The sequence below is a fragment of the Castanea sativa genome, chromosome 3 (genome assembly GCF_040712315.1).
Source record: "Castanea sativa cultivar Marrone di Chiusa Pesio chromosome 3, ASM4071231v1".
Taxonomy (NCBI): Eukaryota; Viridiplantae; Streptophyta; class Magnoliopsida; order Fagales; family Fagaceae; genus Castanea; species Castanea sativa.
The window spans coordinates 48,061,421-48,133,509 of record NC_134015.1 but is presented as its reverse complement, the minus strand read 5'-3'; the positions used below and the strand labels follow the sequence as shown (position 1 = coordinate 48,133,509).

Genomic DNA, 72,089 nt, shown 5'->3' with positions numbered 1-72,089 from the left:
GGTTGAATCGATAGCTGCTCGACACCTCTCGATTGATCGAGATTCTATTGCATGCATTGTTTTTCACATGTTTTGCATTTTTCTATTATCTTGTCATCCATAGTATCTTGTTTCATTACATTCATGCATTTTTGTGGATTCCTTGTGCCCTTTGATCATTTTTTATCATCTTTATGTTTCTCGGGTGAGACTTTATAACTTCTTGTACCCTTTGTCAATCATGACAAAAAGGGGAAGAAATTGTAGAAATATGTGGTTTCTTTTTAAGATTCTACAAGTTAGGGGGAGAAATACATGCCCTTGTAAGGGGGAGTATTTACCTTCTTGTTGTTGTAGGAGCTTCTTTTAGCTTCTTCTTCTTGTACATGGGTCTTGTGACCTTTTTCACATACTTTGTACTTATATTCTTTATATGTTGATGTATGTTTTACACCTACCCTTACATGTGTTGTTTCTTTTCTCTTTTTATACACGTGTTTCTTTATTTGTATGCAATTTCTTATTTTTGTTTCACACAAAGATGTCTTAATGAGTTTTGTTTAAGTATTTCAGAAATACAAGTTGTCAAAGTCTACTTGCCATGAACTCTCTTCTTGCAAAGTTTTTTAAGAGTTTGTGTTAGGATAGATTTTACTGTACTTAACAAGTGAGTATGAGTTGAGTGATTTATGACACTTCTCATATGTTCATTTGTTGTGGAGGTTTTGTCACGGAAAGCCAAAGGGGGAGATTGTTAGGACATATGTGATTGGATGTTAGAAACATATGTCAACAATTTATGTAATTGGCTAATCCTTTGACAAAATGCACTTTATTTGTAATTGGGTAGATCTAAGATGTGTTTAATACTTCAAAGAACAAGAGTTCAAGTCTAGTATTGAAGCCATGCAAATCTGTCCAAGAAACAAATGAAGAAGTGTCAATTCATTAAAGCTCGACAGCTGCTCGACAGATAGCTATCTATCGAGGTCTCGACAACTAGCTCGACAGCTGTATTTATCAAGCTTTACGAAATTCAGATTTCCAGATCTGATTTTCGGCCCATGTTGACATGTATGTGTAGGGTTTCTTTTCTCACAACCCTAGACATATATAAAGCTTATTTTAAAGGCCGTCATACAAGAGAATGCAAGGAGAACAGGTGCAAAAGGTGACCGAAGCCTTATTCTCTCTGAAAGAAGCTACTGCGTCTTTGCACCTTAGGGTTTTGTAACCAAGTGCTTCTTGATCTTTATTGTTGATGAAGTGAAGAACTTTGCAGCCAACATTCTTCTTCCTCAAGTTGGTGAGTGAGTCACGTACTAGGATCTGTGCATCAGAAGGGTGGCATTCATATATTGAAGAGTTCAGAGGTTCTGAAGCGGTAGAAGATTTCTGCTATAAGTTCATCTACGGGGATTGTAGAGTCTAGGGACAAAGTTTTGTACTAGATTTGAAACTTCTCTTTACTATAGTGGATTACTTTTCAGGAAGGTTTCCCCCAAGTTTTTTACTGTGAAACTAGTTTGTTTCATTGGTTTTCCTGGGTCATCATATCTTGTCTTATATATTTTTTCTTCTGCATATGATTTTGACATGATATTGATGTTTATTTATTCTAACAATTTTTATTCATAATAAACTTAATTAACAACTTGGATTTAAAACTTGTTAATTCTATTAATCGGGGTCTAAATTTCCCATCACACCCTCTACAAAAGCTGATCCACATCCCTTCAAACCCATTTAGCCAAAATCCACCCTCAAACCCATAAACAACCCATAAATGTTTTTTTTTTTTTTTGTTAAAGTGTATATTTTGACATTTTCTGTTAAAAATTTGTTTGGAAGCTGAGAAAATGTGAAAATTTTATAGGAAAATAGCATTTTTAGAATGTTACCAAATACCAGAAATTGTTTTCTGAACTATTTTCCATTGCAAAACCAAATACCCAGATTTCATTTTCCTTACGGGAATTTATTTTCCCCTGCATTCATTTTACACTTAGAATTCGATTTACATAGAGCCAAACGCAGCCTTAGACAATAATTTAATACCGGTTCTCATCTAAACTCACAATTGACATTATTTGTTTTGAGAAATATTAATACTTTTATTAAAAGATAAAAAAAATTGGTATACAAGATGCCATATGATTATTCTTAAAGATTAATTTTTCATGAGGCAAAGTTTACTTCCAAATCAGCAAAGTTGACCTCCAAAATGATTTGGAGGAAAATTAGAAATTGAGGTAAGTCACATGCCTTAATGAAAGCTATACTGGATCTAAAAATAATAGAATGAGGCAACATTCTAATGACTTTTGAAGGTCGTAAAAAAACACATCCTATAGGAAAAGATATATATATATATATATATATTTAAATATATCTTTTCCTTTTTATTTTTCTGTTGATGCAGCTAGCCAAACAAGTATTCAGTGCCCCAAAAGTTGCAGCAGCTTCAATCAGGCACTGGAAAATTAGAGTTGTTGAAGAGCTTAGGTGTTGATTTGGCTATTGATTACACTAAGGAGAGCTTTGGAGACTAGCCAGAAAAATTTGATGTTGTCTATACAGTTGCATTTGCATGTCTTCCAGTTCCAGGTCTTGAAGATCACAAATTAAGTCATGATAGATGAAAACATTATTCGTTTCTTCTGAAATGACAGGGCAAAGTGGTAAGGCAGCAAAGGTTGTCGAGGTTTTCTCATACATTAAGACAAACCGAGCAATTTCCATGAGAAGAATGCATACTAATTTAAGTGATAGCACATGAACATTTTGTGTTGGAGTGCTGAGTGATCTTTGTCATTCTCATTCGGCTTGTTCATGGCCAATAAAGGAATTCCCTTATAATGATATATATGCCATGCAATGCTAACAATTGTCACCCATAATAACTGCATGGACAACGAACTTGGATTTAATATGGTGTTTCCCTTAAAAAAATGACTACTACAATAGTCAGAAATGTTAGGGACATATTTATGTAATTGGCTAATCCTTTGATAAAAATGCACTTTACTTGTAATTGGGTAAATCTAAGATGAGTTTAGTACTTCAAAAAACAAATGTTCAAGTTAAGTATTGAAGCCATGGAAATCTGACCAAGAAACAAGTGAAGGAAGTGTTGTTCATTAAAACTTGACAGAAGTCTTGACAGAATCCTTTCTATCGAGAATTAATGTTAAAGCTCGATAAAAGCTCGACACAAGCTATATCTGTTGAGAATTACGAAATCAGGTTTTCTAGATCTGATTACATGTATATGCTTATGTATTTGTGTGAGGTTTCTTTTCTCATAACCCTAGACATATATAAGACTTATTTTAAAGGCCGTTATAAGGTGATGCAAATAAAATACAAGCATATTGTGACCTAGTTCATCATTCTCTCTGTAGAAGCTAATGTGTCTTTACGCCGAGGGTTATGTGACCAAGGATCTTCTTGATCTTCATTGTTGATGAACTGAAGAACCTTGCAACCAACAATCTTCTTCAAGTTGGTGAGTTAGTCACGTACTAGGATCCATACATCATTGGTTAGTCACGTACTGGGATTTGTGCATTGAACGGAGAGATTGCCGCTACAATACAAGTTCTATTGGGTATTGGGATAAGGGTTCAACTGTAGGTTGGTATTTCGGAATAGGTCATAGGGTTTGTTAAGATTCCTTATACTTGTAACTGCTTGTGATTGATAATAGTGGATTCTCGAGAGTGGTGACTTTAAATTCACTCGGTGAGGTTTTGCTTCTATGGTTTTCCCCATTTATAAACAAATCACCTGTGTCAAATCTATTTTTTGCTACATTTAGTTATTTGGTTATTTGTTTGTGCTACCACGCTATTGCATGTAATTTGACTAATTAATTAACTTGGGTAATTAATTAATTTGCAAGAGGTCAATTCATTTTAACCCAACAAGTTAAATTAGAGCGGGCACACTCTGATCATGTTTTAATCTTTACTATGTGATCCATTGACCCCTATTTGTCATGGATAGAGGACAATCTCTTATTATACCTCCTTTATTTTATGACACTAACTATGCATACTGGAAAGTACGCATGAGAGCTTTCTTACAGTGTTTAGATGAGAAAGTGTGGTAAGCTGTGGAGATTGGTTGGACTAAGCCAAAGGAAACGCTGGCTAATTGTGATGGTGCAAAGATCAAAGCGGCAAACTTCAACAACAGAGTATTGAACGCTATATTCAATGTGGTCACGAATGAAGAGTTTAAGAAAATATCCTCGACTGAAACTGCGAAGGAAGCATGGACCATCCTCCAGACAACCTATAAAGGTACCAAGGTTGTCAAGGATTCAAAACTCCAAAGGCTCACGACTAGCTTTGAGGAGATAAAGATAGATGAGGCTGAGTCATTTGATGAGTTCTATGCCAAACTTAAGGATATAGTCAACTCAGCCTTTAATCTTGGAGAAATTATTCCCGAACTCAAGGTTGTGAAAAAGGTGCTCAGATCTCTCCCTAAGAGATTTCATGCCAAGATAACAACGATTGAAGAATCGAAGGACATTGACACCATTCCTTTGACAGAGTTGATTGTCAACTTGCAAACCTATGAATTGGGTTTGACTAGACTTGGGAAAGGAACCAAAAGTAAAAGTATGACACTGAAGGCCAAAAGCAATGAGATTAATAAGTTTTTAGATGATGAAGATTCTAAGATGAAGTCCAACATCACTAGGTAGTTCAAGAAGATCATGAAGAACACCAATGTGAAAGGTTTTGACAAGAACCGTAAGCAATCCAGTTCTTTTTAATTCAAAAGTCAAGACAGAGGGAAGAAGGATGTTACAGATGGCGGTCAGTATACTATTCCTTCCAAACCAAAGTGCTTTGAATGTCAAGGTTTTAGACACATGAAACAAGAATGTCCAACATATCTCAAGTCGATTGGGAAAAGTAAGACTCTTGCTGCTACCTTGAGTGATACCAAGCTTGAGATTGAGTCAGATGACGGTGATGACAAGGAAATCTTGATTGCATTCACTGCTACAGTGGATCCTACTAAGGGGATCATAGAAGAAATGGATGAAGAAGAGGATGAAGATGGATGATCAGGATGACATTAATACAACCTATGAAAAGTTGTACCAGGTGTCTGAAAAGCATGAAAAGTTATATAAGTTGTTCACTAAAAAGCTTAGTGAAGTGGAGCTGGAATGAGAGGAGCTCTCTACCAAGGTTGATGAAGCCAACCAAGTTATTGGAGCACTGAGATTTGAGAACAACTTCTTGGCTGAAAGAACCAAGAAGTTTGAACCAGAATTGTTCCAAATTCGAGCTCAATTGGAGAGGACTTCCAGTGCAAAGTTGGATAAAATGCTGAACCTCTAGAAATCAGCATCTACAAAACCAGCTTGGGGTATGAACTCTCTAACTCTTCTTATATTGCCTTTTCTAGTAGAACTATTTTTTTTTCTCACTTGCTAATAATGAATATCTTGAACATAATGAAGTTAAACTGAAATAGCTAGTGAGAACATAGACAAGGGCAAATCTATTCTAGGTGCACTCTCTAAGATAGAGAAGAAAGAGACTAGAAACCCTAGGGCTACGAAAGACAATAAGGCTAAAAATAAAAAGTCTCAACAAAAGAAGCCTCATTTATGTCATCACTATGGAGCTTCAAGACACATTCGTCCAAATTGCTATAAGTGGTTAGCCACTCAACAAAGCAATAATGTGTTATCATCTAGTGGTCAAGGTCAGTTTCCCCCATCTTTAAGTCCTCTTGGAGATCTTCTCAAGGCCTTCATGTTCCTTTTGAACTTGAATGGTTTCAATTCTTCCCCCTCTCCTCAAGATCCAAGGTTCGCAGAAAGGAAGGGTCCTTCTAAGGTGTGTAAGGAAAAAAGTTCAAAGTGATTCAGTCACTTTTTCTCTCTCTCCCTTTTATGTTTATGCATTACTTGTTTGTTTTGCTTTCTAGCTTTCGAGTCAATCTAGTTTTACGCTTTGTGTGTTTCTTTATGTTTTTGTTTGGTTGCTTTTCAGTTTTTGCTTTTTTGTTTTTCATAAAATAAAAAAAAAAATTGAAAAAAATAAGAAAACTACAAAAATAGTGTGTGTATGTGTATATTGGTACTTGTGTACCTTAGATGGCCTTTAAAAAAAAGTTTTCAAAACTTTGTATCTCTTGTAGTTTAGATGAGAACTTTAATGCACAATTAAGTAAGTGAGCTTTGTGGCTAGTATTTGTGATGAGTACGATTAAGTTTCTCTCTTTTACACTTAATACTCATATCACTCTTTTTGACGGGAATGACTAGAAAATCCCAAAAGAAAGTCATAAATAACCATCTCACCACTAAAACCCGACAATCATGAATAACATTTGTATGCTTTGGCATAGCAACATTGTGATGTTTTGGCTTATATAGTTGGGTATTTCTTCTCTCTCTTATATGCCTATGCATGATATGTTCAAAAAAAAAATATGCAAAGAATATAAAAGCAAAAAAGAACCAAAATGCTTTTAAATGTAGTTGCAAGCGTGTTTCTAGGAGATGTGGAAGTTATATGATGTATCTCGGAGGTGATGGTCCCCATCAAATAGTCATGATTGTGTGTAAGTGTATTAGATTCTCTTATATCTCAAATCATTATAATATGAGAAACTAGTGCACACTTGTTATGTTTTCACACACAACACGCAAAAATTCTTTGCTACTTTTGATACATGTGCAGGTACAATGTGATTTGACCATCACAAGGAATACACGTGTTAATATATGCTCACTAAACTATCTTAACTTGTTTTTAAAATATAAAATTGGTTAGACTTGTTTAGTGTGTGTGTGTTTTTGGATCTATGGATGTTATGCTTATATGTTCAGAGATGTTTTGAGAGCTTAATATGTTGCTTGGGTCTTTGTTTGAGTAGCTTGCTTGTTGCTTTCATCTTTATGTGTTTTTCCTTCTTGAAAAACTCATTTTCTTCAAGCTCGACAGCTTCTTGACAGATCTTCGATAGATTCCTCTTCTATCGAGATTTCTTTCTTCCGCCTCAATAGAATCTCGAAAGATCTTCGATCCATCAAAATTTCTGGGTTTCTTCTTGACGGAATCTTGATAGCTTCTCAATCCATCGAGCCAAAATTTCTGAGCATTCTATTTGACCGATAGATTCGCGACAACTTCTCTATCCATTGATGTGTTTTTTCTGTTGACAGATCCTCAACAACACCTCGACAGATTCATTTCTGTTGAGATTTAGTGCTCAACAGATCTCGACAGCATCTTCGATCCATCGAGCTGCGATTTCTATATTAAGCACAGGCGCAATTCAGACTTTATTTTTCACTCATTTCTTTGACCAAAATCACTTCTCTCTCAACCCAAAACCCTCTCTCAATCTAAAATCCTTCTACCCATCAAGTTTTCGGCCCTATCCAAGTTCAAATCACTTGGTAAGACCTCTTAATCCCTCTTTCTACATGCATTCATGCATTTTAGACCTAGATTTTGGGGTTTTTCAAATTTTTTGTGGTTTTTGAGTTTTTCTTGAAATTTTTGGGTTGGGCTTTGTGATTTTGTTGTTATATGTTCATGCATTGCATTCTCTATGCATTTTAACAATGTTTCATGCATTTTGGGATTGTGTGCTTATTAAAATTGTGAGTGTTGTTAGATTGGATTGATTTTTGCCCATGATGCACTTATTTTTTGCACGTCACATATTCATGCATTTTTCATACATACATACGTTCTTTCTTTTCTTTCCTTTTTCTAGACTTGTGTTGTACTCTGTTCTCTCTCTCTCTCTCTCTCTCTCTCTCTCTCTCTCTCTCTCTCTCAGATAGATTGCGCTATGGCACATAAACAACGCAAATCCACTTCGGCTCAGAACCCTCTTCGAGGTTTCGGGTCTTCTTCCTCTTTCGACCCTCCCTCTCACATCTGGTTCCGTGATGAGAAGGCCCAGAAGGACTTCTTAGAGAGCTTCTAGAAACGTGGCATTCATCTGAAATGCCAAGTTTTCTTGTCGGACTTTACCGACACTCCTCTCCCCGCTATCATTCGGACCCGGGGTTGGGATTCTCTCTGAGAGGGTCCTTTAAGGTGCCTCGTCATGTTTATACAGGAGTTTTACTCCAATATACACGACATTGATACCTGTGTACCACAGTTTGCTACTTACATCCGAGGTACACGAATTGTAGTTACTTTGGATCTTATATCTGAGGTACTACTTGTTCCCAAGGTAGCGCATCCTGACTACCCTGGCTGTAAGCATCTCTGGACAGTGTATAGAGACGAGCTTTTCTCTCACTTTTGTGAGCCTCTTTCCATATGCGGTGGTAAGCTAAACACCCCATGCTCGAGCTTTGCCAAAGGTCTGAGATTCCTTAACACGGTGATGTCATTTACTCTAACTCCATTGTCTCACTATAACTCCATCACTGAGCCTTGTGTCGTTTTCTTCTTGCTCTTTTAAAGGATCTCTCTATAGACTTTCCCTCTCACTTCATCACTTCTATTTTAGATGGGTATGAGGACACTGCCACCCATTATAAGCTCATCTTTCCTTTGTCTATCACGTCTGCACTTCTCCATTGCTATTCCTTTCTCTCCTTTCTTCACCACCATGCGTGCCATCAGCGTCGGTTCTATTTGGCGGATCGAGGCCCAACTTCGTCCGAAGTGGCCACATGTGGAGACGACTAATCCTGCAGCTTCTGTTGTTCCTTCTTCCTCGGCTCCTTCTACCTCCGCAGCTAATGGAGACTCTGGAGGCCATCATGGCGTAGCTTTAGCAGATGTAGGCTAACTTTGGTGGTTGTATACTATCTCACCGAAACAATGTGTCAGATGAACACCCGAGTTGGTCGTATTGCCCGCCAACAGGCTCGCATGGCTGGCTTTGCACCTTCTCCCTCTCCTTCTCTAGAGGCCTCAGCTGATGAGGATGGTGATGATGATGATGATGAGCATGATGCTAGCTCTTCCGGTGATGACGAGATGACGCCCTCTCAGTGACTTACCCTTTGTCACTCATGACAAAAAAGGGGAGTAATTTTGGTTTGAGAGAGTAGTCTTGTATTTAGGGGGAGAGTTAGTAGAAGACATCTTTGATAGGGGGAGTGTTTACAATTTTTGAGGGACGTAGTGAGGTTTACATGTATTTTCTTTTCTTATCTTTACATTTAGCCTCTTGTATACAGGTCTTGTGATCATTTTATTATGACATACATTGCATTATACTTCTTATATATTGATGATGATGTATGTTCATTTTCTTCACCTATGTGTTGTTTCTTTTCTCTCTTTATACACATGTTTCTTTATGTATGCAATTTTTATTTCTGTTTCACATATGATGCCTTGATGAGTTTTGTTTAAGTGTTTCAAAAAGATAGGTTGTAAAAGTCTACCATGTAATGAACTCTCTTCTTGCAAAGTTTTTCAAGAGTTTATGTTAGGGTTAGATTTATGTTGTATTTCCACAAGTGGTTATGATTTGAATGATTTAAGACTTCTCTCATGATTATTTGTTTTGTTGTGGTTTTATCACGGATTGCCAAATGAAGAGATTGTTAGGGACATATTTATGTAATTGGCTAATCCTTTGACAAAACGCACTTTACTTGTAATTAGGTAGATTTAAGATGGATTTAGTACTTCAAGAAACATGTGTTCAAGTTAAGTATTGAAGCCATGCAAGTCTGACCAAGAACAAGTGAAGGAAGTGTTGTTCATTAAAGCTTGACAGAAGTCTTAACAGAATCATTTCTATCGAGTGATAGACTAAGAATATATTGACCCCTTGGGTAAATTAACCAATTAATTAGCCAAATAAATTAATTAAGTCAATTTAATATGCAATACGCGTGGTAGCACAAACAAATCACCAAATAACTAAATGCAGCGGAAATTAAATTTGACACAGGTGATTTATTTACGAATGGAGAAAACCACCAAGACAAAATCCCATCGGGTGAGTTTAAGGTCACCGCTCCTGAAAATTCACTATCATCAAAACAAGTGGCTACAAGTAAATGAATCCTAGTACCTTATACCGACCTACGGTTAAACTCTTAACCCAATACACAATTAGACTTGCAATGTAGTGACAATCTTTCCTTTCAAGGCACGGCTCCTAGTACGTGACTAACCAATCGATGAGCGGATCCCCGTACGCGGCTTACACACCAACTTAAGAAAGATGTTAGCTGCAAAGTTCTTCAGTTCATCCACAAGATAAAGATCAAGAAGCTCATTGGTTACAAAACCCTACGGCGTACAAACGTAGCAACTTCTTCAGGAGAAAGATGAACTAGGGCAAATTGTCTCTAGTTACAATTTGAGTGAATAATCACTTTGCATCAAGTTGCATCACCTTAGACGGGCCTTAAAATAATCCTTATATATGTTTAGGGTTGTGAGAAAAGAAACTCTACACAAATAGCTTGGATATCCGTGAAAAACAGATCTAGAAATCTAATTTTTGTAATTCTCGATAGATAGGTTATCTGCCAAGCTGCTGTCGAGCATCAGGCTAAAAACATCTTTTAAACCTCAATATATATTATCTATCGAGCTATCTGTCGAGATTTAAAATACAGTACTTCTTCACTTGTTTCTTGAACAGATTTGCATGGCTTTAACTCTTGACTTAAACAATATGTTGCTTGAAGACTTAAACCATCCTAGATTTACCAAATTACAAGTAAAGTGCGTTTTTTCAAAGGATTAGCCAATTCTAAATAACATATATTCATAACAATTTCCACATATGTCCTAACATGAGAATTAATGTTGAAGCTCGACACAAGCTGTATCTGCCGAGAATTACGAAATCAGGTTTTTCAGATCTGATTACACGCATATGCTTATGTATTTGTGTAATGTTTCTTTTCTCATAATCCTAGACATATATAAGGCTTATTTTAAAAGCCATCAAAAGTTGATGCAAATAGAATACAAGCATATTGTGACTTAGTTCATCATTCTCTCCGTAGAAGCTATTGCTTCTTTACACCAAGGGTTTTGTGACCAAGGAGCTTCCTGATCTTCTTTGTTGATGAACTGAAGAACTTTGTAGCCAACAATCTTCTTCAAATTGGTGAGTTAGTCACATACTGAGTATCGTGCATCATTGGTTAGTCACATACTGAGATTTATGCATTGAACGGAGAGATTGCCACTACAATACAAGTCCAATTGGGTATTGAGGTAAGGGTTTAACTGTAGGTTGGTATTTCGGGATAGGCCATAGGATTTGGTAAGATTCCTTATATTTGTAACTGCTTGTAATTGATAATAGTGGATTCTCGAGAGTAGTGACCTTAAATTCACCTAGGGGAATTTTGCCTCGCTTTTGCATGTAATTTGACTAATTAATTAACTTGGGTAATTAATTAATTTGCAAGTGGTCAATTCATTTTAACCCAACAAGAAACTCAAAATATCAAAATGCCCATGACTTTGCAATTTTTTCAATGCTCTCCAATAAGCACGACTCTTGGCATGCTAGTAAATATGGACAATTAATACAGAGAACAATAACATGAAATAAGACACACCAAATCATGGCCTGGTAAACTAGGCAACTGGTAAAGTCTCTGATGGTTGTATAAGAGATCTGGGGTTCAATCTCCGCCTACACCAAAAACTGATTTAGTCTTTAATCCCCGACTACATCAGGAGCGGATGCCATAGGTTGAAACTCTCTCTCAAAAAAAAAAAAAAAAATCATGGCCTGGTTAAACTAGGCAAGTCAATCAGCCAAAGAGACAAGTAAGAAAAAGCCCAACCTATAGTATCTATGGCAAACAACATAAACAACTTGGACTTATGGCTTGCCCAAGCATCTAATTTTGATATTAGAAATACCATTATCGAAGCCTACGGTTACACATTGAGATTTTTTTTTTTTTTTTTGAGAAATACTGAGAATTATGATTATACTAACCGGAGCAATTATAAAACCCATTACAGCCATAACATGTAATGGCTAAAAAATACGGGATACATCCTAAGAGTTAGCCTATAAATTAAGAAATCTTAGTGGAAGGTGGTTAAAATGTAACTTGATTCTAAAAAAATTATTATGAATCTTTAAATAAACTTCCATTTAATATTAACAAACTGTCAACGAAAAAAAAGATACAAAATTATTGTTTCTTATTACAATACAACGCAATAATTTATGAAAATGGAACTCGGCTGTTTATAAATTTTCAAAATTATTTATGATTGAATCTATACTAATTGTCAAAACAATGTCCCATTCAATGAATAACATCATGACTCTCATCAAAAACTTATCTTACATTTTATTGCGAAGCTCAATTTTGGTGACATTCATAGTTGAAAATGCTAGTTTCTTAGTTGAAGAGTAAACACAAGTGTGACCACTCTACAAACAAGCAAGTAGTATTCCAATTTTTTAGTTCTCACTATCCATGCAACAAGCATGACCACTCTAGTTCTATTTAAATTTTTCTTAGTTCAAACCCAACATTCAACAACTATGACCACGTTAGTTTTATTTAAATTTTTTAAAGGGTTGGATTGTTTGTTTTGGTAAAATTTGTTGATTGACCTTAATTTTTTATTTTTTTATTTTAGCTTTGCTATTGATAATTTTTGTTGTTGGGCTAACTTTTTTTGGACTTGTTAATTTTGTTTTAGATTTTATATATATAATTTTTTTATGGCCTTTAAAAGGATTAATGATATTGTTAAAGGGGGCTATATATGTGTAATTTTATTGAACCAAATTGCTAAAATTAATACTTATATATACTAATATTTATAAAAATAAATAAATAAGGGGGCCATTGCCCCCCAAAGCCTAGGAAAAGCTCCGTCCCTGATTCTATATCCTCTTGCATTCATGCTAATTACTCATTCAAGGTATTCATGAAAATATCTTCTTTAAGGGTCCATTCGGTTGGAGGAGTAGAAAAATGGGAGGATGAAAAATTGTGAGAGGATGGAAAAATGAGAGGATGGAAAATATTTAGTTTTCCCTCTTGTGTGTTCGATTGGAGGGGTGGAAAAGTGGGAGAGTGGAAAACTCTTTTGTTCGGTTGGAGAGAAAAATGGAAAGATGAAAAATATAATTTATATAAATTGACTATTATACCCTTGTTACATAATATGTAAGAAATAGATTTATTTGTACTCATTACATAATATAAAATTTATCACATCATATATATAAATTTATATTATTATTTTTATTATTATAATGTAAAAATTAGATTAGGTCACGTTGAAAAAAAAAAGTTCAGGTAATGTTGAAAAAAAAAAAGAAAAAAAGAAGAAGAGAGAACGTTCAGTGGTCATGAATGAGTTGGTGGGATGGGGTCTTTTTTTGTAAAAGTGCAAAAGTAGCACTTTTCTCTCCCACGTTTTCCTCCCAATTTGGGAGGAAAATAATTGTGGGCCTAGAGAGAAAATTTTCTCCTGAGTTTTCCATCCTCTCTGTTTTCCTTCCCCAAACAAACAGTGAAAAATGCTATTTTTCACCCTATTTTCCTCCCTATATTTTCCATCCTCTCTATTTTCACTCCAAACGAACGGACCCTAAGTATCGAAGTTATTAGGTTAGTACCACACTGGTGTCACTTCAAGCCCTTTCTATTTTTAGGATGAGTCCATCTGATTTGTCCACCATTTAATTTAATCAATTGCTTCATTGCTTATGATTAATTTTATTTGGAAAAGCATCAAGTTAGACCTCCCAATTATAACTAATTCCAATTTTAAAGCCAATTATTCAATTAAGCCCAATTAATGAATTAACCAATCAATTGATACATGGATAAACACAATAAAGCGTCAAATCCGAACAAAACAATCACCCAAACACTGTGAAGTATTTACAAAGAGAAAAATCCAAATTGGGCAAAAAACTCTCCAAGTCCTATAACACCAACCAATCCACTAGTAAGATTTAAGAATAGTTTCAATACATAACCTTGTAGACCAGCTCCAAGAAACATAAATGAAAATGTATTCAAGCTCCCCGCTCTTGCTCATAACCGATTGCACCAATCCTTTCTCTTTATAAGCTACCAGTTTCGCACAAGGAAGTCAATACCGTACCGGAGGCTGTACCGGTTTGGCCACCGGTACGATATATTTCGGATACCGGTCAATACCGGTGTACCGTTTCGGGTTTACCGCTATTTTATATATACATATATATATGTATATATTATATACACAAACTAAAATCTCTAGAACCATGGTTATAAGCATATAATATTTCACTTATATTATAGTAAATATAAAAGTTTATCAAAAAATATTACCTCAATTCAGAATAAATTATTCATAGTTTTAAACTTTAGTATCAATTAAAAGGAAAAAAAAAACACAATATAAAAAATAGAAAACTTAGTTGTTCATTGCATATTAAGAAAACAAATAATACTAATAAGTTAGTGTAAATAAGTTATTATTATGTCCTTACAAAAATTTAAAAATTACAAAACTAAAAAAAAAAAAAAGGTTTTTTTCTATACCGGCCGGTACGCCCGGTATCGGCCGGTATTGGCCGAAATTGGCCGGTATGGCCGGTACGCGACCGGTACGGCCGGTATTTTTTCCGGTACAAAATAGAAGTGTACCGGTACCGGTGCACTGACCGGTACGGTACGTACCGGCCGGTACGGCCGGTACCGGTACGGTATCGACCACCCTGGTTTCGCAAGTTAAGCCGCCACCCACAAGATCAAGTCTCCTTGGCAACTTCAAGGCCTCTTAAAGATTTTGGGATTGCTCTTGTGATTCCCATCACCAAGCTTCAAAAAAGATCACTCGAATTATCTCTAGCATGTCAATTGGAGAGGATTAAGGTGTAGACTGCAATGGGTTTTTCTCCTAAGAATAATGGGTAGCTCTCTCACTCTCAATATAGGAATTCTTATGGCCTTTTTATGGGTATTGTGAGATATATAAGAGGGCTAATTGGATTAGAAATGTTGGGAAAGAAAGTAACAACTTTCTCTCAAGATATGATTTTCGCTTGACTGAATTATTCGTGAGTTTCTCATACACCTTTTTGTCGAACTAATTTTTAAAAGTTGTACTTTCGTGTGAAATTCGCTTGAAATACCTTGATTCTCTTGACCAAAATTATTCAATTAACAACTCCATGTTTTAGAACTTGGTCCTCGAATCTCATGTGCAATACAACTTGATAAAAACAAAAACAAGTAAATGATTGCAAAAACAATAAAATTTGGCTCAAAATATGCCAACACTAGAAAATCCTAATGTCATTGTTTACTTTTTTTTATTATTATATTATTTCATTATCTTCTATCTATTATTGATAATGTTTTTGTTCATTTGTATTTTTTTTTTTTGAACAATTGTTCATTTGTATTTAAATTTTATATATATGTAGACTCACGAATTTGTATGTAACATAATTTTTTTTTTTTTGAGAATCAAGTATGTAACATAATTGACACAACTTAAAACATAAAGACACTGAATTATTGTATTTTGGCTTTAGATTATTTCATCCACCGTTACGAAGTATATCGTGTCCCCATCATGCACCTGCAGCCTGCAGGCCTTCTTTAATTCACGCCCAAGTCCCGACAACTGTCCTCACTCTCAATCTGGGAATTCTTATGGCCTTTTTATGGGTATTGTGAGATATATAAGAGGGCCAATTGGATTAGAAATGTTGGAAAAGAAAGTAACAACTTTCTCTCCAGTTATAATTTTCGCTTGACTGAATTATTCGTGAGTTTCTCGTATACCTCTTAGTCGAACTAATTTTTAAAAGTTGTATTTTTATGTAAAATTCGCTTGAAATACTTTGATTTTCTTGACCAAAATTATTCAATTAGCAACTTCACGTTTTAAAACTTGGTCTTCGAATCTCACGTGCAATACAACTTGATAAAAACAAAAACAAGTAAATGATTGCAAAAACAATAAAATTTGGCTCAAAATATGCCAACACTAGAAAATCCTAATGTTATTGTTTACTTTTTTATTATATTATTTCATTATCTTCTATCTATTATTGATGATGTTTTTGTTCTTTTTTTTTTTGAACAACTGTTCATTTGTATTTAAATTATATACATGTAGACTCACGAATTTGTATGTAACATAATTTTTTTTGAGAATCAAGTATGTAACATAATTGACACAACTTAAAATATAAAGACAATGAATTATTGTATTTTGGCTTTACATTATTTCATCCACCGCTACGAAGTATATCGTGTCCCCATCATGCACCTGCAGCCTACAGGCCTTCTTTAATTCACGCCAAAGTCCCGACAACTGTCGTTAGACAGTTGGCGGTTTAATGCAATTGTTCCATGTCTGATGTTAGGTGTACGTTTCACATTGAATGTGATACAGACTAGTATTTTGCATTACTAATTTACTACTGCCGACAAGAGCTTTATTACTAATTAACAACATGTATAAAGAATAAAGTTTATAGGAGTTCGTGGGGGAAAAAGAAATGAGTTGCGAACAGTATATTATAACTATCTTAATAAACAAACAAAATTTACCATCCCTTCCGACGTACTTAGAGTTGAGACTTGAGAACCTCCAATATTTATATAACTTTCGTTGATTAATTGTTGATTAATTATTTAGAAACAGTTTATTTAGTATTTTGTTAAATTTTTTTTTCTAAAAATATATTTTTATTTTGAAAATATAAAATTTTAGAAACTGTAGCAGTGCATAAAAGTAAAAAGCTAGTTTCTAAGTTAATCCCAAACACATATAATCGTGATTTATAATTTATTTTAAAACAAATGGATAGTGAAGATCCGAGTCATCCGCAATAGAGATTGTGGAAGTAAGTTGAACGGTGAGAAGACTTCTCCTCTTTCTTCTTGAGATCATAAAGTATAATTTCCATTCACAATAGGGAAAAACTAGCCTCATTACGATGCGCAAAGACAAGATTTTTTTTTTTTTTGGGTCTAGTATTATAATTAAAAACAATTTATTTGGATAAGATTGTTTTAAAGACATGAATTAGTAAGAGAGCATCCTATTTTGTAGGTATTTTAAATGGAGTTGAAAATATATTTTATCAAATTATCCTCAAGTTTTTTTCCTGTTAAATTTAAGATTTAAGAGTAATATTTTTTAATCACATAAAAGTTTAGTTCAAAAATGGAGAATTCTTTTATAGATAGTATAAATATATAAAGAAAAATATATATTCTAAGCTGCATGTAACAAATGAATGAACCTAATCCTTTGAGGAGTAATTAAAAAAAAAAAAAACCTAACCGACCAAAAACAAATAATGAACCCAAGGTTAAAACTTGAAACTTGAAACTTGAAACGTCCTTCTGAAAGAAGCAAAATTGTACAGCACAATAATTGAATTAACCTGCGGAGGAGAAAGGAACAACTCAATGATGCCCTGGATTTACTAGCAATTACTGTGATAAGTTACGTACAAAAGTGAATTTCATAACCGTGAAGTGATGAAAAATCTCCAAAAATAATAATCAATGCTGAATGCTCGATCTTCTCTTTTCAAAATAACTCAAATGGTCATGCACTGATCAGTAATCATAGTTCTATAAATTTCCAAAAACTATATAAAAGTTATCACAAATTGTGACTTGAAGTCACCATTGTTTTTAGGGCATAAGTAAAGGAGTGGATTACGTCCCATGCATCCAGTGCACTGGGCTTGTAAATATGATGACACGTGTTCAAAAATAGACATGTATCACAATCGCAGCGAATCTAGTGTCACTAGACACTAGACATAATTAACCTGACATAATTAACCTGCTCCCTATAAGTAAAACTGTATAAAATAATTTGTGTAATAAACACTACTTTCTATATATAATATATAACTAAGTAAAAGTAAATATCGTTGAGCAGGTATTAAAAAGTATCTTCCCTTCTTGTTGATCATTTTCCACAGCAACCAACCTGTCTGCAAGTCACAAACCCATTAGCTTTTTGGTATATGTGTTCAATTGAGAGCTGCTAAAGGCTCTCCGGTAATTGCCTGCAATCAATAATCAAATTAGTTAAATCATGTGGATATGTTAAATACAAATTTCTTAACCATTGGGCTGCTAGTATCAAGTACTTCTATTCCCAGGATGACAAATGTTGGGCTTTGTAAAGTCTAGTTATGTTTGATCTGAATTATGGCCGTCAGACCCCCAAGAAAAATTTTGGTCCATTTTTTAGCCCATTGTGAATCTTGTGCGTATGATAGAAAAACAGTTGTTTGGAAATTAGGGTTTGACACGTTGTTTTGAGAGAGAAAACTGTACTGCCGCATTTATATTTTTTCCTATGAATAATGAAATCACTGCAATTCCGTGAACATAGGCAAATTGCCAAGCCACGTAAATATTGTCTTTTGTGATTGTTTTCTTTGGCGCATATATATATATATATATATATATATATATATATATATATATATATATATTCTATTTTTGCATTTCACATATCTAGAAATTTCATGTATATTCCCTACAACAAATGCATATAATTTAATTGCTAAGTTGTAACAAAATTCCATATTATATATCTCATTATCCATAATTATGTCAAGAGATTTGTAGCTTAAATGATACCTCTTAGTATTTCCAACAGAAATGTTAGGGTTCAAATTTCTCATCTCAACTATTGATTTATCAACAAAAAAAAAAAAAAACAATTATTGTCCTTAATTTTGATTTCCGCAGTTTCTCAACAAAAAAAAAAAAAATCTGATTTCTGCATGGATGCTCCTGGATATGTTCAAAGTGCATATACCATGCATGATGTTTGGCGTTTCACATTGAATGTGATACAGACTACTACTATTTTGCATTACTAATTTACTATTGCTGCCATGATTTTTGTAATTTAATTTACACATTCTCATCCATAAAGTGTTTTGGGGTTTAGGGGAGAAAAAGAGACCGAAATGCAGGATTAGCCGTGTATTATAACTATCTCAACAAAAAAATTTACTACCCCTTCTGATGTACTTAGAGTTGAGAACTTCCGATATTTATATAACTTCGGTTGATTAATTGTTGATTATCATTTAAAAATAGCTTATTTAGTTTTTTGTTGAAGTTGTTTTGCTAAAATATATTTGCATTTTGAAAAAGTTAGGTTTTAAAAAACTATTGTTATACATAAAAGTAAAAATAAAAAAGTTAAAAAACTAGCTTATAAGTAATCCCAAACACACACACAATATATATATATATATATATATATATATATATATATATATATATATATATATATATGATGGGACTGACGAAGTTAAAACATAGACGAGGAAGCCTTCACGAACGAACATGACTAGTATCCGCGTCATCAGAGAAAGAGTTAATGCCATTCAATGCTGCCAATAAAGCCTCAACTGTTACAAGACCAGCTGGACGAACCGGTAGAAACACATTGAAACCCATAACTCCACCAGAGACGTTATCAGGGGAGTCATTAACACCCCAACGGCTATAATCCCCAAGGGTATATAAAACCCTCACAACACCAATACAAGGTACAGATACAGCATCACAACCCAAACTAAGTTATTCTTGATATTTTGATTATTGCCTTCTTTCATACTGACTTTGCCATCGGAGGCGTTGTGGCAGGCACCACACCGGTGACCATTCGAGTAAGTTCTTGCTCTCGTAGGTTCATCAGAGTACTACCTGGACCCATCTGGACGAATCCTAGAGGAACAGATGAGATTCTGCTTCATCAGTTTGGCGCCGTCTGTGGGGACGATTTTCTCATACAGCGAGAACGTGTTTCCTACCAATTCCAGATGGAATCCAACCTGGACTCAGTGGCCTTGGCACAGCAAGTTTGAAATCTCGCGGCCACCGTCGAAGAACTCACCAGACAAAATCAAGAGATGAGACAGAGGTTACAGCAAGAGGAGAACCGGTCAAGAGTTGTCCAAGAGGACGAGGGGGATAGCCATGGAAGAAGTGACCGACGAAGAACTGTTATCCCAGAGGAACAGCATTCCGACATCCTCCAAGAGATGAGAAAGGAGATGGATGAATTAAGAAATGCCATCAAAGAAAAGACTGATCGAAGCCTAGACAAAATGGTCAGGGTGACGGACTCCTCTTTTACCATGACAGTCTTAGAACGACCAGTACCAACGAATTTCAGCTGCCTCAGCTCGAGCCTTTTGAAGGGCTCAAGGATCCCCAAGATCACCTTAATACCTTCAAGACGACCTTAGGCCTTCAACAGCCCCCTGATGAGATCATGTGTCGTTCCTTCCCCACTACGCTGAAAGGAGCTGGACGAGAGTGGTTTACGAGATTGCCCACCTCGTCCATCGACAACTTTGAGCAGTTAAGTAATGCTTTCCTTCGCCATTTTGTCGGGGGGAAACGCCCCAAGAGACCAGTGGATCACCTACTCACTATTAAGCAAGGAGAGAGGAAGACCTTGCGGTCGTACGTAAAACGCTTCACTCGAGAGACCCTAGAGGTGGACGACGCGGACGATAAGGTCCAACTGACGACATCTAAAGCAAGGCTTAAGTCCAGAGAATTCGTCGTCTCACTAGCAAAGAATCCGCCCCGGACAATGGCGGAGATGCTATTGAAAGCTCAAAAGTACATGAATGCTGAGGACGTGTTGGCGGCCATCGTAGACGAGGAAAAGCCGAAGAAGGAAGGAAGGAAGGAAGACGAACGCAGGGGACAAAAGAGGGAGCGCCCAAGCCGCCGAGGAGGTGACATTAACAGACGAAGAGACGAGAAAGCTCCACGACCGGTAAAATTCACACCTCTAATTATGCCTGTTGATAAGATTTTGACGTAGATCCAGGATCAACACCACCTAAAATGGCCGAGACCCTTGCACTCGTCACCAAGCATGCGTGACAAAAGCAAATACTGCCGATTCCACAAGGATCACGGCCATTACACGGAGGATTGCCGAGACCTGAAAGGACAGATAGAAGAATTGATATGAAAAGGATAGCTTCAGAAGTACGTAAAAAAGGAGGACTCCAGCAGGTTCAGGGTGGGCGACACGAGCCAACGCGAGTCCTCATCCAAGAATGAGATTCACCCATCTCAACCACAACAAGATGTGATCGGGGAGATAAGCACAATAGCAGGGGGACCCTTCATGGGGGGATCGTACAAGTCCCTCAAGAAAGTGTGCCAGAGGCAAGTAAACAGTGTCCATATGGAACCCCTATTGAAGCAAAGACGGACAAGCCAGGATATATTCTTCAGCGAAGAGGACGCAAGGCAGCCCCATAACGACCCTCTGGTGATAGCACTCACAATCGAAGGGTTCAACACTAAAAGGATCCTCGTCGACAACGGTAGCTCTGCAGGCATCATGTACTTATCGGCCTTCCAACAGTTGAAACTAGGTCCTAGTAGATTGCGCCCGTTCGAGTCCCCCCTCGTCAGCTTTAGCGGTGGCAGAGTATATCCCAAGGGCATTGTGATGCTAAAAGTCACAATAGGCGCCTACCCGAAGCAGCAGACCTGTCATTTGGACTTCTTAGTGGTAGATTGCCCCTCTTCGTATAATGTGATCATTGGGAGACCCACACTCAACCGGTGGAAGGCAGCAACGTCCACCTACTACCTAAAGATAAAATTTCCAACCGAAGACGGAGTCGGCGAAGTAAAAGGAGACCAAGTTTTGGCCAGAGAATGTTACCAGGCCGTGTTGGCTACAGGGGAAAACCACACATGGACGATCGAGGGAGAAAAAGAAGACAACATGGAAGCCCTGGAAACGGTGGAACTCGTCGAGGGGGAAAACTCAAAGGTGACGAGGATAGGTACGACCATAAGCCCCGAGATGAGGAATAAACTCGTCCATTTCCTTAAGGGAAATTTGGACGTATTTGCATGGAGTCACGAAGATATGCCAGGTATACCACGCCAAGTAATCCAGCACAAGTTGAAGACAGACCCCAAGAAAAAACCCGTTCAACAAAAACAACGGGTCTTTGCCCCCGAACGAAACCAAGCAATCACGGAAGAAGTTAACAGGTTGTTGCAGGCAGACTTCATCCGAGAAGTTTACTATCTCGAATGGCTGGCCAACGTCGTGCTGGTGAAGAAAGCAAATGGAAAGTGGAAAATGTGCGTGGACTTCACGGACTTGAACAAGGCTTGCTTGAAGGATAGTTTTCCCCTACCGAGGATAGATCAGTTGGTAGACTCTACGGCTGGACATAAGTTACTAACATTCATGGATGCATTTTCAGGTTACAACCAGATAAAGATGGCTAAGGAAGATTAGGAAAAAACTGCTTTCATCACAAGCCAAGGACTCTACTGCTATAAGGTAATGCCCTTCGGATTGAAGAACGCAAGAGCAACGTACCAAAGACTGGTAAACAAGATGTTCAGCAAGCAAATTAGGAGAAATATGGAGGTATACGTGGACGATATGCTCGTCAAGAGTAAAGAAGAGTTGACTCACCTGGACGACCTGGGAGAGACATTTGATACCCTCAGAAAATACCAGATGAAGTTATATCCTAGTAAGTGTGTGTTCGGGGTGGTTTCAGGAAAGTTCTTAGGATTCATGGTATCCCAAAGGGGAATAGAAGCAAATCCGGAGAAGGTGCAAGCAATACTCAGCATGGCGTCACCCAAGATCGTCAAAGAAGTCTAAAAGCTCACAGGAAAGATAGCTACACTCAATAGGTTCATCTCTAAAGCAACGGACAAATGCCTCCCATTTTTCAAAACATTGAAGCAAGCTTTCTCCTGGACTGACGAATGTGAGGCAGCCTTTCAAGAGCTCAAGCGTTACCTCGGTAGCCCGCCTATCTTGAGTCCCTCAAAAGCAGGGGAAACCCTTTATTTATACCTGGCAGCATCAGCCACGGCCATCAGTGCGGCCTTAGTTCGAGAGGAAGATAAGAAGTAGCTTCCAGTATACTATGTCAGTCAAGCCTTCCAGGGAGCAGAGGCCAGGTATCCCAGGATTGAGAAGATCGTTTTGGCCCTAATAGTGGCTTCACGAAAGCTACGACCGTACTTCGAAGCACACCCTATCCTCGTAATGACGGACCAACCTATCAGAAAATCCATGAACAAACTTGAAGCAGCTAGGAGAATGGTCCAGTGGGCAATCGAACTTAGCCAGTTCGACATCGAATACCATCCCAGAACGGCCATCAAGGCGCAAGCTCTAGCAGACTTCATCGTCAAGTTCACCCTTCCAGAAGATGACGATGGCAAAGACGAGGTTGAACAATGGACGATTCAGACTGACGGATCGTCAGCCCAAAAGAGGGGGGGAGTAGGGGTCATTATAAACACCCCCAGTAGAGAAAAACTCTAATATGGAGTCCAACTAAAATTCCCAGCGACCAATAACGAGGCTGAGTACGAAGGCATACTGACGGGACTAAGACTCGGCCAAGCTCTTGGGATTAAGAACCTGCTTATTCAGAGTGACTCGAAGCTGGCAATAAGGCAGATCAGGGAAGAGTATAAGGCAAAAGAAGAGAGGATGCAAAAGTACCTCAAGCTGATTAAACATTTAGCCTGTGGGTTCGATAAGCTGGATTTCGTTCGAATCCCGAGAGACCGGAATGCAGCGGCAGATGAGGTTGCCAAAATGGCCTCGTCTGAAGAAGAACCAACGAACAGTGAAATTCTCATGGAGATTCAGAAACACCCCAGCATCGAAGAAGTCCCAGTATTGTCCATCCAGAGCATAGGTGGTTGGATGGCACCGATCGTCTCATACCTTCAAGACGGGCATCTCCCTCGTGACTCAGTGGAAGCCAGGAAGATTAAAGCAAGAGCGGCCAGATTTAAAATTTTGAATGATACCTTATACAAAAGAGGGTTCTCCCTGCCTTATCTGAAGTGCATCGACGAGGAAGAAGTCAAGTACGTCCTTCATGAAATCCACGAAGGAATTTGCGGAGACCACGCCTGGCCTAGATCCCTGGTAAGCAAAGTTGTTAGAGCAGGATATTTCTGGCCAATCATGCAGGCAGACGCTATGGAGCTCGTCAAGAGGTGCGATAAGTGCCAGAGATTCGGGAATGTCCAGAGGCTGCCAGCAGAAAAGATGACGACGATTTCCTCCCCGTGGCCATTCGCACAATGGGGATTGATATCGTCGGCCCATTACCACAGGGAAGAGGATAGGTAAGATTCCTGATTGTCGCTATCGACTACTTCACTAAATGGGTCGAAGCAGAAGCAATAGCAACGATCACAGAGGCGAGAATCCGTAGCTTCGTATGAAGAAATATAATTTGCAGGTTCGGGATTCCGCGAACGATTATTTCAGATAATGGCCGACAGTTCGACAGCCAAGGATTTAGAGACTTTTGCTCAGGGCTAGGTATCAGGAATAAGCTCTCGTCACCTGGACATTCACAGTCAAACGGACAAACTGAAGTAACTAATCGAACACTGCTCAGAATCATCAAAGCCCGGCTAGACGAAGCTAAGGGTGCGTGGCCGGAAGAATTGCCCAATGTCTTGTGGGCCTACAGAACAACAGCTAGAACCCCAATTGGAAAGATGTCTTTCAGGCTCACTTATGGCACTGAAGCGGTAATCCCAGTCGAGGTGGGTATGGCCAGCATCAGGCGAGAAGTATTCAGTGAGGAGAACAGTGATGACCAACTTCGAATCAACTTGGATTGCTTGGACGAGGTAAGGGACAAGGCCTCGAACATGACGATGAAGTACTAACAGAAGATGACTGAATACTATAACAAAAGGGTCAAGCTCAGAAGACTAGGAAATGGCGACCTCGTCCTACGCAAGGTGATTATTGCGACTAAAAACTTCGCCCATGGGAAGCTCGGTCTCACATGGGAAGGACCTTACAGAGTCGTGCACTACTCTCGGCAAGGTAGCTATCATTTGGAGACCCTAGACGGACAAAAGCTCCCTCGACCTTGGTTCAAATAATGTGTTCATACAGGTACCGTCAGTAGGAAGTCCCGGAGACCCGCTACCAAAAAACAAAAAAAACAAAAATTTTGCCTAAGTAATAAGATTCCACATGGATGGATGTACATTACTGACGAAGGCAAAAACGAAAAAAATTTGCCTAATGTAATAAGATTCCGCATGGACGGATGTACATTACTGACGAAGGCAAAAACAAAATTTTTTTTTGCCTAAGTAATAAGATTCCGCATGGACGGATGTACATTACTGACGAAGGCAAAAAAAAAAAAATTTGCCTAAAGTAATAAGATTCCGCATGGACGGATGTATATTATTGACGAAGGCAAAAACAAAAAAATTTTGCCTAAGTAATAAGATTCCGCATGGACGGATGTACATTACTGACGAAGGCAAAAACAAAAAAAATTTTGCCTAAGTAATAAGATTCCGCATGGACAGATGTACATTACTGACGAAGGCAAAAACAAAAAAATTTGCCTAAGTAATAAGATTCCGCATGGATGGATGTACATTACTGACGAAGGCAAAAACAAAAAAATTTGCCTAAAGCAATAAGATTCCGCATGGACGGATGTACATTACTGATGAAGGCAAAAACAAAAAAATTTTGCCTAAGTAATAAAATTCCGCATGGACGGATGTACATTACTGACGAATGCAAAAACAGAAAAACGCCTAAGTAAAGGAAAATGCTTAAGTAATAACGTTCCTACCAGATGAACGTACATTACTGACGGAAACAAAGGAATTGACATACAGGAGAACATGTGTAAGTAGATATGATATTATAAACGTCTAAAAACCGAAGGCCATTGTTTATACAAAAGAAAAACCCGTAAACACTGGGCTAAAAATACACATGAAAATATTTAGATGTTCTGAAAATTGAGCCTGAAAATATATCAGGCACCTCAAAAAAAAAAAAAAAAAAAACAAAGAGAGAACTTTGCTGATTGATAACAGGTTCAAACGTCCGGGGCAGCATCGTCTTCAGCTAGGGCGTCAAGAGTAGGAGCCTCGACGACTGGGACATCAGCAGCAGGGAGGTCTCCAGGAGCGTCAACAGCCGCAGCTTGAGCAGCCTCGTCAGCAGAGATCTCCCTGTCTACTTCCTCCATGTCCAGCGTTTCTAGGTCGATCCCAGAAGGGTGCTTGATGCAGTACCTCCTTAAAAGCTCGAACCCTTTGAAATACCAACTAAAGAGCACAGAGTTGTACTCCTTCGTCTGCTGGAAACCTTCGATAGCTCTGGAGGCGACGACCTTGATCTTTTCCTTCGCAGTTGCCAGCTCCTCGTCCTTTTCCAGTACAAGCTGCTGCTCTACCTTCAGCTTCTTGGCTTCCTCCCTGGCTTGTTGAACGTCCTCCATCGAAGCTATTATATCTCTCTTCAGCTTGGAATTCTCCATCTCCAGAACCTTGATCCGGGAAAGCGAAGACTCAACCTTAACCTCCTAAGCAAGATACTCAAACGAAAGGTGAACGGTCTCCCCCAGCACCTACAAAAAAATACATGTTAATCTGTACACGATGGAATTTAGCTCAAAGCGCACCAGCGTAAGAAACAGGCATGTGTGTAGTCACTTAAAATGAGCAGGTTACCTGGATGAGCTTCTGGAGATGACGACTCATCAACTCGTTTATGGGCATACCCAAGAACACCTTCAGGTCTTCTGCGGTCACAACACCACGAGCCCAGTCCATCGCCAACTTCTCGTCATCCCGAATGGTTGACGAAGAAGTAGCCTCCTTCCCCCTCTCTGATGTACGAGGCCTCTTTGAAGCAGGGGTCGGGATCTCCTCTATCGAAGTAGCCGGCGAGGACGTCCTCGTCGGCTCAGCGCCGGAAACCACGTGAGTAGCCGAAGCAACCGGCGTGACGAAGGAAACCTTCCCTTTCACCCGAACCACTTTCTTCCTGATATTGGACAGCGGCTCGTCCTTCTTGGATCGCATCTTCTCGTACATGCCTTTATTGAATTTAGTTGTCATCTCTACAAAGAAGGAAAGCAGTGTAAAGGAACAAGGCAATTAAATACAAGTACGTGATTGAATTTGACGAACCCGAATACTTACTCTTTTTCTCTTCAATATCAAGGCTCTGCAGGACGAAGGGAGATGGATCGGGACCTAGGTTTTAAAAGGCGAGCGTCCGCGGATCTACCAAGTCGTCCCAGTTCTCGATAGACTGGGAGTACACAATGGCCGTCTCAACGTGCTCTTTGTACTTGGTTTTGAGTTTTGGTTTCCTTTGGACTGCACAGGGAGGAAAGAAATTAGCAACGATAACAACGGATCCAGCAAGAAAAAGGAAAGAAAGGAGACTGACGCACCTAAGGTCGGGGTTCCCCACCGACGAAGCAACCTGTGGATCTCACCCCAGTCCTGGCTAGAGGGAGTCTCAAAGTCGTCCCCGGACACAAACACAAATCTGGACTTCCAGTACCTGAAGGACGAAGGTAAGCCCTTGACGATCCTGGTTCTTCTCTCCCAGGGTACTAGCTGATAATACCCGTACTTTTTGGACTCTTTTAGACGGTATAAATAGACGAGCTCGTTTACCTTCATCATATCCCCGTTAGCAGCCCACCATATTTCCATACAGTTGACCATTATTCTCCACGAATTAGGCATAAGCTGCCCAGGGGCAATCCCCAAATATGCCAGGAGCTCCATCACAAATGGGTGGACAGGAAGCCTAAGTCCACAAGTAAAAGCGGTATTATAGAAGCACACTTCACCTGGGAAAAACTGATAAGCCCTATCCTCGTCAGTAGGCCAACGAACATGAACCCGCTCTAGAAACTGAAACCTATCCCTAAACCGACCGACGGCGTCAGAATCTAACCCGCACGGTTCCTCGAGGGCATGAAAAGCCCTAACCTCTCTAAAGGTCGACACGGCTGTGTCTCCTTCCATAAGGTCGCCGCTAGACGACAACCCAGTGTCGAGGTCACTAGACCTAACTTCAGACATCGACTGCGACTCCCTCACAAAGCCTTCGAACCAATCGATCGACTCTCGGAGCAATGGAAATAAGTCACCTAAAACAACGCCTAAGCTGTTACCCTAAAAAAAAAAACCCCCTCAAATTGGGAAAAGCGCCTAAAGACCCCCCTAAGCGAGCAAAGAGAAAGGAAATCGAAGGACAAGCTTCCCTAACCTCTAAATTACTGACCATGAACTCCCAGGCTAACAGGAAAATACTAAAATTCCCACAAAAAAAGAGGGGGAGAAACAAACAAAAACACAGAAGGAACCAGGAAACAAAAAACCAAAAAGAAATCAGATATTTGCAAAAAGAAAAAAGGAAGAAGGAAAAAGAAGAAAGAGCTTACCTCAAAGAAGAGAAGCGAGAAACCCAACAGCCAAGCAAACACCAACTTAGAAAGAGGTGAAGAAATATACAAAGAGGGTGCTTAGAGGAGATGAACTGAAGTTTGAAAGAAAATGAAAGGTAAAGTACAAAGAAAGGAGTTTAAAAACTAAATGGAGGTGAAAACTGAAAATCGGCGAGAAACCCAACGGTCAATCCCTTTCCAACCACATCATGCCACGTGGCCACAACCCACGTAACGCCGCCACCACGCATTCAATGCGGCACGGAATCCCAAAGCACAAAAAAAAAAAAAAACTGTTTGGCTTCCATGGTCGTCACTGACGACCATGAAACCCGGGGGGGCATCTGATGGGACTGGCGAAGTTAAAACATAGACGAGGAAGCCTTCACGGATGAACATGACCAGTATCCGCGTCTTCAGAGAAAGAGTTAATGCCATTCAATGCTGCCAATAAAGCCTCAACCGTTACAAGACCAGCTGGACGAACCGGTAGAAACACATTGAAACCCATAACTCCACCAGAGACGTTATCAGGGGAGTCATTAACACCCCAACGGCTATAATCCCCAAGGGTATATAAAACCCTCACAACACCAATACAAGGTACAGACACATCATCACAACCCAAACTAAGTTATTCTTGATATTTTGATTATTGCCTTCTTTCATACTGACTTTGCCATCGGAGGCGTTGTGGCAGACACCACACCGGTGACCATTCGAGTAAGTTCTTGCTCCCGTAGGTTCGTCAGAGTATTACCTGGACCCATCTGGACGAATCCCAGAGGAACAAACGAGATTCTGCTTCATCAATATATATATATATATATATATATATATATATAATCGTGATTTATAATTAATTTAAAAACAAATGAATAGTGAAGGCTTTATCTGAGTCGTCGGCAACAGAGATTGTGGAAGTCAATTGTACGGTTAGAAGACTTCTCCTCTTTCCTCTTGAGATCATAAAATAAAATTTTCATTCACCATAAACTAAAATAAAAAATCATAAATTAAATTCAACCCAAAAATACGAGTGGTTGAGATCACAAATTCCTTTGAGGAATAAGATAAAATAAAATAAAATAAAAACCTAATCCGAGCAAAAACAAATAATGAACCCACGGTTGAAACTTGAAACCGTCATTATGAAAGAAGCAAAATTGTACCGCACAATTCAATTAACCTGGGATGAGAAAGGAACAATTCAATGATGCCCTGGATTTACTAGCAATTACTGTGATCAGTTACAAAAGTGAATTTTCATAACTGTGAAGTGACGGGGAATCTCCAAAAATAATCAATGCTGAATGCTCTTCTCCTTTCACAATAACTCAAGTGGTCATGTACTCAGTAATTAAAGTTCCATAAATTTCCAATATATATATAAAAGTTATTACAAATGAAGTCACGATTTCGGTTGTTTTTGGGCTACAAGTAAAATTGTGTAAAATAATTTGTATAATAAACATTACTTTTTATATATAAGAGCATTCACATCTATTTTTCTTAATTCTATTCTATTTACCATCAAAAATCCACTTTATCAATTATACAATACTATTTTTCAAAACACAAAATATCAAAACTTTTATTTTTCTATCATGCTTATTAAAATAATATATTTTCGCAATAAAATATATTTTTTACTGTTTTGTTTTTCTCAACTTTATCCTCTTCTAGAATCATCCGTTACTTTTTTTTCACCTCTTCAGACTCTTCCTCCATCGTCAACCCAACTCCTCCATCATCATTCATCGGAACCCGTCATCAAAAAAAAAAAAAAAAAAACCCAGCGTCAAACCAGCAAACCCATCGGAACCAGTAACACCGATCACAATGCCGATCACATACCAGCAAACCAAAATCCATCATCAAACCAAAACCCATCGAAACCAGCAACGCCGATCACATACCAGCAAACCCAGAAGAGAAAAAAAAAAAAAAAAAAAAAAAAAAAAAACCCATCGTCAATCCAAAACCCATCGGAACCAGTAACAACGATCACAACGTCGATCACATACCAGCAAACCAAAATCCATCATCAAACCAAAACCCATCGGAACTAGCAACGCCGATCATATACCAGCAAACCTAGAGAAAAAAAAAAAAAAAAACCCATCGTCAATCCAAAACCCATCGAAACTAGAACCAGTAACGCCGATCACATACCGAGCAAACCAAAACCCATCGGAACAATATTTTCCACGAAGAAGAGAGAGCAAGAAGAAGAGAGAGTAAAAAGAAAGAGAGAATGAGAGAAAGATAGAAATAAAGAAAGAAGAGAGAGCAGAATCTGTGGAGAGAAGACACGGAGCAAATAAAAAATCATTTTTTTTATACCATTGAGCTATAGTGCGATTTACATTTAGAATTGCACTGTAGCTCAATGGTATTTTTTTTCTACCATTATTGTATTATACAACTTTCATTGTAGACGTTTTTTGAGCTCAATTGTAAAAAAGTTTGAAATTTGGCATGCATTTGAGATTTCCCACATTCAATGCTGATGCTCTAACTAAGCAAAAATAAACATTGTTGCGTAGGTATCAAAAAGTATCTTCCATTCTTGCTGATCATTTATTATGGTGGACAAAACTTAGGTATAGTACCTTGAGTTTCTATTTTAAAATTCAACCATGTAATTATTTTCATGGGATGAAAGTGTATTTTTAATTAAATAGCCACATGACTGAATTTTAATAGGAGAACTTATGGAACAACATCTAAGTACTATATCTAAGTTTTGTCATTCTACAGCAGCCAACCTGTCTATAAGTCGCAAACCTATTAACTTCTTGGAATATGTGCTCAATTGAGACAAACTCATTAGCTTCTCTATATATGTGCTCAATTGAGAGCTGCCACAGTCTCTCGGGCAATTACCTGAAATCAATAATCAAATTAGTTAAATCATGTGGATATATAATACAAATTTGTTAACCATTGGGCTACTAGTGTCGAGTACTTCTATTTCCAAGATAAAAAAATCTTGGGTTATATAGAATCTAGTTGTGTTTGATCTAAATTATGGCCCCCAGGCTCCTAGGAAAAATTTTTGGCCCATTTTTTAACCAATTGTGAATCCTGTGTGCATGATAGAAAAACTGTTGTTTGGATATTAGGGTTTAATTTTTTATTTTAAAAGAGAAAATTGTATTGCCACATATTGTATTTTTTCCTGTGAATAGTGAAAAAAATGCAATTCAGAAGACGTAAGCAAACTGCCGAACCACGTAAATATTGTTTTGTATGACAATTTTCTTTGGCACACTTTTTATTATTATCTATTTTTGCATCTCACGGATCTGGAAATTTCATGTATATTCCCTACAAAAAATGCATATAACCTAATTGCTAAGTTATAACAAAATACCATATTATATATCTCATTATCCATAATTCTATCAAGAGATTTGTAGTTTAACTAATACCTCATAATATTTTCAACAGAAACGTTAGGGTTTAAATCTTTCATTCTCAACTATCAATTTATCCACAAAAAAAAAAAATTATTGTCCTTAATTTTGATTTTTTCATGGATGCTCCTAGATATGTCCAAAGTGCATATCTCCTAGTAGAGCTGTAAATGAACCAAGCCGATCATGAAAAATTTGGCCTTGGCTTGATGAAAAACTTGTTCATTTTTGTTTATTTATAGAGAAGCCAAGCTTGAGCCTTAGTTTTAGGCTCATTTAATAAACAAGCCGAGTCCAAGCAAAATAATTTGTTCACGAACAAGCTCGTGAGCTATTAGGCTTGATACACAACAATTCAAACATAGACTCATTTATAAGTTTATATGTGTTAGCTAAATATATTCATTACACATATCGTAATAATGACATGATCAACATGAGACCACTACCTATATTACCTTAATTTTTTCCTTCCCTTTAAACTAATCAAGAACTACTTTAGACTATAGTTACATTCAAAAATAAATAAATAATTAAGTAGGCCACATATGATCCTTCTCTATCAATCGTCTAAAGTAAAGTTATGAAAAATGTTAGTATTTTCTCATTCATAATAGTTACAAATAGGTATTTTTTTAGTCCTTCATCATCTAGTGTAAATGTAAAAATTGTATTTGAACAATTGTTGAAGTTGTAGATAAGGAATGATGAATGAATGAATTCAGTTATGTAAATTATTAATTTGAATAATAGCTAATCATAAGCAAGACTAGATGCATGATAAAATGAGTATACTTTTTTTTTTTTTCTTAATTTTAGAAATTTAAGCATTTAATAATGTAATTTTTTTAGATCTCAAGCTCAAAAACTTGACCGAAACTTGAGTTTGAGCTTGATATTAAGCTTGAGTTTGGCTTGACTAATTAATCAAGCCAAGCCAAGTTAACCCAAACCAAGCTCAAGCTTTTTGGTTTTCCCATGAGCTGAGCTCATGTCCAAACACTATTTTTAGGCTTGTCACAAACTCAAACTAGGCGTAAACTTTTAATTTTTTCTGACGAGCCAAGCTTGAATATGCATTACTCGATAAAACTTGGCTCGATTACAACCCTATCTCCTAGAAAGCATTGACACAAACACGAGTACAAGTATAGACATAAGTACTACATGGTAATACGAGTAATTTTTGAAAATTAAACATAAAACGACCGGCATGAAACAGTTACCAGCATATCCCTTTACCCATCGTCCATTATCATCTCTTAGGATACCTTTGGTAATTTTTTGACACTGTCATCACTGTTAAGTTTTATCGAGTTTGGTGGCGTAGAATCCAACCTATTTCAATAGTCCTGTATAGTTTTGTCTATGTCAAAGTTGTGTGTTTGAGGCAGAAGAATTCTGTTGCATGCATGTGCTATACGAGTACGTCTTACTTGTTGTAAGCATTTTTGCTCATTCCTAAAAACAATGTCTAAAACAAGCCAACTGGTACAGATAATGTAAGGGAAAGATTGCTACCCAGCTGAGCAAATACTTCTCGTGACTTGATATATATCTATCAGTTTGCCAAATATAATAATAAAAGAGGTATATTTCTCAACAACATTTTATGATTGATTTGTGTCTCTCACTACCAATACTTCCCGTGACATCTTAGACCTAACTTTGAATCGTATGCACCCTAAGTCTGCGTTTGGATGCGGATAAAAAAATTATATTATTTTACTATTTAATTTATTTTTGTTATTATTTATGGTCTTATTATACTTTTTAGTATTATTTATGGGTCATACTATACTATTTTAGCTAATTTTTACTTTTATTTACAATATTTTTAATAAAAAAATTTTAATTTTAATAAAATAAGTAATTTTTAAACAAACCGATACCATGATGAGAAAGTACGGTGGAAATTTTTATTTTTAGAGGACGAAATCCATGATGGGATACGTGAACACATCTCAAATCAAGAACCCATCTGTCTCTGTATGTATGTAGAGACAAAGTTAAAGAAAAATCAGGTTTTATTATTGGAAGAAAGACGACAAAGCAGAGGTGACAAGTGGGGACTAGGATAGGGTAGAGGACAAGAGAGACGTTAAAACTCATCAAAACGGGACAGCACGGCATTGGGGCCCGAAAATTATGACTATTTGTTTATTTGAGTATGTTATCTGGTTGAAAAATATTGCCACCAAACAAGTGTACGAACTGAATGGTATTCAAATGATTTTTTAGTTCATACTTCGAAAACACACAAGACTGAATTGAACTACATGTTTGGGTTCATTTAACTAATCAAAATATGAATATGGATGTTCCTCAAGAAAAGAAAAAAAGAATATGGATAGGTTCTTTTACAATTTGTTTGACCAACAGTCCAAGTTTTTGATGTTCATGAGCTCCATTGGAATGCTGTAACTCGTTAACAAAAGAAACAAATATTGTAGTATTGGTATTTGGTAAGACGAATTTGATTTATTCTCCATACTTTATAGGGTATAGACTATAGTTCTAAGGTTTTCAGTTGTGAGTTGTGTGATATGTCCTTTTTCAAGTTCAAAACAGAGTGTTCAAGATTTAATTAAACCCTCAAGTTCTCCCCAATTTTCAGTTGATAATTTAATAATTTATAGTTACAATATTTGGATGATTTTAAATATTTCTATTGAAAATACTAAAAAGTATCAATCAATCAAATTCCAAAACTATTTTTTTTTTTTTGTAAACAAAACTAACTACAAGACTATCAATAGATTATCATTTCAATTATTATAAAGACTCTTGTAAACAAATTTGACTAATAGTACAAAATGGCTGTTGGGACCAGTAGATTATTTGGTTTTGTGCCTTCTTTGGTACCAATTTTGTTGGTATAGTGTTTAGCAAAAAAAAATTTGTTGGTATAGTCTTGATGTACCTACCCGAAAATTAAAAAAAATAAAGAATAGAAAAAAATAGTGTAGTTGTTTTTAGTGTTTTACATGATTTTCTCTGCTTGATTTTTATAATCAAATGAAATGAAATCTATGCCCTCTTACTATAAAAAACCCAAAAAGTACAAGGGACTTCGTTGACAAAACATGCCCATGTGCATCACACACTGCCCAACACAGGAAAAAGACCAAATACATAGTGACATAGAAGGCCTTTCCAGGAGTCCAAGCTTACTTCACTAGTGTCCATCTCTCACATCTCTTTATCTTTGACCAAAAAAAAAAAAAATGGAAGCAGAGAATCAGTACAAGAAAGGGCTATGGACAGAAGAGGAGGACCAGATTCTACTAGAACACATAAGGGTGCATGGGAGAGGAAAGTGGAACCGCATACCTAAATTGACAGGTAAATTTTCTCTAAGTTGTAATATCTTAGGAATGAGCTAGCTAAAGCTTGCTTCACATTTTCTAGTTATTTGCTTCACTTTGAAGCAAAGAGAAGTAAGGTTTTCATTGCTTGCTGTGTGAATGATTTTTAGGTTTAAAGAGATGTGGGAAAAGCTGTAGGTTAAGGTGGCTTAATTACCTGAGCCCCAATGTGAAGCGTGGTGGTTTTTCTGAGGAAGAAGAAGATCTCATTATTAGACTCCATAATCTCCTTGGAAACAGGTTCTGCTACCTCTTCTCCTTAAATTTTATTTTTTTATTTTTTGGTTCTGTTTTCTTTCTTTCTTTATTTATTTTGTTTTTTCCTGTAACTTTTAAGATAAGGTTGCTATCTTGATAGACTACAAGCTAGCTTGTGTCGGTTATTTGTTTGAGCCATATCATGTTTGAATGGTAGGTTAATTCACAGTCAAAATTATGTATCCTCCTAGCATAATTGGAGGAGTGTTTTTTTAACTGCTTGAAGGATATGGGAGATTCGAATCCATTGATTCTTCTCACATGAAGAACATAGCAACTCTTAGGCTTGTAATAATTGAAGTAGCTTTCTCAAATGCATTGCCTTTGCTAAGAACACACACTTTAGATGTTTTTATTCTTCTCTTTTGGGGCTAAGAATGCACTTTGGATTTGTACTTTTTTTTTTTTTTGAGCAAAGGATTTGTACATTTAAGTGTTCATATTATGTTAGATGTTCAATTTATCCACATTATTGCTTCACTTGTATCATATCACATTATTTCTTTTTTTCTTTTTTTATTGCATGTGTGGAACATAGAATATATATCCAAATAATTGAATAGGGATAAGAAATAAAAGAAGTGCCATTAATAAGGTAGTAAATGCTAGCTGATGCAACCCAGTGAGGTTGGCCAAGTGGTTGAAGACTTGCCTCAAAGTCATGTTTGGGGTTTGACTAGCTTCAAGTCCTGGCAACAGCACTTTGAAACAAACTCCCTGGGCCAGCGATTTACCCCGTTATGGGCTCACCCGTCGCGAACAGTGATTAGTCTCTGGTTGAAAGCTTTGAGGATACACTGGGCAACCAAAAAAAAAAAATGCTAGCTGATGCTGATACCTATTGAATTTGTGTAGGTGGTCACTAATTGCGGGTCGAGTGCCAGGTAGGACTGACAACCAAGTTAAGAATCACTGGAACACTCATTTGTGCAAAAAGCTAGGCCTCAAAAAGCAAAATAGAAAAGTTGTGGGTACCTCCAAAAAACCTTTTACTCAGCTGGAACAGACTAATAACACACTTTCCAGCGACAGTGATGCCAAAGCTATGGAAGTAAGTCAAAATGAAAACCCTTTATTGGTTGCTGATGGTGAGGCATCTAATGGAGAAGCACAATGGATGAGCAATCGTTTTGCAGAATCATTGCCTTTATTTCAGGAGGATAGTCCAGGCTTACTAGATTTTCTAGACGATTACCATTTTGACTTAGCATGGCAAAGCTTCTGACTTTTTTACCTCCTTTAATTAACTAATAAATAATATTTCTTAGTCATGAGGCATTCAATTATATTACATGGTGACAAGAGTTCTTTATATCATCTTGTATGATCTATCTTCAATTAATTTATATAGGGTCTTAAGGCATATATTAACAAATTCATTTTTGAAAATTTTTTATCGAGAATTAAAAAAAGTGTCAAAACTTTTTTAATTTTCGATAAAAAGTTTTTTCAAAAATAGTATACTATTGTGTGCCCTTATGACACACGTTGATAAAATCCATTTATATATTTGGAAATAGCTTGTGCCTGATGAGCTATTAACAGCCAATTTAGGTGAGAGGAAAGTGGTTGTTTGATGGAATGAAAATAATTTTTAAACTATACTACCCCACTCCTTGCCCATTTGGATTGTTTAGAGCCTTTAGCATAACCCCAATGATGAGTAGGTTGGATTTTTTCAAAAAAATGTTATAACTATTTTAAAAAATGAAGTGCATTTGCTAATAAACAACATGGTTATGTTGCAATGGTCAACAAAACACATTTTTAATTTAAGGTATAAAGCTTAAAAGAATTGTACCTAAACTTTACCCTCTTAGTATTTTACAAATTGCAAACTTATTTGTGAGCATTAAAAAGTTAATGAATTTTTTTACTAAGTCATACATGATAATATGAGCTGCCTCAAAGCAAGAAGGTAATATACTAACAATTCATCGCCTACAGAGTTAAAAATTGTAAATTTACTGTTCAATGGAAAATAAGTGTGCACAAGCACTCAAGAAAGTTTGCTATTTTCAACGGTTGAAAACGTCGAAAAAAGTATTAAAAACTGTCGAAAATACTTTTTTCGACGGTTTAAGTGACCGTTGAGAACCGCCACTAAAAACTATGTCGAAAATTTGTTTCTACGCCCTATGTGACTGTCGAAAAATGTGATTCACCTTTATCAACAATTATTAAACGTTGAAATATTATTGAAAACTGTTGAAATATATGTTGTCTTGAGATAAATTTCAACAATTTGAAACCGTTGAAATGAGTTTTTTTTTTTTTATTTTTTTTTTATTTTTTTTTATTTTTAAAACTAAAGCAATACTCTTTGCCATGAGTGTCTTTCTAGCACCAGGAGGCCCATATAGCAAAATTCCCTTGGGAGGCTTCACTCCAATATTTTCTAAAAGCTGTGGATGCCTTAAAGGCAATTCCACCAACTCACATATCTGATTTATGTTTAAGAAATCAACATAAATCAGTGAAAAATGAAAGACGATGGCTGTGTAACACCAAAGTACTTAACCCAACTTATTTATCCACCATAAAGCAAAAGTATTAGTATTAAAGTTTGTGAGAAATATATAAAAACTCAAGCTGTTGTGAAACTCTGAATTGATTGAAGACAGGCTAGCAATCCAAAAGTACAACTGCAGAAAGTTCAAAACAAAATTGGGAAATCCAGATAAAACTATGCTTATGCAGCATTCTCCTTTTTCAGTTTTGCTAGCTCCTGCTTGACCAGTCGAGCCCTCTACAAAAACATATTTAAGTGATTTATGAGCGTTGATTATTTAAAAAAGAAAATAATTTCAAAGCTAAAATGAAATAGCAAGACGAATAACCAACCAAATGATATTTATCATGACCAATTGAGAGAGATGACCAACCTTAATTTTTGCCAACATAAGCTTGAACCTATCAAAGTCGGTCAGATTTTGCCTTCTCTTCTGGACAATGAGTTTTCTGCCCCAGGAACTACTCTCCCACTTCTTTTTGACATCTGCCAGAACAAACTCAATTATTATTATAAAAAAACAAAAAAAATAAATAAAAATAAAAATAACAAAACGAAAAAAACAAAAAACACAGCATTGAATGTAAAAATGATTCATGTTCATTCACAATTAAAAGTCCTTACTAGCTTTCTCCATAGCATCCACCAATTCCTTCTTCTTAGGAACCCTCTTAATGTCAATTTTAATGTCAGTGAGAGAAAGCCTCTTGAAATTCATTTGGGACCTTTGCACATCAGGAGCATCAACAAGAGCCTCTTGAAATGATCTGTTTTCTAATATGAAATTATTTATATTTGTGAAATATAAAATAGAACATATGATTTGTATTCAATATTTGTGAAATACAAAGTAAAACCTACTCCCTGCAGAACTTAAACAAGGTATACATACCTTTTCCTTCAACTTATTTTGTTCAAGACAATATGGTTAAAACACCCTTTGCTTTCCATCTGAAAACAATACTCATTGGAGCTTCTACCCACTCCCTAAGTGGCCTCCATCAACCTTCAAGTCAAGTCCAGTGACAACACCTGAATCATCATATGCAAGAAAGAGCACAGCATTGGCAACATCTCTCACCTTCAACACAACTCCTTTTAAGCTTGAATTTGGTTCAGAAATCTTCTCCACTTGCTCTGCATCCATTCCCTAATGCATAAGCAAAAGTATTAGTACTGCTACAATGAAGAAGAGGAAAAGACACCACACACCACACCACCTCTATCAGTATTAATTAATGAGAATAATTATTACTCTTACTCCTACCCTATGATCCTTCCTAATTCAGTTTGACAGACAACTTTGTTCTGTTTGACGAACCCCAACTAGATTTATGTGGGCCTCTGTTACCTTACTTGGGAGGGATTGGGCCCATATTGACTATTGAGATTTCATGGGCTGAAAAATGGGTTTTTTAGGCTTCTTGAGCAAGGAGCAAATCATTGCCCAAAATATCATTCCTGACCCAAACTTGTCAGGAACTCAGGATTATTGTTAAGAAACGGCCACAGCCCTAAGCCTTATGGCACCGCGGCACCATCCACACCTCCTTATGACCCTCACAAGTCACAACCCATTAGCATGAAGGATGAGAGTAAAAAACTAAAGAGGAAGAGACAAATGAGTGACATTGAAAAAATAAAGTACCTTTTGCTAATCTATAGTGCTAGTCAAATTTAACTACACATTATAGCTCGCATTTAGTTTGGTCTTTAGATAGTTCAATACCGGTTTTACCTTTCTGGGTTAGTTAGCAAAATTTTAGCTGAACTAATTGGAATACTGATCCTGTGCTAATGATAAAAAGCTACAATATCTATCCCATAAATAAAAGTAAAAAGAAGTTGATGAATCAAACAAGAAAATAAAGCCAAGTACAAGCAAGCACATAATATAATTGGTGGCTGTTTTCCCCTTCAAACAGTCTTATTAGTAACAGAAATGATCTGGACCTCAAATTCACATATTCCATAAAGCAAAAGGTTAAACATTGTGCCTCCTCAAACATCATACACAGCTCGTGCAATCTTACAAAATTCACAAGTTGCAAGAGTCAATATCTTAATTTATAGAGAAGAAACTTTAATTTGTAATAGAATTAGACAAATTTATTTTTAATGCTCCCTAAACGACCTGTAGAGGTCTGATACATTTGATAAAAGATGCTGATTTTTAAATTTCTCATCATCCAAGCCAAAGGAGCTACAAGGCTGAAAGCACATTAGAATTAGTAGAAAAAGAACAACACTTGAAGTTAAAATTCACACTACTATATAGCAAAATCTTAAGTGCCCCTAAGCATCTCCCCAGTAATTGGTTTGCAATTTGGAATCAAACATCGGTTATTACCTAGTTGGACCACTCCAACTGCTAGCTTAGGAGTCTAGATTGGGTGCACTAACATTGTACTTACCTATTATTTTGATCTAAGTAATGGAATTGTAGAGCAAAGACAAAATTCAACTACAGGAGTCATGTTCTCTAGTTTACAGTTTAGCAGTGTCTTGTATTCAGATGGTTCAGATCAAAACAACTGTAATTCAAGACAGTTATTCTGTTCCTTTGGTGCTTTACTTATATGAGTATGCAAAGAAGTCCAAATAACTTGCCATAACCATCAATCAAATAGGCTTCTCTGTTCCAAACAATCAGCAGATTTGACAGACTTTCAGACACATTAGGAAATACGAAAAGATCACACTAAAATCCAAGAAGCACAGGCAGCAAAAGTCAAAGGAGTACTATTGAATTTAAGCCAGTACATGGAGAAAGTAACTTAATCAGGACTTGTTCGAGTTTAATTAGCCTTGCACTTATAAAAGATAGTTCAGCACCCTGTAAAACAGGACCCTTTTTTGATTTATGATCCATCAACTCCATGTAATTGGGGGATCAGATTGGAGTTAATGATTAATGGATGAAATCAATTCCAATGTGGAGAAGAAAACAATAAAATACAAGAACCACATTAGTGTCTTTAATTGGATTTCTATGATTGTGTCCTTCATAAAATTCAGTAGTCATTAACTTCACATGACATACAACTATCCAAATTTGTTTTAGCTTCTTCAAATGTGCGTGTTTACAACAACAACAATGCCTCATTTCCAAAATCATGGAGTCGGGCTGTTCAGCTATTGATCTTCAACGTACTAATTGGGGGTCATTCACATAGTTAAAAAAGAAAACTAATCACTAACTAAGCTGCCAATCCATTTAGCTAATCGCAAAAGCAGTAAACCATTTCTTATTTGCAAGACAAAAATTTATTCTCTCTAAATTCACTTAATCATCAGAATTCATTCTACCATAAATCTAAATCTAAATCCAATAAATTTACCGAAGTACCAAACCTGCTGATCCATTTAGCCAGTAGCCAAAGTAGTAAATCATGTGTTAGTTGCAATCTAATATAATTATAAATAAATAAATAAAAAGTCATTTGAAAAATCATAAGACAATGAATGATTCAAAACGAGAATATTAAACAGATTTATCAAAGCTTTATGAGATTGAAATTTGCAATTTAATTAATATACAAAAAATCCAAAATCAAAAACAAAACGTTTATGCTATCTAAGAAAAAACAAAGAAATACAAAATTTAAGGTTAGGTTTTCAAGGACAATGTGAAATTGGATTCATCAATGTATAGAAGATACCTAATCAGAGGTTTGGATAGGTAAAAGTGTGAATATATACAAGATTTGGATGCGATTGTACCAACTCAGGGAATCATAAGCAAAGAAAAATCAACCAAAGTCAAAAACTCTGTTTGGTTGCCGAGAAAATAACAGAAAAACACAAGGAAGGAAGAGAGAGAGAGAGAGAGAGAGAAAGAACCTGTGTTTAGGCCGAGAGTGGGAGCGAGAGCGAGAGCGAGAGAGAGTCTACCTTAACGTTTTAAACTCTAAGTTTAAACTGAGCTTCTTTTTTTTTTTTTTTTTTGATAGGTTAAAATGAGCTTTTATACAATACAATAGAGTGTTATTGATTTCCAACATTTTACAAACGTTGATACAAAATTTAATTTATTTTATCCACAGTTGATGAAGTTGTTGATAAAACTATTCTCTTTTTAATTTTTTTTTGAACCCCTGTTACTACGGTGCCTGAAGAAAAAAACTAAAACCAAATATTTTTTTCAACAGTTATAACACCTGTAGAAATAAGTTTATAAATTTTCTTATTTTTACTCTATAGTTGTACTCAACCTTAGAAAATTAAGTTTTTATCTACATTTTTTAGTGACCGTGGATATAAATATGTTGAAAAAACTCAAGTTTGTTGTAGTGAGAGTATGTTGAGTTGGATTTGAGGTATTTTTCAATCCAAACTAATTTTATTGGGTTAAGAAATCTTCAAACCAACCAACCAACGATAACTATAAAACCAACTCAACCAAGTCTGTAGGGGTTGGGTTGGGTTGGATTGATGTCATTTTGTCATACGCCTTGGGTTGGTGTTGTTTTGTCATTTTCTTAACACAAAAAAAAACAATTGGGTTTTCATTAAACTATTTGAGTCCATCATATGATAAATTCTTACAATTTATACAAATGGGCCTTTTTTTTCTAATTTTATAAAAACAAAGTCTCAAATTGTAAAAAAAAAAAAATCAAACTAACAAATTTAAATTGTTGGGTTCTAAGACCTTTAGGTTTAAATGTATTAGAACTCTAATTTTTAATGTTGGCAAACTATGATTAAAATGTTTTAGTCTTGTTTAGACTGCTCAAAGTATGTGGCTTATATGTAAACTTGGAATTGAGTTGCTGCAGAATTTACTGTGCAATTCTGTCTGGCTCGATTGATCGAGAATTAGACTCGAGCGATCGAAAGTCGTGCATATTGTTTTTCTACAGAGTTTTCCAACTCAGCCTAAGCCTGTTTTACGTGTAGGGTTTTATGTTTTGCCCGAGGTATAAAAGGGAAAACCCTAGCCACGTTTTTAGAGTTGCTGCTAATACTCTTTATGCTGTGTGTGTAAATCTTTTGTAAGATCTAGAGGTGTTTGCATTCACATACGTTTAGCGTTATCAAGATCTAGATTGATGTTAAGAGCTTAGTGATCAATTCAGTTGCAGATTCAAGAGCTTAAAAATATACAAGCGGGAGTGCTTATGCTTGCTGAGAATTCAAGAAAGAAGTAGTCTGTGGACTAGGAGCTATCACATGGTCGTGGTAGTAAGTTTCCTACTCGAGGTAACAATAGGATGTTAGTGGTCTAAGTCGCTATTGTGTAAATTTTAACTCTTTCATAGTGGATTCAGTTTTACCTTAAGGATAGTTAGGTTAAATCCTCCCCAGATTTTTTACTCGTTTGGTTTTCCTAGATCATCATGTCATTATGTTATTTATATTTTCGCTACTTTACATGATATGATTATATATGTGTTAAACTAGATCTGCATAATTTATCTAAGTTAATCACTTGGCTAAATAACTAGATTAATTTGGTTGTATTTTAAGGGATCTAAAAACGTACAAGTGGTATCAGAGCAGGTAGCTCTTTTGTTGTAGATCTTTTGATCTCTGAGCTGATTCTTGACCCCAGTTGTCATAGAACACGGACACTCTCTTGTTATTCCTCCTCACTTTGATGCGAATAATTATGCTTATTGGAAAGTTAGGATGAAAGTATTCCTTGAATCCATTGATGAGAGAGTCTGGAACTCCGTTGAATACGAATGGGAGAAGCCCACTACTCCTGTAAGTGAGTGGCAAACTTCTCAGAAGGAAGCAGCCGCTTTCAATAACAAAGCCATGAATGCTATCTTTAATGTTGTTTCTATGGAGGAATTTAAGAGAATCTTTAATGTTGAGGTTGCTCATACTGCTTGGAATATCCTCCAGACTATGCATGAAGGCATAAAGGCAGTTAAAATTAATAAGTTGCAGCAATTAACCACTAGATTTGAAAGCATTAGGATGTCTGATGATGAATCTTTTGATGAATTCTATGCTAAACTCAATGATATTGTTAATTCTGCATATAATTTGGGTGAAATCTATGATCAACCTAAAATTGTTAGGAAGATTCTTAGATCTTTAACTGAGGACTTTAGACCCAAAGTGACTGCCATCACTGAAAGCAAGGATATGGACTCCATCCCTGTTGATGAACTTGTAGGATCTTTTTAATCCTATGAGTTGGACCTACCTAAGACTAGTAAAATCCAAATCAATGGTTCTTAAGTCTGTTGATGATGTTGATGTGAGTGGATTTGATGATGAGCTCTCTGCTACAGAGATTGCATATCTTGCCAAGAACTTTAGAAACTTTCTTAGGAACAACAACAGAAGGGCAAGAGGTAAGAACACTGCTGAACCTAGAAATCTTAGGAGGAATGATCCCACTAAGGCTAATAACACTGAAAAACCTAAAGAAAAAGTTGGTCAATCTTCTAATAGTTCTATGGGACAACAATGTTTTATGTGTCAAGGGTATGGTCATGTGAAATCTGAATGTCCTACATACTTGAGGTCTAAGGGAAAGGCTATGGTCGTAACCCTTAGTAATGATGAAGTTTTTGATAATGAGTCTGGTAGTGATGAGGATAAAAACTTCATTGCTTTCACTGCTACTGTAGTAGTTGATGAAAGTGTTGTTGTTGAGGAAAACCCTTCTGATAGGGAACTCTCTGAGGATGCAGATCTTCAAGAACCCTACAATAAACTTTGCAAAGTTGTTGCAAAGAATGCTATGAATGTTGATCTAGGCTTAAAGAAAATTGCATCTTTTGAGCATGATAAAAAGAATTTGTTTGTGAAACTGTTTGATGCTAATGAATTTTTGAGTAATGTGAAGACTGAGAACATGCTTCTACTTGATAAAGTTAAGAATTTGGAACATGATTTATCTGTTGCTAGAGAACAAACTAATAGGTCTGCTAGTTCCAAACTTGATCATATGCTAAGTGTTCAAAAATCTCCTTTAGACAAAATTAGGTTAGGTTTTGTAGAAAGCATCTCTGTTTTTGAAACACGTTCCACAAACTTTGTTCTTGCTTCTGAGTCCCCTGTGTGTGAGGTTGTCAAACCTATAAAAGTTACATCTCCTAGAAAGATTAGGGTGGATCTTCAAGAGTCTAAACCTAAGACTTCTAATCCTTCTAAGGGCAAGTTGCATGATAGATCTGCATGGGTTTGTCATTTTTGTGGAAAGTCTAGACACATTCGTCCAAACTGTTTCAAGTTGCAAGCTGCTAAGCAAGCAAATAAACCAAAAGTGTCTGTGACTCAAGCACAAGATCCTATGGTACTTATTGGTGAGTTGGTAAAGGCTTTAAACATTTATTCCAATCTTGGAGTTGGATATCATTCTAATGTGAATAAAAACTCCAATGCTTATGGTGCATCTAAAAAGTTTTGGTTGCAAAAGGCTCAATCTAAGTGAGTCTTTCTGACATGGTCCTTGTGCTTCATTACTCATCTCTTTGTGACCATTTTTTTTCTTGGTATTTTTGTTTATGTTTTCTTTGCTTTTCTAGGATTTGCATTGCATAAAATTTATGCATTGCATTCTAGGTTGTTTTTGTTATTTTCATCAAAAATAAAAAAATAAAAAAAGGAAGCGAAATGTGTTTTGCATTGTTTTCTTGGATTTGAAATCAAGGTTGGCCATATTATCTTTGCATAACATGTTTATGTACCTTGTTTAGCTTGGGTGAGCTTATTTTATTGCACTTTAGTAATTCAAGCTTTGTAGTGCATGTTGTGTGGGAAGATATTTATAGTTTTTGATCACTTTGTCTTGATCTTGAAATCACATGCCTTTGATTGACGGACTTGAACTTGTTAAGGAATGCATAAATAACCATCTCATCACTGTTTATTGGTCAATCATGAACACCTTAGTGCATATCGTAAGATTTTGTGCTCGAGAAAGTGTAGTGCATGCACAAAAAGAATATAAGGTGTAACCTCGGTTTAAATGCTAAAATTGGTGTGTACATTATTGGACCTTTAATATTTTCAATAAATTAAAATTGGTGTGTACATTATTGGACCTTTAATATTTTCAATAAATTAAAATTAGTGTGTACATTATCCCGGATAATTCTTAATAAGTTTTTGATCGAATAAAATTTGTGTGTACATTATGAGGCAAATCAAGAAACTTACATGATTGCAAGCTTTTATTCTAGGAGATGTGAAAGTCATATGATGTAACTCTTTGAGAGATAGTCTCTTTTAAATCTATGTGATGGATTTTGTAGAAATTGTGCTTAATTACTATTCACATATCACCTCACATGTTTCTCAAGCTTTTACTAGTTGCACACACTACACAAGTTACTCTTTGCTAAACTTTGTACATGTTATTGTGTGTGATTTTGGTTTGACCATCCAAGATTGAAACTTCCTTGAGTTTAAATACAAAATGTGTTTTGAAGTTTGAGAATTTAAGGCGAATTGATTGAAATTCTTAATTTTTGGGAAAACTGGGTTCAAAACATGTGTTTTTGAAAAACATTTCATCTCATACTCATGCAGTTTATTCATAAAATTCTATGCTTTGAGGAGTTTCTGCATAAAAGTGCTTTGTTTTTCAAAAATTTGATTTTTCTAGAATTTCAATCAATCGAAGCTGTTTCTCGACTAATCAAAATTGTGATTAAAATTTTGGTCAGCCTTTGTCTGTTTCGATCGATGCTCGATTAGTGCCGGATCAATTGAAGCATTTTCGATCGATCGAACCTGTTTTTCGATCAATCGAAAGTCATATAGAGATTTTTTTAAATCATGAGTTTGCTCACGTGTTCAAACACTTTTCAACTTTTTCAAAACTTTTTTTCCTCTCTCTATCCAATCGGTCAAGGCTTCAATCAAGTTTTTTGTCGTTTTCCTCCGATCTTTTTGCAAGGTTTCTCTCTTCTAAGGCCGGTAAGACCATATTACCCTTCCTTTTTCATTTATTAACTTTTCATACATTAAATCATGCATTTAGGAAGGCATTTCAAACCTATTTTTTTTGGGGTTTTGTGTTGATTCAAGTTTTTTTTTTGGTGAAATTGATCAATGAGTTTTTGTTGTGGGATGTTATACAACGGTTTTTGATGAGTTAATTTGATCAATTTGGTGGATATTGAAATCTTGAAATTTCTAGAGCTTGAAATTACCCAATTTGGGGATTTTGTTCAATTACTTTTAAATTGATGAAATTGGCCTGTTAGATTGATTCATATCATCATTATATTGTGTTATCTATCTTTTTTAATGATTAATTGGTCAATTCCTTGCAAATTTGTACAAGTGGTTTTTCAAAATTTAGAAGTTTTTGATACAAACTCTATGCTCAAGTCAATTTTGTGATTTTAAAGTAAATTGAACTCATTCTCACTGCATTAGAGCATGCATCATGTGTTGATTTTGTTCATGCATCATATAGAATTGTTATTTCTATATTTGTTTTATGCTAACTTGCAGTCTGCCATTGGTTTTTCTTGTTTCCTTTTTGGTTCTTTTTTGTGTGACTTGTCCTATTCTTAGTACCATGCCTAGGAAGACTAGAGCACATAGGCAAGCCCCCTCATCTCCTCCTCCTTCTTTTGAGCTTGATAGGTTTTTAAGTGAGAAACACCAGGAAGCCTACGAGAAGTTGAACCTTTTGAGGAGTATTTGGGCTGAGAGAAATGTTCTTTTAGATGAGCTAGATCCCGAGATTAAGAGAAACTTTGAGCGTAGGGGTTGGTTACCTTTGTTAGATATTTCTCATCCCCCTCCGACTACCTTGATCAGAGAATTCTACTCGAACCTCTCTGTCCACTCCTATGATGCCAACACTCTTGTGAGGAGTTGGATTCGTGGTGATGAGTACACCATTACCCCTTCAGTAGTGGCTGCTGCTCTTAGGGTGCATCTTGTTCAGCATCCTATTTATCCTTATGATGAGTCTCCTCCCCTTGATGACATCATGTCATACATCACTGGTTCTCCTATCTAGTGGGGTTCTGATCCTTGGATCACGTCTGTTGAGTTGACCGAGATTCACTATCTTTTCTTTCAGATTGCTTGTCATTCTTTGTGGCCTATCTCTCATTTGCACACCATCCCTTTAGAGCGTTGTGTGTTCTTGTATGTCCTTGTTACCGATGCTCTTATGAGTTTTCCTCATTTGTTCATCCGATCTTTGATTGAGGTTCATCGGAGTAGTTCTACTGCTCATGCTCTTTTCTTTCCGATTTTTATTCATCGGATTCTTTTGCACCTGGGTTTAGCAAACTTTCCTGCTTTTGAGCCCGTACATATCATTGCTCCTATAGGTGCTACCTTTCTTAAACAGCAAGCTGCTCAGAGAAGATCCAGCTCTAAACGTCCTAGTGTTGAGTCTTCTGGTGTCATACCTCCTCCTTCTCCCTTCTCTACAGGTGATACTTCTGCTGAGGCGTCTGTCGATCCTACTGCTGCTACTGATGTTCCTCCGCCTTCTACTTCGGATGATTCAGACATTTGACGTATGTTGGAGACTATCATGACTATTTAGGCGGCTTATGGTCAGGTTTTGGTGGACATGTTTGATGAGCTTCATGCTTTGCGAGCGGATTTGGAGAGTTTTAGACCACCACCTCCTTTTGATGATGAGTGAGTGCCCTTTGGCAATTCGTCACAAAAAGGGGGAGTGCATATGGTGTAGAGAGGAGTTTTTGTTGTTAAGGGGAGATTTTGTGTTGTTTGGAGCTGTGGAGTTTTTAGATTGTATCTAGGTGCTTCACTCTGTATTTAGCTTTTTTGGCTTATGATGTGTTATGTTTTATTTGAGTTATATATGATAGGGGGAGACATTTTTTTTGTTTGTTTCTTGTTTCACATTGTGCTACATTGATTATTGATCTATATTTATGAGATTATTCATGATATGTGTCTTGTAGTTTATGTTTATGTGAAATCAAGAAGTTATGTTGTTTTACTTGTATTTTTCACACATGCGTTTATGTATTTAATAAGTGTTATAGGAAAATACAAGTTGATTCAGTCGTATTGCTGTCTACACTTGCAACTGATGGATAGTAGTTAGGTTGAATTTGTTATGTTGGGCTATGTTTTTTGTAATGGGCTGTTTATATGTAAACTTTGAGCATTTTGTTATATTTGTGTTTTGTCATGGATTGCCAAAGGGGGGAGTTTGTTGGGTTCTATGACTTTTAGGTTTAAATGTATTAAAACTCTAATTTGTAATGTTGGCAAAGCATGATCAAAATGTTTTAGTCTTGTTTAGACTGCTCAAAGTATGTGGCTTATATGTAAAGTTGGAATCAAGTTGCTGTAGAATTTACTGTGCAATTCTGCCTGTCTCGATCGATCGAGAATTAGACTCGACCAATCAAAAGTCGCGTAAATTGTTTTTCTGCAGAATTTTTTAACTCAGTCCAAGCCCGTTTTACGTGTAGGGTTTTATGTTTTTCCCTAGGTATAAAAGGGAGAACCCTTAGCCACGTTTTTAGAGTTGCTGCTGATACTCTTTATGTTGTGTGTGTGAATCTCTTGTGAGATCTAGATGCGTTTGCCTTCACATACACTTAGGGTTATCAAGATCTAGATTGATGTCAAGAGCTTGGTGATCAATTCAGTTGCAGATTCAAGAAGTTAAAGATATACAAGCGGGAGTGCTTATGCTTGCTAAGAATTCAAGAAAGAAGTAGTCCGTGGACTTAGAGCTGTCACATGGTCGTGGTAGTAAGTTTCCTACTCGAGGTAGCAATAGGATGTTAGTGGTCTAAGTCGCTATTGTGTAAATTTCAATTCTTTCATAGTGGATTCAGTTTTACCTTGAGGATAGCTAGGTTAAATCCTCCCCAGGTTTTTCACTAGTTTGGTTTTCCTGGGTCATTATATTGTTGTGTTATTTATATTTCCGCTGCTTTACATGATATGATTATATATGTGTTAACCTAGATCTGCATAATTTATCTAAGCTAATCACTTGGCTAAATAACTAGGTTAATCTGGTTGTGTTTTAAAGGGGTCTAAAAACGTACATAAATAAAATTTCAAATTCATTGACTCAGGTTACAATGATGGCAATTTAATCAAAACAATTATCATTTGTAAACTGTAGCTTGTCAAGAGTCTTACAGTTCAACAATATTGTCTACTCTTTTTTATAAGGAAAATTAATATTTGCATTTCGCATCATTAATACTATAATTTATCACTATTAAATTATTTATAAAAAAAAACCAGTGGCTTTATTGGTATGATTTTTTTTTTAAACCCAAGACATGCAAGGAAAATAAAAATGATGACTGTGATGGTGATTTAATCGAAACAATTAGCATTTGTATTTTTTTAACTGTAGCTTAGCAAGAGTCTTATAATTGAATAATATTTTCTACTCTCTTTTATGAGGAAAATTAATGTTTGCATTTCTCATCCTTAATACTATAATTTGTCACTATTAAATTTTAAAAAATATAAATAAAACCATAGTGGCTTTCCACGAAACAAAATTTGTTAATGGCTATTATTATGACCATGAGTTATATGAGTAATCTTTCATACACAAAAAATTTGATAACATCTTTCTTACCTATTAACTTGACAAGTTTGTATTGGTTCACATTTGGGTCTACTATTGACAACAATTTTTAAATTACTACTAACAATTTGCCAGGTTAAGAAGTGTCAATTTTATTATTATTATTATTATTATTATTATTATTATTATTATTATTATTATTATTATTATTATTTTGTATTTCTAGACGTTCTTTGGGTTATAGGTGTTCCCAAGTAATTATTGTCCTAGAAAATTTAATTGGAAACACAATTGTTTTACGTGGGTTACTCTAGCTAGAAGAAGATAGAAAAGAAGCTCAATTAGGTTGCAACTGTGGTCATTTGGTCAGCGTAGACAATAATTTGGAACTATGATGAGCCATGCATTGACTTGCAGAGAAAGGTGGACCCTTATCCAGGGTTGTCTCACTTCATGTGCACGATGACGTAAACCATGTGCTATTGAAGTTTGTACAGCGAAATTCTTGGTTCTAAATTCTAGAGTCGGATCGATTAGGTTTGACCGTTTGAGTTCGATTCAATCATATCAGATTCAAATTAGAAACTGATCGTCCTAAATGGTTATTGAAGAGGATAAAATAGGAGACAGATCTCTCTTCGTGAAGCATGACGGTACGATATTGACATGTGAATGGTCGACGGGTCAATGTTCCAAGGACATGTAGTGGACGGTTGTAACATTTGGCCTCCGTTGGTATTGATTAGGCTTTAAGGATTCCTAACCGAAATCAACTTGCATCTCGCGATAAGTCTAATATGGCTTTACTTGATCTCCACACAAACGTGAATAAAGAAAGTTCTTGCGTTACACGTTTCACCATAATCAAAAGACTCCTATAAGGAAAAGAACTCTATAAGGTATGCAGAATCGAAGAGGTGTTATCCTAAAAGGAAAGGGTTTCCTGGCCAAGGCATGAATGATAACCCTACACCAATATAAATACCCCAAAACCCTCGTAAATCAAGGTACGCATAATTAACTCGACTCTGGCACTTTAGGATTGTGAAAAACTCTAACTTGACATTCGGAGGGTTTTTGGCCAGCACCACACCGGTGCTTTTTGTTAGGTCTTCTCTTTTCATTTTGCAGGTGTTGTTTCGATTTGGGAGTGCATGCAACTTATAGTGACTTTTTCGGCATCATTAGTTGGCGCTGTCTGTGGGGATCGATTTAGCCTTTGCTCTATCCCTGAGACAAAAAGTTGCATGGTACTCACTCGATCAATGGAAATAACCAACAATCAAGGCGACGAACAGCACGCCACAGCTCTAAAGAGGCAAGTCCAAACGCTTGCGGCGGCGGATGAGTGCCTAACCAGGCAAAATCATGATTTAAAAGAGCAACTGTGGCAAAGGAATGCACATCCAAGCGCACCAGAGGAAGACCAGGAAGGTGCTAGTGCGGAGGGGAGGAACGCGAAAGGGCCTGAGAGTAGCAACGCTCCGAGTAGACCGGAGCTGCAGGAGACCAACCGGCCATCCATCTCGGACACCTTACTAACTAACATAGCAGCTGAGATGCAGGAGATGAGGGAACAGATGGATGTGATGATGAACGCCCTCAGAGGTCGAATCTCCAGCGACCTGGATGACCTAGTCCATAGAACAGATTCGCCTTTCACAGCGCTCGTAAGTTCATGCCCCCTTCCCCCAAAATTTCGCATGCCTCGAGTGGAGAGTTATGACGGATCCAAGGACCCATTGGATCACTTGGAATCTTTCAAGACCCTAATGCATCTTCAGGGTGTGCCGGATGAAATCATGTGTAGGGCTTTTCCCACCACGTTGAAAGGACCTGCGAAGGACTGGTACAGTAGACTGACGCCTAATTCCATCGGCACTTTTATGGAATTAGGCGCACAGTTCGTATCACACTTTATCAGGAGTCACCGGCATAAGAAGTCTACCGCGTGTCTGATGAACATTAGGCAACGAGAAGACGAGACTCTAAGATCATACATAGCCCGCTTTAACAAGGAAGGCCTATCGATAGACGAGGCGGATGACAAGATACTTGTAGCAGCGTTCACAAACGGGCTGCGGAAGGGTAAGTTCCTGTTTTCTTTGTATAAGAATGACCCAAAGACTATGTCCGAAGTGTTTTACAGGACAACAAAGTACATGAACGCGGAGGATGCCTTGCTGGCCCGAGAGGAAAAACCTAGAAAAAGGGAAAGGCAGGAAGATATACGATCGGATAAGGGACGGAAGATGGCTAGAACCGGAGAGCGACGACCCAAACCGCCCATGGGAAGATTCACCAACGTCACGCCTCTCACAGCCCCAATCGACCAAGTGTTAATGCAGATCAAAGATGAAGGAACCCTGACGTTTCCTGGCAAGCTGAAGGGAGATCCGAACAAGAGGCCGAAAGACAGATACTGTCATTTTCATGGCGATCATGGCCACGATACGACAGACTGTTATGACTTAAAGCAGCAAATTGAAGCCCTCATTAGGCAAGGAAGGTTGCAAAGGTTTGTGAGGAAGGAGAGAACGGAACAACTCTAGGAACAAAATCAACGACGGGAGAACGAACTTCCCAGACCACCTGTAGGAGACATACGGATGATTGTAGGGGGAACTACTTCTGCAGGGTCGTCCAAAAAGGCCAGAAATACCTATTTGCGGATGGTTCAAAGCGTCCAGTCGATAGGTTCCTCACTGAAAGTGACGCGACGAGATAACCCCAGCATCGGGTTTTCGGAAGAAGATACGCGACGCCTTCACCACCCACATGACGATGCACTCGTTGTCAGCATACGGGCAAGCGACTATAACATGCATCGAGTTTTGGTGGACAACGGAAGCTCAGTGGATATCCTCTACTACCCCGCGTTCCAGCAAATGGGGATTAGTAGAGATCGACTGGTCCTAACGAATGCACCCCTTGTTGGCTTCGGAAGGATAAGGGTCTATCCTTTGGGAGTCGTCACGTTGTCTGTGATGGTCGGGGATTACCCACAGCAAGTAACCAAGGATGTAGCTTTCCTTGTGGTCGACTGCTCTTCTGCTTATAACGCCATCCTTGGATGGCCCACTCTCAATGCATGGAAGGTTGTTACCTCGACCTACCATCTAATGGTCAAATTTCCCACTGAATATGAAGTTAGAGAGCTGTGCGGAAATCAGGTGGCTGCACGGGAATGCTACATCGCCATGATGGAAATGGATGATCACCTACAAGCAATGAGCGTCGAAGAACAGCGAACGGTGGCAGAACCGGTGGAAGAGTTAGAAGAAGTACACCTGGATGATTCTAGGCCCGAACAGACCACAAGAATCGGCACCTTGGCCAGCCAAACAGTCCGACAAGCGCTCGCATTATTCCTCAAGGAAAGCCAAGATGTTTTTGCATGGAGTCACGAGGACATGCCGGGGATAGACCCATCGGTCATAGTTCACAGGTTGAACGTGTCACCCTTATTCTCCCCTGTCAGACAGAAGAAACGAGTGTTCGACCTTGAACGAGATCGAGCCATAGCAGAAGAAGTATGGAAGCTACAAGAAGCGAACTTCATACGCGAGGTGTACTACCCTGATTGGTTGGCAAATTTAGTAATGGTCAAGAAGGCAAATGAGAAGTGGAGAATGTTTGTTGACTTCACAGATTTGAATAGGGCCTGCCCTAAGGATAGTTACCCACTCTCACGTATTGACACCCTAGTAGAATCCACCGCAAGACATGAACTCTTGAGCTTCATGGACGCCGTCTCTGGCTACAACCAAATTAAATTGGACAAGGTTGATCAGGAGAAAACCTCGTTCGTAACGAGTCAGGGGCTTTTTTGCTATAATGTAGTGCCTTTCGGGCTTAAAAACGCAGGAGCCACATATCAGAGATTGATGAATAAGATGTTCACACACCAAATTGGCAGAAACGTGCAGGTTTACGTAGATGATATGTTGGTAACAAGCGTGCGGGAGTCCGAACACCTAAGGGACCTCCAGGAGACTTTCGATACTCTTCGGTCATATAAAATGAAGCTGAATCCGAACAAATGCGCGTTCGGAGTAACCGCAGGAAAATTCTTGGGATTTATGGTATCCTAGAGGGGCATTGAAGTCAACCCAGAAAAGGTAAAGGTGATCATGGAACTATCTCCTCCAAGGACGGTAAAGGAAGTACAAAGCTTGACCGGCAAGATCGCAGCCTTGAATAGATTCGTATCAAGAGCGATGGACAAATGCCTCCCATTCTTCCGCACACTGAAGAGATCATTTCAATGGACAGAGGAGTACCAAAAGGCATTTGAAGAGTTAAAGGTGTATCTCTCCGCTCCGCCGTTGCTTAGCCCATTTATGCCGGGGAAAGAATTGTTCCTGTACCTTGCCGTCTCCTCAGCCGCGCTCAATGCAGCTCTCATTAAAGAAGAAGGAAAGGTACAAAAGCCCGTGTACTTTATAAGCCGGGCACTGAGAAGAGCAGAAGAGAGGTACCCTCAGATGGAAAAACTCGCATTTGCTCTAGTAACCGTAGCTCAGAAACTCAAACCATATTTTCAAGCGCATACCATAAATGTCCTGACAGATAAACCCTTACAGAGAGCAATGAGTAGTCCCGAAGCTGCTAGACGGATGGCGCTATGGGCAATCGAGCTAAGTGAGTTCGACATCCGATATCAATCACGGGCAGCCGTGAAAGGACAGATATTAGCAGACTTCATTGCTGAATTCACTATCACAAAAGATCAGGGGGCAGAAGAGACGCCCATATAGAGAGTTCATACAGACGAATCTTCCAATAAACATGCTGGAGGTGTTGGAGTTGTACTCCACACCCCGGAAGAGGACAAGATTGAATGCATGATCCGTTTGGACTTTGCTACTACCAACAACGAGGCGAAATACGAGGCCTTGGTAGCGGGACTGGACTTTGTGATAGCGGCAGGAGCTAAGAGTATGGTCGTCTACTCCGATTCTCAAATCGTGACCAGTCAGGTTAATGGGAGCTATGACTGCAAGAATGAAAGGATGAAAAGATATCTTGAGGAAGTGAAGGGTCGAACGAATAACCTCCAAATCAAAATAATTCAAATCCCAAGGGAGGAAAACCAAGAAGCCAACCGACTCACAAAGGCAGCTTCGGCCGAACCCATGATCATCCCTAAACAGGTATTGTCCTTCATCCAGCTCTCATCATTATTAGATGACATTAGCATGCAGGAGGTAAGTAATGAGTGTTGTTGGACGGCGCCAATAGTGGTGTATCTCAAGGAAGGCAAGCTACCCAATAACAAAGAGGACGCAAGGAAGTTGAAGGTTAAAGCTGCCCGGTTCGTTTTGATTAAAAAAGTCCTATACAAAAGAGGATTCTCCCGACCATATCTAAGGTGCCTCGGCCGAGAAGAAGCGGACTACGTGATGAGGGAGATCCATGAAGGAGTTTGTGGAAACCATTATGGATCAAGGTCTTTAGTGCACAAGCTACTCCGAGCAGGATACTACTGGCCAACAATGCAGAAGGATGCCCACACATATGTTAGAGCTTGCGACAAGTGCCAACGATTTGGAAATTTCATAAGGCAACGAACGGAAGAACTTACCCCTATGACGGCCCCATGGCCGTTTGTGCAATGGGGATTAGACATCATGGGCCCGTTCCCGACAGCGATGAGACAGCTTAAGTTCTTAGTGGTTGGTATTGACTACTTCACCAAATGGGTGAAAGTAGAGGCTCTGGCCACTATCACAGAGAAGAATATCTGTAATTTTGTATGGAGAAGTATTATTTGCAGGTATGGAATTCTGAGGGTGCTCGTTTCGGATAACGGGAAACAATTCGACAACGACACATTCAAAGACTTTTGTTCCCAGCTTGGGATCAAGAATCACTACTTGTCACCCGCTCACCCTCAGGCCAATGGACAGGTTGAAGTCACGAACCAGTCCTTGCTTAAGATTATCAAGACCCAGCTCGAGGGGGCAAATGGCATATGATTGGACAAATTACCAAGTGTTTTATGGGCGTACAGGACAACGGCGAGAACACCGACAGGGGAAACACCGTTTCGATTGGCATATGGAAGTGAGGCTCTCATACCGGCAGAAGTAGGGTTTACAAGCTACCGTGTGGAGAACTACGATGAGAGCAAGAATGACGAAGTTTTGCGTTTACAACTCGACCTTGTGGACGAAGTCAGGGTCACAGTTGCATAGAGATTAGCGCGATACCAAGACCTGATGGCAAAGCATTACAACTCCAAGGTTAGGCACAGGGATTTCTAGGTGGGAGATCTGGTCTTAAGAAAAGTACTCGGCGCTACAAAGGATGCCTCCCAAGGGAAACTAGGTCCTAACTGGGAAGGACCATACCAGGTCATTTCATGGCATAGGAAGGGAGCGTACTACTTAGAGACACTAGACGGAAAAAAGCTGAGTCACCCATGGAACATGGAGCACCTGAAGAAATACTACCAATAGGCGAAGGACAGAGACAACAGCATCATTTACCTCATCTCCAGTTTATCTTTTAGTTTTTATTTCCTACCAGCACTTTTAGAGCCAAATGGCATTTTTCATTTTTATGAACAATATTCTAGCAATCCATTATAATAAGGAGTTTATTCAGAGCATATGGAATATGTTTTGCTCAAAATCTACCAAGTCCACGTAATGGACGGATCATCCAAAAAGGGTGAAAAAATATTAAGTTCACACAGCAGATGGATCATCCAAAAAGGATGAAAATGTGTTAAGTCCACATAGTGGACGGATCATCCAAAAAGGATGAAAAATATACAAAGTCCACATAGTGGATGGATCATCCAAAAAGATGAAAAATATACAGTCCACATAGTGGACGGATCATCCAAAAGGATGAAAATATACTAAGTCCACATAGTGGACGGATCATCCTCTCAAGGATGAATATGTGAGTCCAAAAAATATACAAAGTCCACATAGTGGACGGATCATCCAAAAAGATGAAAAATATACAGTCTACATGGTGGACAGATCATCCAAAAGGATGAAAATATACTAAGTCCACATAATGGACGGATCATCCTCTCAAGGATGAATATGTGAGTCCAAAAAGTGGACGGATCATCCTCTACAGGTAAAAGATGTCTTAATCGTATGTACAAGTTCACATTTAGACAGACCCCTGTGACATGATTAGATTATCTATTGTACGAGCCATAAATTAAAAAATGCACGACGGATAAACACAAGCAAATAAGCTAGTTAAATCCTACAAGAGGAATTATGTCCACAAACAAATTACAACGGTTAAAAGTTGTCCTTGACATTTATAAATAAAAAATAAATAAATAAATAAATAAAAACTACTGATGATGCTGGGGGGGAGTGCTTTCAAGTTTCAGATTATCGTCTGGTTGATCTTGAGCAAGAGTCTGGCCTTCATCTGGTTGATCTTGAACATTAACAGCAAACAAATCTTCTGTACTTTCTGAATGGACGGAGTGAGCTAGTGTCTATCCTTGGGCATCTATGGAGACATGGGACACGTCTAGATCTGGATATGAGGTCTTAACCTGACGGAGGGCGTCATCAAATCCGTCAGTAAAGGAGCTCCCAAGCTCTGCTAAAAGAAGGTCGGAGTCACGATACTCCCGTATCGCCTCTTCTTTGGCATCGCAGAACTGATTCCTGGCGTCCGTTACCTCCTTTTCTTTATCCTTCAGGATTTGTGTCAGCTACTTCGTCTGCCTCTCTAGCTCTCCTCTGACCTACTCCGAACAGGTGAGTTTTCTCTCCATATTGATCTTCCAGGCCTTCAGATCATGAAGCTCGTCCTCCATCAGCTTATTCTTCTTCCTGAGACGATCCAAAGTTGTCCCATGATTCAAACAACGACCCATCAGCCCCTTCATCATCAACATGGCCTGAAAACAAAGTCAAAATGAATATGATATAAATGACGGATAAGGAAGGACGGGTTCAAGGCTGAGGACGGGTTTAAAATACTTGAGCAATGGTAAAAAGGCCCGTCTCTCCCATCGTCTCTGCAGCATGGTTACCAAGGTCTTCATAATCATTAACAGTCATAATAGACAAGAGTTTTTCTAAGGCATATTCGGAATCTTCTCGTAGCAGGACGGGTGGCTTCTCACCAGCAGGAGCCGGACCTTTCATCAAACCTTTACCCTTTCCATGCCCCATGGGAGTGACCATTCTTTTGGTCTCGGCTTCCAGCGCTACGACGGGCTTAAGGGTTGTTTTCTGCTTCTTTTGTTAACGGTCCATTTTCTCCGGTTGCTTCCGTTTGGACGGAATGGATGTACCCGTCCCCTTAATCTGTTGACCGGCCTCCTGTTTCTTCTTCGCTGCTTGTTGCTTGATGAAGGATCTTCTTTTGGCAGCGTCCATTTCTACAAAGAAAAGACAGAGCAGCATTAGAAAAGAATGAGTAAAAGAAACTGAAAGCGTTTAATGACGGGCTTACGTTTGCGAACTCTATTATCGTAACGACGGGCGGCTGAAGTTGGTTTGGGGCCTTCACAATACCAGTGGAGTGTGTCGAGGGTGACTAATTTTGCCCACGTCCTCTCTTCGAGCTTGGTCTTATTAAAAATGCTCTCCAAGAAGCTCCACTGCTCCAATGTAACTTGCGGACGGTCTCGAGCTGCAAAAGAGGACGTTTAGAGTAACTTACAAAAAATAAAAGGTTTGAACACACACGGGAACTAAAGCAAGTGCATACCCGACGGAGGCATTATGCCCCATGTTGTGTCGACGGGCATATATTTGTTCTCCCCTGGACGACACATCCACTCATCCCCTTCCATGAAAAAATACCTACTCTTCCAGTCCCTATTAGAGTCGGGTGTATCATGCACGAGCCTCAACAATGGGCTCCTAGCTACGAAACTATACATACCCTTTGACTTTATGATCTTAGTGGGACGATAACAGTGAAAAAATTCTTCCACCGTCACCCTTCGTGCACCGTCTGACATGGCCCTATACAAGACCTCCACGCCTATGAAAACCCTCCAGGCGTTTAGGGAGATTTATGTGACGGATAAACCAAGATACTGAAGGAGTCAGCGGTGGAGAGAGCTTAGAGGAAATCTGAGCCCTGCCTTTAGCATTTGCTCATAAATCCCAACACCTTCAACACCCTTATAGTAACATTTCTCGGATTTATAGGGGAGACGGAGACGGATGTTGTCAGGACTTTGGTACTTGGCCCTAATAGTTTTGAAATGAGATTCTTTGATCGTAGACCTAAAATCATTGACCGTCCACAGGGGTAGCATCACGAACTCCCTAAGGCCGACAGGACCAATTATAGATTGAACAGGGGGATCGATACCGTCTAGGCCATCACTTGAAGCCTCCTCTATGCTATCTGACTCCAAACCTTCGTCATCTAAGGAAGGAGAAGTAGCGGACGGATTCCTTTCTTCACTTGAAGTGTCAGGGCCTTTTTGACCTGACGGGAATCCTTCATCGTAGCCCGCCCCGTCGCAGACAAACGAATGATTACTCGACGCACTAGACATTACCTACATATGACGGTAAAACCTAAAACACTGACGGATCTACAGAAAGTGCGTGAAAAAAAGAAAAAGTTTAGTGAAGTACATACCGAATTGAAATCAAGTAGTATGAGATGACAAGGAGATTAGCAGGACGGTACAAGTGCGCAAAGTAAACGACGGTGGCGCTCCGATTGCAAAATTTCTATAAGAATGTGAGAATGAAGAAAGAAAAGGCAAGCTTTTATAGAACAAAGGGCACAGAATACGAAGGGACGCCTCGGTTAGAGTGAACTGCTAATAGATGAAGGCCGCGTGTCCTTTGTCATAAATAATCCTAGCCCGTCTGTCTCGATAGGTTGCCATGAGAAAGGAAGAATGCCACTCCATGAGTCCGTCTCATTCGTAGAGATGGACTCAAGGAGTGAGGGGGCAACTGAAGAGGATAAAATAGGAGACGGATCTCTCTTTGTGAAGCATGACGGTACAATATTGACATGTGGATGATCGACGGGTCAATGTTACAAGGACATGTAGTGGACAGTTGTAACATTTGGCCTCCGTTGGTATTGATTAGGCTTTAAGGATTCCTAACCGGAATCAACTTGCATCTCACGATAAGTCTAATATGGCTCTGCTTGATCTCCACACAAACGTGAATAAAGAGAGTTCTTGCGTTACACGTTTCACTATAATCAAAAGACTCCTATAAGGAAAAGAACTCTATAAGGTATGCAGAATCGAAGAGGTGTTATCCTAAAAGGAAAGGGTTTCCTGGCCAAGGCATGGATGAAAACCCTACACCAATATAAATACCCCAAAACCCTCGTAAATCAAGGTACGCATAATTAACTCGACTCTGGCACTTTAGGGTTGTGAAAAACTCTAACTTGACCTTTGGAGGGTTTTTGGCCAACACCACACCGGTGCTTTCTGTTAGGTCTTCTCTTTTCGTTTTGCAGGTGATGTTTTGATTTGGGAGTGCGTGCAGCTTACTAGTGACTTTTTCGGCATCATCAGTTACAAAAGAAATAATCCTAAACTCGGTCTTTTAATGGTTAGATCAGGCTAATATGACCCCTTTTTTTCACATTAAAAAAATGATATATAATAAAAATTAACTTAATCGTATTGTCTTTATTTTACTTTCAATACAATTAAATTTTATACATATAACATATAATGGTACGCTACCATTCACCATAATGTACAAGTAACACAGATATCCTTTTACCCTTGGTCATATTGTTGAAGATGATTCAAAAGAATATTATTGTAATATTTGCGAGGAAGAACAAAGCCCTAAACGTAGGTGTCCTGCTCATCCCAAGTATATTTTTGGAGAGTCAACAAATACCAGATTTCAGGATTGAGCAAATATTAAGTTTGGGAAGACTTACACAACCGACATGCACCAACATCCTCTCACTCTTGTTTATAACACTAAGCATGATTTATGTCAAGGATGTGGTAGATTTCGCACTAAATTGACCTTTGAATGTACTATGGGTCTGTTTAAATACCGTTTATTTGTTGAAAACTGAAAACTTATTGCTGAAAATACTGTAGAAAAATAATTTTTAAAGGTGTGAATAGTGCTATGGGATCTAAAAATGCATGGGTATGCATGTTTTTGGCAGGGTCGTGAATAGTGTCGTGAGACCCAGCCAAAAACATAAATGCTGAATAATTGATTTGCAAACGCACGCTATATGTAATTGGAGTGTTTACACTTGTTTTAATATTGTATAAGATGTGTAAATGATGTAAAGCCACAGTAGGCTTAGTGTAGACAGAGCAGTTGATGATGGTAGTGTAGCAATTGAGTCACATGACTTGTAGCTTAGTTAGTGTTAGTTTTGGTATGACATGTGTCTTGTACTGATTGAGTGCTAGAAATTTTGTTACTCCAAGAGTATTTCCCGCTGAGTTAGTTAGAGTTTGTTAGGAAATCTCTTTGTATAAATATCACATTACCTGTAATTTTATGATATTGAATTCAATAATACACTTTCAAATACATTGAATCTAGACTTTTCTCTCTAGCATAGCTTAGCTTTTCAAATGTCATAAACATTTATTTAAGGTCTATCATTGTTTTTGCCTAAAACCAGTAGACGTCTTTCATTGTTCATAGTAGAAGAATGATCTTTTCGTGCAATTATTTAGTAACTAGTACATAGATTTGTTGGATCAGATGTTAACATGTCTGAATGACCTCCAATTTAGAATGTAAACTTGTGTTTCAACCTTTCTTATGATGTATAGCCAAAATTTTACACATGACATCTTAAATGAGTAGCAAACAAATGTAAAGAGCAATTTGTTAAAGTAATCACTTAAAAAGTTTATACTACACAAATGCACAATACAAGATTGTTCTTAAAAGTTTGAAATCACTTTGAAGTAACGAGAAGTAGGGTTTTCATTGCTTGTTGTGTGAATGACTTTTAGGTTTAAAGAGATGTGGGAAAAGCTGTAGGTTAAGGTGGCTTAATTACCTGAGCCCCAATGTGAAACGAGGTGGTGAAGAAGATCTCATTATTAGATTCCATAATCTCATTGGAAACAAGCTCTGCTACCTCTTCTAGCTCATTCAATTTTCTTTTTTTCCTTATCTTCTTCTTCTTCTTCTTCTTTTTTTTTTTTTTTTTTTTTTGTGGTTCTGTTTTCTTTCTTTGTTTTGTTTTTGTCCTGTAAATTTTTGGATAAGGTTGCTATCTTGATAGGCTAAAAGCTAGCTAGTGTCGGTCATTTGTTTGAGCCATATCATGTTTGAATGGTAGGACTTTAATCCACAGTCGAAATGATATATATCCCCCTAGCATAATTGGAGGAGTTATTTTTTTTAATAGCTAGTGGGATATATATGGGTGATTGAAATCTATAGATTCTTCTCACATGAAGAACAAAGCAACTCTTAGGCTCGTAATGCTTGAAGTAGCTTTATCAAAGGCATTGCCATTGCTAAGAACACACTTCAGATGTTTTTATTTTTCTCTTTTGGGAATGCACTTTGGATGTGTACGTACATTAATTTTTCATATTGTGTTAGATGTTCTTCATTTTTTATCACATTATTTCTCTTTTTTATTTATTTATTGAACATGTGAAGCATAGAATTAATATATATCCAAATAATTGAAAAGGGATAAGAAAGAAAAGAAGTGCCACCAATAAGGTAGTAAATGCATGCTGATGTTGAGACCTACTGAGTTTGTGTAGGTGGTCACTAATTGCGGGTCGAGTGCAAGGTAGAACTGAGTCAACTGACAACCAGGTAAAGGATCACTGTAACACTCATTTGTGCAAAAAGCTAGGCCTCAAAAGGCAAAATAGAAAAGTTGTGGGTACCTCCGATAGTGATGCCAAAATTATGGAAGTCAAAATGAAAACCCTTCATTGGTTGCTCATGTGGTGAAGCATCTAATGGAGAAGCCTAATGGATGAGCAATCATTTTGCAGTCTAAATGACTAAATACCATTGTTTTTAGAAAATTTTTGCAATCTATCACTATTTTCGAAATATGTAGGATCTACATTTACCATTAATTGAGAACTTGAGTTCTAAGAACTTGAGTTTTCCATGGTACTCAAGTTTCATAAAATATAACACGGCAAATTTGAAAACTAATTTTTTAAAGAATTCGATTTTTTGGAACTCGAGTTACACAACAAACTCAAGTTTCAAAAATGTGATAAATTGTTAAATATTTTACAAATAATGGTAGATCTATGCGTTTCTCTCAAACAGTGGTATATGACTATTTTGGCCATCATTTTGCAGAATCATTGCCTTTATTACAGGATGGTCATCCAATTCTTGATAGTCCAGGCTTACTAGATTTTCTAGATGGGTACCATTTTGACTTAGCATGGCAAAGCTTCTGACTTTTTCCCCCCTCCTTAATAAATAATATTTCTTTGTCATGAGTCATTCAATTATATTATATCATGTCAAGGTATAACAAGAGTTCTTTATATCCTTTGGTATGATTTATCTTCAATTAATTTATATCTTTGGAAACAGCTTATGCCTGATGAGCTATTAACAACCAATTTAGGAGAGAGGAAAGCGTGGGGGTTTGATGGAATAAAAATAATTTTTAAACTATTCTACCCCACTCCTTGCCCATTAGGATTGTTTAGAGTAATTCGCACAACCCCAATGCAAGGTAGAATTCTTAATTTCTTTTAGTCCATTTTGAAATGAGTAGATTGAATTTTCTCAAAAACAATGTCAACTAAAAAAAATGAAGTGCATTGGTCAGTAAACCCACCTGGTTATGTAGCAATGGTCAACAAAACACATTTTTGAATTTAAGGTGGAAAGCTTAAAGTTTAGAAATTGCAAACTTATTTGTGAGCATTATAAAAATTAATGAATTTTTGTTAATAAGTAATACATGATAATATGAGCTGCCTCGAAGCAAGAAGGTAATAAACTAATAATTCATCAACTGCGAAGGATATAAAAATGGTAAATTAATTGTTCAACAAAAAATAATTGTGCACAAAGTAAGTTGAGTTGGATTTGAGGTATTTTTCAATTTAATCTAATTTCATCGGATTGAGAAAATCTTCAACCCAACCAACCCACGATAGCCATAAAAACTAACTCAATGAAGTTTGTAGGGGTCAGGTCAGGTTGGATTGGTGTCCTTGGGTTGGTGTCGTTTTGTCATTTTCTAAAAAAACAATTGAGTTTTCACTCAACTATTTAAGTCCATCATATTATAAATCCTTACAATTTATACAAATCGGCATTTTTTTTTTCTAATTCTATAAAACAAATTCTCAATATATCAAAATAAATCAAACTAACAAATTTAAATAAAATTTCAAATTTGTTGACTCAGGTTACAAGGGTTAACCTAAACCTAACCCTATTTAGTTAAGCATCCAAACAACCCACACTTGCTAGTTAGATTCTAATCCTTGTAACTTAATAGTTTATGAAGTGTATATATATGGCCAAAATGGGCTTTTTCCCTTTTCGTGTGAAAAAAAAAAAATCAGCATGTTGCCCTCTTTCCTAAACTAATTAGGGAAATATTCCTCTTTTGAAACTCGATTTTCTCAAAATCAAGTTAAGCCGTATAACGACGTTTTAAGGAGCCTATAGTGACGTTTTAAAGGACCTATAGCGGCGTTTTATAACTCAAGCTCCATGAAGTTGAGTTATAGGTAAAAAAAAAACTCACATGTAACTTGATTTCATGGAGATCGAGTTACAAAACGCCGCTATAGGTCCTTAAAACGTCACTATAGGGCGTCGCTATAGGGCTTTAGAATTTTTTTTTTTTTTTTTTGAAATTCGATTTTGAGAAAATTGAATTTCAAAAGAGGGGTATTTTTCTAATTAGTTTAGAAAATGGGGCATTTGCCCTTTTTTTTTTTTTTGTACAAATAGGCATTTGCCCATTTTCGCCGTATATATACATATATATTGGTATGCTTTTTTTTTAAACAAACCCAAGACATACAAGAAAATAAAAATGATAATAGTGATGGTGATTTTATCGAAACAATTAGCATTTGTATTTTTATTTTTTTAACTGTAGCTTGTCAAGAGTTTTATAATTTAATAATATTATCTACTCTCTCTTATGAGAAAAATTAAGATTTGCACTTCTCGCCATTTATAACTATCATTATGACCATGAGTTATAGTAGTAATATTATATACACAAAAAAGTTTGACACCAATTGAGTTGACAAGTTTGTATTGGTTCATATATGGGACTATCACTAACATTATTTTTTAAATTACTATTAACAATTTGTCACATCAAAAAGTTGTCAGTTTTATATATATATATATTCTCTGGGTCACTGGCGAAGCCAGAGGGGGGCGAGGGGGGGCACCTGCCCCCCCTGACTCTTTTTTTTTTTTTTGTATTAGTAGTCACATGGAGGGAAAAAAAAAAAGACTTCTAGTTGTTTAAACTTGAAAGTGACCAAACCACCTATTTCACTATTTTTTTATTTTTATTTTATATCATTATTTACACAATTTTTACTATTTATGATACTTTTCACAGCATTTTATCTTTGAATGATGTTAAAGATATTACAAATTTTACTACTTATGTCTTACAAATTGGCATGTTATCAATCACAAAAAATAATTTCAAACATTTATTCATTATATTTTTTAAGTAACACTAATCATATTTTTACTCCATTAGTTTGTAAATTTTTTAGTAGCTATGGATTGGTTGTTTTTGTTTATTTATTTTAATAATATGAAATATATTCATATTTGCTTACAATTATTTATTTATTTTGTTATTATTGTTGATTAATGTTTTTTAGATAAATTTCACTTTTAATAGCGTCTTTTAATTTTACTATATATATAATTATTCCCAAGTAATTATTATCCTAGAAAATTTTACTGGAAACACAATTGCCTTATGGGGTTACTCTGGCTAGAAGAAGAATTAAAAGAAACTCAATCAGGTAGCAACTGGGGTCATTTGGTCAGTGTATGACAATAATTTGGAACTATGATGAGCCATTGACTTGGAGAGAAAGATGGACTGCTATTCAGGGTTGTCTCATTTCATGTGAACAATGACGTTCACCATGTGTTATTGAAGTTTGTTTGTTTTTTTTTTTTTTCTTTGTTTTTTGTTTTATATAGAAGATGCCATTGAAAGTTTGCACAACAAAATTCTTGGTTCTAAATTCTAATAAGACATGGCATAATGGGTCGAAATTAGGTTTGAGTTCAATTCAATCATATCATATTCAAATTATAATCATAAAATGGTTATCATAGCAATGATTCTATCTCGGTCTTTTTAAGGGTCAAATCATATGATTCATATTTTTTTCACATTAAAAAATAAATAAAATAAAAATTAAATTAATCGCATTGTCTTTATTTCTCTTTCAATACAAATAAACTTCATACGTATAACATACAATGTTATATATACATTAATTGAGCCTCATACTTATGATTTAGTTAACGATTATGTTATTAATTATTATGTTTGAGCTCGATTTCTTTGATAGTCAACTTAGGTTTTAGTTTAGCTCATTTGTTAAATAAAAAGACCGTAAACAAGTTTTTTTTTTTCCTGAAATGAGCTCAAATTGTTTATAAACAACTTGATTCATTTACAATAGCAACAAAACCTCTTTGTGATAAGAATTAGAAAGCTCAAATTGGCATAGGCTGCAACCTATGTCATTTATTATTGGGGTGGTACATTAAATCCTCTAACCTATGAACTCAACCCAATCCAACTCCTTTGGTTTTTCATTGATGTTGGGTCTCAATTTTTGTTTGACGAGCAGGTTGGATGGGATTGGCAAACTTTTAAACCCGAGTAACCTAACACAACTCACTTTATTATAATTAGCTAAAACAATATTTATATATGTATTCTGCATATTTTGAGACCTAGTTTAAATTTGTTAGTTTAATTTATTTTTTTTGTACTTAGTTTTGTTGAACTTTCAATATTAGGTCTAATTGTATATATTGAAATTATATATTGAGTGTGGATTCTGCTTAGCTCAGTTGGTAAAATCTAACATTCTAATTTTTTTAGTTTTTTTATTATTGAGCCTAGCAAAAGGCCCAAACCTTATTCTTAGGTGTTGAGTTGGATTAGTTTTTGAAATTGCTATAAGTTGTGTTGGTTTCTCAACTTTAGAAGCTTGGATTGACTTAAAATTACCCTCCAACAAAGCCCAATTTAATCCATGAACACCCCAACTCAGTACCAAGTTGGGCCAAACATTGCTGAAGTTTGGAATCTGAGGATATACAGTAAAGTAACATGAAAAATGATAATCTCTTGTAAGACGGTTTCGTTTGGTACAAATTTGAAAATCGCTATATGCAACGTCCGAAAACTAGTTGAAAAGGAAGATGACTATTAAAAAAATTAAGTTAGATTTATGGGATTATAAGAGATAACTATATTATTCAAACAAGACACCAGCCACATAGAATACTTTATTATTTTACAAAATGTTTTTTTTTTTGAGGGGTACAAAATGTTGTTTATAACATAATATACAACATGCTTCGTAGGAAACAAAAAAAAAACACTTTGGGATATGAGCTAGTTAGGGTTCATGAAAATTGACAGTACCAAATGCTCATACAGATATAGAGGGTGAAATTTTGAAGTCCAGATCCCAGAGATCAAAGGTTCCCTTAACAAAATCATAGTGGGCACCCTTCAAAGCTAGTGTTTTCTTCACCAGACCATCTCTCACAAATGGATATGTCAATAGGTTTCCCAGTGATACATTCACAGCCTCCTGCATTACGGTCACACACATATGCCATACAATGTCAAGATAAAATTAACAAAGCCTTTTTTGGACTTCTTTTCTTCCAATACAATTCACAATTTATGACTGTATTAAATTATTGATTATCCTAAAAGTTTGAATTATTGGAATATGATAAATTTAATCATTTAACTGCATACTTCTAACACTTTTCATTACGTGTGGGCCCAAATTTCCTTTTAAAAAATAAGACCCAACATGTGAAATTTTAAATATGAGGTAGAGTAAAGAAAACAAAAATCGAACTTAAGATTGTCTCAAATCATGATAAATTATAGATTGTCTCAAAGTTTTAAGTTATTAAGATATGGTAAATTTAATTATTTAATACTATGCATTGAAGAAATAGGAACAGGAGCAATGCCATTTATATATAACTATGTGCAGCATTGTAAGGAGCAGATTTTAGTGTGCTTAATTAGTATAAACAGTACTAACCGGTGGATCACAGTTATTTAGTTCTTCATTACACATGCATTTCTGGTTTGATGCTGATGAATTTGATCCTAGTGCTATGTGCTACATGTCTAAAAAGTACCAAACCATCAAGTTGCTTAATTAGCATTGGTAGCGTTTGGACTTGAGATTAGAGCATTAAAAAAGAAGTGTCATCTCCAATGAACCTTCTTGTACTCTCTATTTCACTTTTCAAGGATAATTGGATCTTGTTAATGGCTGTGATGTACTATATTTGAATTTTATTTTCCCCTAAGAATTAAGTATACAAAGGAAAGTACATGTATAAAACCATCTTGAATTTGTGTGCGCGATATTGTATAATTTACCTTCTCGCAGTTGGTGCACTGCTCCGAGAAACTTAACCCACTGTATTCTGCCTTAACCTTGGCCTTTGCAGGTGAGCAGATTTGGACCCAATGCTCTATGAAATCACTGAAAGTTCAATACACAGAAAAGAAGACCGTTAAGTACGGCACACAATCTTCTGCTCCCCACCTGTTTTTATATATATACATAAATATATATTAACTTCTAGTTCTAGGTAGCAATGCACATAGAGGGAATTCTAAGAACTCAACAGAAGATGATTCGCTCCTTTTAAATTGGATCAATTGCATGGTTTATATTAACTATTACATGAGAATCCTAAGAACTGAATAGAGAATAGTTTTCTTTAGTTAAAATTAATGTATATAATAGTTTAGATTAAACATTACAAATCTAAAAGTGTTGTTTGCAAATGTCATGTTCTTTATAGTATTTTTAAATGACTTGACACTCAAAATATATTGTTAAATTCATGAAATAAATCATAATTAATCATGAAACAGACTGTCTTCAATTTTAAAGTGAGAAATGGTGAGGATCTTGTTTTGAACTTTACTTACAGGTTCATCTTAAGTCAGTATCAACTGACTTTAATTAATTTGTGAGAAAAAAGCAATATAAATTTAATTGGAGAGAAGAAATCAAGCAATAACATTAACAAGGGGGTTCAACTACATCAATACATAGTAGATATGGTCCATCTTAAGCATAACCAATTCACATATACTTGCTAAAGAGATAAGCCTATCTAGAATAATTAACCAAAAATATTGTCATGTGGTCCCTGATAAAATAAAGATTAAGACCCAATTATCGAATCTGATTCCTTTGAATTTTTAAATTGACTTGGGAAGACATAAAGGATCAAAGAAACTAGATTGGTATATGCCAAAGCGCCCAAAGGTAATTAAAGTATGAAAGTTGTCCTTCTTGCTTTATTAGACTTTTTGGATGCCTCCAAGAATATGACACTACTGGAAAATTATGGATAAAATATATCCTATTCCTTATTATCAGTTTTAGAGATGAAAGCGATTTGTTTGATAGTTTACACGCCCAATATGTTATTATAACATAATGCATAGGAGGTGAAATCTAACTTTAATTTAGAAGTTTTGGAAAAGAAAAGTTAACCAAATGATTTCTTGAATATGTTAAACATTTCCAGCATCTATTTGCAAATATTCGTGCTTACAAAATTAGGCAAAGAATATTGATGTCATCACGATAAAGACTTACCTAGCAGTGGTCCCATCATCAGGGATAGACATGAGCCCCTTTATACCACCACAACAGCTGTGTCCAATGACCACAATATGTTCCACCTGAGACACATTCTTTCTAGTTAAGTTTCCCAAGAATTAAGGGGGGAACATTAAGGCATGAAGTAACCTATAAGCATTTATTTTCTGCCATATATTTGAAATGTAGGGTGCTAAATAAAGTGTAGGCTAGGAGATAGATAGCCAAAGCGGAAGCATAACATAGGGTGAGGCTTGGGTATTTGTATTTCTATGAGTGAAGTAGAATTTTTTTTGTGTTACAATGAATCTAATTTGGAAATTTATAGGAGGTAGAACTCTAAACTAACTATATATTAAGTCATATTCTGTGGTACAAATATGATTGGACTTAGATATATTTCTAACAAAAGGTAAGACTTGGGTTTAATACTCTTGTACACTGGTCTCGATATGATGAAAATACATAACAAATATTGGATGTATATTGAGCACACTATACTTATGGTTCGTTTAGATTCAGGGGGAGAGGGAGAAAGTAGTGTAGAGTTTGCCAGAAATAAATCTAATTTTCAGTCAACTCTCATTTTTTCCCTCCGTCACCCCTCAATCCAAACAGCCATTAAAGGGTACCATAAATGTGAATTGGTCTAATAAAAATTGTGCATACTCATGAATGTGAATTGGACTAATAAAAATGGTGGAAACTGGGAAAGCAAACCCATCTCTTTGACTAATAAGGGCTTTGATTTGGAATGGGTAGACATTGAAATTTAAAAAGCAAAGCATCTCTTTGGGGGGTCTGGTGGGCACATGAATAAGGTGGCGTCAACTTTGGGGGCTACACGGGAGGGAGTGGGTGGGGAGCCCTCAATGAATGGTTGATATCACACTTTGACACCACTACAGTTTCCTCTACCAAAAGAGCCAAATTAGTACCACTAAACAACTCATTGACGTGTGAGAATAAAGTTGGGACTTTAAAAAAAAAAGTGGGCTATTATATTCACCTTCAGATGCAATACTGCATATTCAATGGCCGCCCCCACTCCTGAATATTTTGTCTGCGTAAGCAAAGGCCAGTCAACCAACCAAATTAGTATAATCCAAATGTACAACAACAACAACAAAAGAGAGTAAACAAATAGATAATGAACATAAAAAATAAAGCTTTTGAGAAATTGATTAAGAGTTTGTTAATGGAATATTGTAGATGTGTAATGATATAGATAATTGCATTTATATTTCATGCAATGATGAAGCATTGGCTAGCTGCACCCACTTGATCAAGGTCTTTTCTTTTCTTTCTATTCGATAATTTGATAGTTATAAATTTTAATGGGGAAGATTTGAATCTCAAGCTTGTTTATTGAGAATGTTAGGAAGTGTCAATTGAGAGCTTTAGATCAAGGTTCTTATGAATACAAAAACCATGAAAATCACAAGCCCACCAAAGGTGACTGCTAGTACTAGTAGACTTTCAACTCTTGAATTCCTAGACATTAAACTATCTTTGGATGAAATGTGAACAAAAAAATTGTTAATTTAGTGACGATTTGTAAAAGCAAACCTTGTCAAATGGTGGGACCATGTTGGCGATATTTCGTATCATAAAGGCCTCCCCAGGTTGGAAATTCAGGATATGTGAGGGGCAAACCCGAGAGTCTGAGCATGCAAATACCATAAACTGCATGGATACAAAGATATACAACATATTAAATGGGCCTCATTCACAAGCTAAAAATAATTAGGAAGAATAGAATGTACTTTGGTTTTGAGTCTTTTGACCCCTTGCACTGGTTATTGATTATGACTCTTTCGAATGGGCAAATGCAAGTGTGGAACAAACAAAATCCCAAAAGGTCTACAAAAGATTACAACTTTTTCAAGCACTACCAGCAATTAAAAAAAGAAAAAGAAAAAGGGCAATCATTATAGTTCCATTTACTCTACAGGGTAACAAC

General features: G+C 36.8%; 3 protein-coding genes across 6 annotated transcripts in view; 1 reads left to right on the top strand and 2 right to left on the bottom strand.

The window, feature by feature from the left end:
* Nucleotides 1–34,742: 34,742 nt before the first annotated feature.
* Nucleotides 34,743–36,578, top strand: LOC142627615 (transcription factor WER-like). The gene is made up of 3 exons (XM_075801488.1): nt 34,743–35,012; nt 35,146–35,275; nt 36,149–36,578. Exons 1-3 carry the CDS (start codon nt 34,895–34,897, stop codon nt 36,516–36,518), a joined length of 618 nt encoding a protein of 205 aa, XP_075657603.1. The 5' UTR covers nt 34,743–34,894; the 3' UTR covers nt 36,519–36,578.
* Nucleotides 36,579–37,875: 1,297 nt separating this feature from the next.
* LOC142626887 (large ribosomal subunit protein eL14y-like) lies at nt 37,876–41,339 on the bottom strand. Of its 2 annotated transcripts, none has more exons than XM_075800594.1 (4): nt 38,698–41,339; nt 38,430–38,579; nt 38,179–38,291; nt 37,876–38,042 (listed from the first exon to the last, which is right to left on the bottom strand). In XM_075800594.1, exons 2-4 carry the CDS (start codon nt 38,521–38,523, stop codon nt 37,986–37,988), a joined length of 264 nt encoding a protein of 87 aa, XP_075656709.1. In that variant the 5' UTR covers nt 38,524–38,579; nt 38,698–41,339; the 3' UTR covers nt 37,876–37,985. The 2 variants fall into 2 exon arrangements, with proteins under 2 accessions (XP_075656709.1, XP_075656708.1); XM_075800593.1 differs by having other exon boundaries at nt 38,430–38,572; nt 38,698–41,337.
* A 26,381-nt stretch (nt 41,340–67,720) lies between these two features.
* The window catches only part of LOC142628077 (carbonic anhydrase 2-like), a 14,102-nt gene continuing 9,733 nt past the window's right edge, over nt 67,721–72,089 (bottom strand). For all 3 annotated transcript variants that reach the window (XM_075802041.1, XM_075802040.1, XM_075802042.1), the window contains 5 exons: nt 71,696–71,812; nt 71,136–71,189; nt 70,124–70,209; nt 68,884–68,989; nt 67,721–68,065 (listed from right to left, as the gene is read on the bottom strand). In XM_075802041.1, the coding sequence (XP_075658156.1) occupies nt 67,901–68,065; nt 68,884–68,989; nt 70,124–70,209; nt 71,136–71,189; nt 71,696–71,812 (528 nt within the window). In that variant the 3' untranslated portion in view covers nt 67,721–67,900. The remainder of the gene's footprint in view (nt 68,066–68,883; nt 68,990–70,123; nt 70,210–71,135; nt 71,190–71,695; nt 71,813–72,089) is intronic.

Coding starts and splice junctions, on each gene's coding strand:
- LOC142627615 (XM_075801488.1), top strand. CDS start 34,895: ATGGAAGCAGAGAATCAGTACAAGAAAGGGCTATGGACAGAAGAGGAG. Junction 35,013..35,145: donor CCGCATACCTAAATTGACAG/GTAAATTTTCTC, acceptor AATGATTTTTAG/GTTTAAAGAGATGTGGGAAA. Junction 35,276..36,148: donor CATAATCTCCTTGGAAACAG/GTTCTGCTACCT, acceptor GAATTTGTGTAG/GTGGTCACTAATTGCGGGTC.
- LOC142626887 (XM_075800594.1), bottom strand. CDS start 38,523: ATGAATTTCAAGAGGCTTTCTCTCACTGACATTAAAATTGACATTAAG. Junction 38,292..38,429: donor GGATGCTATGGAGAAAGCTA/GTAAGGACTTTT, acceptor TTGTTCTGGCAG/ATGTCAAAAAGAAGTGGGAG. Junction 38,043..38,178: donor TTATGTTGGCAAAAATTAAG/GTTGGTCATCTC, acceptor ATGTTTTTGTAG/AGGGCTCGACTGGTCAAGCA.